At 40.2% G+C, this 62500-nt stretch overlaps 2 long non-coding RNA genes across 3 annotated transcripts; one reads left to right on the top strand and one right to left on the bottom strand.

The window, feature by feature from the left end:
• Positions 1 to 41636: 41636 nt before the first annotated feature.
• LOC139747904 (uncharacterized) lies at positions 41637 to 47359 on the top strand. Its single transcript, XR_011712459.1, has 2 exons — positions 41637 to 42989; positions 47148 to 47359. It is a non-coding gene; the product is annotated as an uncharacterized lncRNA (long non-coding RNA).
• Positions 47360 to 47508: 149 nt separating this feature from the next.
• Positions 47509 to 55691, bottom strand: LOC139747905 (uncharacterized). Of its 2 annotated transcripts, none has more exons than XR_011712460.1 (3): positions 55625 to 55691; positions 52631 to 52776; positions 47509 to 47671 (listed from the first exon to the last, which is right to left on the bottom strand). It is a non-coding gene; the product is annotated as an uncharacterized lncRNA (long non-coding RNA). The 2 variants fall into 2 exon arrangements; XR_011712461.1 differs by having other exon boundaries at positions 55529 to 55648.
• Between the last annotated feature and the right edge of the window lie 6809 nt (positions 55692 to 62500).

Genomic DNA, 62500 nt, shown 5'->3' with positions numbered 1-62500 from the left:
GCACATAGAATTGAATACGACAGCATATTTACAGTTATTAATCTTCTTTCTCATGTTCTCTAATTTTCTTAGTATTATTCAACCTTTAGGTGTGTGCTCAAACGCCAGTTGTCCGTAGTTCTTCATATATTCATTCAAGCTTTTGCATTCAGTAAGGCATCGTCAGGAATCAGCAAAAAGAGAAAAAAAAACTTCGTCACATGATTTGGATAAGTAAAAGTCAAACAAAATATGACAACGCTCGGAAAAACAGTGCATATAGTACATAGAAATAATATAAAAGACTAAACAAATTAACAATCCCATGAAGGGTACTGCAGTCTAAATACAACACATGAAAACAGAAAAGTAGGAAAACTTAAAATTGAGGAAAAGCAGACTAATATTACTTAAGACTATTGTCCAGATGTGGAGCTGAGGTCAGGTTTGGTTCATCTGATTCTCTTGGACCTTTGTAAAGTAGAACCGTGTTCCTGACGCCCAGCAGTGGCGGGCTTGGTAGCTTGTTGACAAGAAAGGGAACTGTTTACAAGTTTTGTCGAAATTAAACCCATCTGATTTGTGAAGACTTACACAAATATTGTTACAATTCTTTGTCTATTTAGTGATAGAAGCTTCATTAATATTTCTTGTGCTAAAGAAGTTAAAGTTGGTAATTGAGTTGATATTTCTCCAGTCAGGCATTTGATTCTTGTCCTGTTCTTATACTATATGTTACTTAAGTCTAACGTAAAGGTCCTTATCAATCTGCCCAATATAAAACATATCAATTTTACAAGGCCCTCTATAAAGCACAGGCTGCACAACTTTCTGATAAGTTCGAGATTATAATATTCTTTATAGTGTTGTTATGCAGAAGGCTACATTTACATTAAAGGATTTAAGCAACTTGGTAAACAATGTAAAATTATCACTGAACGGTAGAACTAAAAGATTCTTGGTGTCAAGGGGAGGTTTGAGTTTAATTTTACAAGAATATTTCTTTGCCAACTTAAGGGATTTATCAATGAAAGATCTAAGATACTTTAACTTGGATCTAATGGATTATATCTTCTCAAACTCAGCAATGAATTCCGTACTGCATATACTTAATGCCCTAAGGAATATAGAGTGGAATGATGACGAGTTAACTCTCATGTTGAGCTGAGTAATAATGGATATATGAAGAAACATTTGTTGGTTTTCTTTATATGCTAAACTTAAGCATGTTTCTATCCCTGTGGATCATGCAAACTAAAAATGGTAACATACTATTGTTTTCCATTTCTACAGTAAAGTTGATAGAAGGTACTGAATTGTTCAGTAAAGGGAGAAATGTTTGTAAATTATCATTTGTTGACCAAACACTAAGAACATCATTTATATACTTAAACCAAATTGCATTAGAGGGTCAGATATCCCTTAGTAATGTTATTTCAAAGAATTCCTTGTAAATATTACTCAGTACTGGTGAAAAAGGCTTACCCATCGCTATATACCAAAGTTCTGAGCATAAAATTCCCCATTTAATTGAAACACAGTCTTTGTACACAATTTTATCAATTCAGTAAAGACAGAATTTGAAACAGGTAGATAAAACTATTATCATTGAATTCATAGAATTTTGTATAGGGTGCCTTCCAAAAAAATTGATATGTTTTATGTTGGGCCGACTGGTAAGGATCTTTGCAAGACTCGAGCAATACAAATATAGTGTAAGAATAGGACAAGAATCAAATGCTTTCTTTTATAGTGTTAGAAATTATGATCATGTTGAATATAGTGATGCCACCACAGTTATTAACTCTAACTCCTTTAGCACGAAAAATAGCATTGAATCTTCTATCATCAAATTCACAAAAGACTGTAACATTGATATTAGTGAAAGTCTGCACAAATTAGATAGTTTTATTATAGAGAAAATTTGTAAACAGCTCCCTTTCTTTTTTACATAATGAAAATCTTATGACATGAATGTTGCCAGAATCGAACGCACCATACACAAACACCATCATCCAGTAACGCTTGTTTACCAATGGCGTCCTTGTTACGTCTCTTCCTTACATATCAACTGACTGTTCTATATCTCATTCTTGTATCTCCCCTGATAATGTGATCATTACACGAAAGTGCACTCGGGAACTCATCGTGTTTCATTGTCTTGTGGTTTACTAGCATATACCAGATCAAGCGCACCACTGTGACCTCTTACAATGATATATATATATATATATATATATATATATATATATATATATATATATATATATATATATATATATGCATGTGTATGTGAGAGGGTTGGGCCATTCTTTTGTCTGCTTCCTTGCGCTACCTCGCTAACCGGGAGACAGCGACTAAGTATAATAATGATACCAATACTTTCCACGCATTCCCTACGTGTCGTAGAAGGCGAATAAAGGGGACGGGAGCGGGTGGCTAGAAACCCTCCCCTCCTTGTATTCTAACTCTCTCAAAGGGGAAACAGAAGAAGGAGCCATGCGGGGAGTGCTCATCCTCCTTGAAGGCTCAGATTGGGGTGTCTGAATGTGTGTGGATGTAACAAAGATGAGAAAAAAGGAGAGATAGGTAGTATGTTTGAAGAAAGGAACCTGGATATTTTGGCTCTGAATGAAACGAGGTTTAAGGGTAAAGGGGAAGAATGGTTTGGATATGTCTTGGGAGTGAAGTCAGGGGTTGGTGAGAGGACAAGAGCAAAGGAAGGAGTAGCAATTCTCCTGAAGCAGGAGTTGTGGGAATATGTGATGGAGTGTAAGAAAGTAAACTTTAGATTGATATGAGTAAAACTGAAAGTGGATGGAGAGATGGGTGATTATTGGTGCCTATGCACCTGGTCATAAGAAAGATCATAAGAGGCAAATGGGAGCAGCTGAGTGTGTTAGCAGCTTTGATGCTCGAGACCGGGTTATAGTGATGGGTGATTTGAATGCAAAGGTGAGTAATGTGGCAGTTGAGGAAATAACTTGTGTACATGGGATGTTCAGTGTTGTAAATGGAAATCGTGAAAAACTTGTAGATTTGTGTGCTGATAAAGGACTGATGATTGGGAATACTTGGTTTAAAAAGAGATATATACATAAGTATACGTATGTAGGTAGGAGAAATGGCCAGAGAGCGTTAATGGATTACGTGTTAATTGACAGGCGCGTGAGAGAGAGACTTTTGGATGTTAATGTGCTGAGAGGTGCAACTGGAGGGATGCCTGATCATTACCTTGTGGAGGCGAAGGTGAAGATTTGTAGAGGATTTCAGAAAAGAAGAGAGAATATTGAGATGAAGAAAATGGTGAGAGTAAGTGAGTTTGGAAAGGAGACTTGTGTGAGGAAGTCCCAGGAGAGATTGAGTGCAGAATGAAAAAAGGTGAAAGCATATGACGCAAGGGGAGTGGGGGAGGAATGGGATGTATTTAGGGAAGCAGTGGTGGCTTGCGCAAAAGATGCTTGTGGCATGAGAAATGTGGGAGGTGGGCAGATTAGAAAGGGTAGTGAGTGGTGGGATGAAGAAGTAAGATTGTTAGTGAAAGAGAGGAGAGAGGCGTTTGTACGATTTTTGCAGGGAAGTAGTGCGAATGACTGGGAGATGTATAAAAGAAAGAGGCAGGAGGTCAAGAGAAAGGTGCAAGAGGTGAAAAAGAGGGCAAATGAGTGGAGAGAGTACCATTACATTTTAGGGAGAATAAAACGATGTTTTGGAAGGAGATATATTAAGTGCGTAAGACAAAAGAACAAATGGGAACATCAGTGAAGGGGGCAGATGAGGAGGTAATAACAAGTAGTGGTGAAGTGAGAAGGAGATAGAGTGAGGATTTTGAAGGTTTGTTGAATGTGTTTGATGATTGAGTGGCAGATATAGGGTATTTTGGTCGAGTAGGTGTGCGAAGTGAGAGGGTCAGGGAAAATGGTTTGGTAAACAGAAGAGGTAGTGAAAGCTTTGTGGAAGATGAAAACCGGCAAGGCGGCGGGTTTGGATGGTATTGCAGTGGAATTTATTAAAAAAGGGGGTGACTGTGTTGTTGACTGGTTGATAAGGATATTCATTGTAGGTATGGTTCATGGTGAAGTGCCTGAGGTTTGGCGGAATGCATGCATAGTGCCATTGTACAAAAGAAAAAGGATAAAGGTGAGTGTTCAAATTACAGAGGTATAAGTTTGTTGGGTATTCCTAGGAAATTATATGGGAGGGTATTGATAGAGAGGGTAAAGGCATGTACGGAGCATCAAACTGGGGAAGAGCAGTGTGGTTTCAGAAATGTTAGAGTATGTGTGGATCAGGTGTTTGCTTTGAAGAATGTATGTGAGAAAAACTTAGAAAAGCAATTGGATTATGTAGTATTTATGGATCTGGAGAAGGCATTTGATAGAGTTGATAGTGTTTTGTGGAAGATATTAAGAATACAAGGTGTGGGAGGCAAGTTGCTAGAAGCAGTAAAAAGTTTTTATCGAGGATGTAAGGCATGTGCACGAGTAGGAAGAGAGGAAACTGATTGGTTCCCATTGAATGTCGGTTTACGACATGGAAGCGTGATGTCTCCATGGTTGTTTAATTTATTTATGGATGGGTTTGTTAGGGAGGTGAATGCAAGAGTTTTGGAGAGAGGGGTAAGTATGCAGTCTGTTGTGGATGAGAGGGCTTGGGAAGTGAGTCAGTTGTTCGCTGATGATACAGCAATGGTGGCTGATTTGGGTGAGAAACTGCAGAAGTTGGTGACAGTTTGGTAAAGTGAGTAAAAGAAGAAAACTGAGAGTAAATGTAAATAGGAGCAAGGTAATTAGGTTCAGTAGGGTTGAGGGACAAGTTAATTGGGAGATACGTTTGAATGGAGAAAAACTAGAGGAAGGAGAGTGTTTTAGATATCTGGAAGTGGATTTAGCAGCGGATGAAACCAAGGAAGCGGAAGTGAGTCACAGGGTGGGGGAGGGGGCAAAGGTTCTGAGGGCGTTGAAGAATGTGTGGAAGGCGAAAACGTTATCTCGGAGAGCAAAAATGGGTATGTTTGAAAAATAGTGCTTCCAACAATGTTATATGGTTACAAGTCATGGGCCATAGATAGGGTTGTGCGGAGGAAGGTGGAACTGTTGGAAATGAGATGTTTGAGGACAATATGTGGTGGGAGGTGGTTTGAGTGAGTAAGTAATGAAAGTGTAAGAGAGATGTGTGGTGGTAAAAAGAGTGTAGTGAAGAGAACAGAAGAGGGTGAATTGAAATGGTTTAGTAACATGGAGAGAATGAGTGAGGAAAGATTGACAAAGGATATATGAGTCAGAGGTGGAGGGGACGAGAAGAAGTGGAAGACCAAATTGGAGGTGGAAGAATTGAGTGAAAAAGATTTAGAGTGATCGGGGCCTGAACATACAGGAAGGTGACAGGTGTGCAAGGAATAAAGTGAATTGGAACGATGTTTTATACTGATGTCGACGAGCTGTCAGTGCATTGAACCAGGGCATGTGAAGCGTCTGGGGTAAACCATGGAAAGTTTTGTGGGGACTGGATGTGGAAAGGGAGCTGTGATTTCGGTGCATTACACATGACAGCTGTAGACTGAGTGTGAACGCAAGTAGCTTTTGTTGTCTTTTCCTAGCGCTACCTCATGCGCGCGGGGGGTAGGGGGGGAGGGGGGGTGGGGAGGTATTTTTTTTTTTCATGTGTGGCGGGATGGCGACGAGAATGGATGAAGGCCGCAGGTGTGAATATGTACATGTGTATATATGTTTAAGTCTGTCTATGTATATTTATGTATACGTTGAAATGTATAGGTATGTATATGTGTCTGTGTGTTTATGTGTAGGGCGTTTATGTATAAACATTTGTATGTGGGTGGGTTGGGCCATTCTTCTGTCTGTTTCCTTGCGCTACCTTGCTAACGCGGGAGACAGCGACTAAGTATAATAAATCAAATATATATATATATATATATATATATATATATATATTGGAAAGGATCACAATTTTGCGCGTGATCAAGTATATTCCTAAAAGTCCACAGGGAAAATGAAACACGATAAGTCCACTTTCGTATAATAATCACATCATCAGGGAAGACACAAGACAGAAATATAACAGTCATTTGATATACAACAAAGAGACGTAGCTAGGACGTCATTTGGTAAAAATGCGATTGTCCAAGACAGACAATGAGCATATCACAATCTTATCATTTTACAAATTTTATCAGTAATAAACTTATCTAATTTGTATAGATCATCACTAATATTAAGATTATAATTCTTTGTGTATTCAATAATAGAAGATTCAATGATATTTCTCGTGGTAATAGAATTATTAATAACTGAGATGGCATTACTCCACTCAATACAATTATCATAGTTTTTAGCATAATTAAACAAGGCATTTGCTTCTTGTCCCGTTCTTACACTATATTTATGTTGCTTAAGTCTAACAGAAAGATCCTTACCAGTCTGCCCAACAAAACTTATCAATTCCTACATGGCACTTTATAGATGCACCCAGGAGAATTTCTGGTAAATTCCTGATTAAGAAATTCTTTCTAGTATTTATGTTGCTGAAGGCACCATTTACATTAAGGTATTTAAGCAACATGGTAAGTAAAGTTATTATTAAAAGAGAGAACTAAAAGATTCTTATTGTCAATGGGAGGTTCGGGCTCAACTCTATAAAATGATTTCTTTGCTAACTTAAGGGATATATCAATGAAAGATCTAGTGTACTTTAACTTGGTTCCAATAGAATATATCTCAAACTCATCATCAGTGTACTTTGGACTGCAAATGCGTAATGCCCTAAGGAAATAGATTGAGATGATGATGATTTAACTGTCATGTTGAGATGAGTAATAATGGATATATGAGCATACATTGGCAGGTTTTCTGTATATTCTAAACTTAAACTTGTTTCCTTGCTTATGGATCATGCAATCTAAAAATGGTAACATACCATTATTTTCATTTTCTGCAGTAAATTTGAAGAAGGTACTAAATTAAGTAAGGGGAGAAATAGCTACAATAATACTGTAAAGAATTACTTCATCAGGAATTCACCAGAAAATTCTTCTGGGTGCATCTATAAAGTGCCATGTAGAAATTGTGATAAGTTTTATGTTGGCCAGACTGGTAAGGATCCTTCTGTTAGACTTAAGCAACATAAAAATAGTGTAAGAACGGGACAAGAATCAAATACCTTGTTTAATAACGTTAAAAACAATGATCATTGTATTGACTGGAGTAATGCCATCTTCGTTATAAACTCTAACTCTATTATCACGAGAAAATCATTGAATTTTCTATTATTAAAGACATAAAGAATTATAATCTTAATATTAGTGATGGTCTGTACAAATCAGATAAGTTTATTGTTGATTAGATTTGTAAATTGATAAGTTTATGATACAATCGTTGTCTGTCTTGGACAATCGCATGTTTACCAAATGGCGTCCTAGCTACGTCTCTTCGTTGTATATCAACTGACTGTTACATTTCTCTCTTGTGTCTCCCCTGATGATGTAATTATTACACGAAAGTGGACTTGGAAACTTATCGTGTTTCATTTTCCCTGTGGACTCATAGGAATATACTTGATCACGGGCAAAAGTGTGATCCTTTCCAATATATATATATATATATATATATATATATATATATATATATATATATATATATATATATATATATATATGTGTGTGTGTGTGTGTCTATTAGTATGTATATAACTATATTATACTTTGTCGCTGTCTCCCACGTTAGCGAGGTAGCGCAAGGAAACAGGCGAAAGAATGGCCCAACCTACCCACATACACAGACATAATTATATATACACAGGTATATAATTCATACTTGCTGCCTTTATTCATTCCCATCGCCACCCCGCCAAACATGAAATGACGCCCGCCTCCCCACTGATGTGCGGGAGGTATCGCTAAGAAAAGACAACAAAGGCCGCATTCGTTCACACTCACTCGCTACCTGTCCTGTATAATGTACCGAAACCACAGCTCCCTTTCCACATCCAGGCCCCACAAAACTTTCCATGGTTTACCCCAGACGCTTCACATTCCCTTGTTCAATCCAGTGACAGCACGTCGACCCCGGTATACCACATCGTTCCAATTCACTCTATTCCTTGCAAGTCTTTCACCCTCCTGTACGTTCAGGCCCCTATCGCTCAAAATCTTTTTCTCTCTATCTTTCCACCTCCAATTTGGCCTCCCACTTCTCCTCGTTCCCTCCACTTCTGACACATATATTGTATGTGTCAATCTTTCATCACTCATTCTCTCCATGTGACCAAACAATTTCAAAACACCCCCTTCTGCTCTCACAACCACACTCTTTTTATTACCACACATCCCTATTACCCTTTCATTACTTACTCGATCAAACCACCTCACACCACATATTGTCCGCAAACATCCCATTTCCAACACATCCATCCTCCTCCTCACAACTCTATCTATAGCCCACGCCTCGCAACCATAAAATATTGTTGGAACCACTATTCCTTCAAACATACCCATTTTTAGCTTTCCGAGATAATATTCTCGCCTTCCATACATTTTTCAACGCTCCCAGAACTTTCGCCCCCTCCCCCACCATGTGACTCACTTCTGCTTCCATGGTTCCATCCGCAGCCAAATCCACTCCCAGATATCTAAAACACTTCACTTTCTCCAGTTTTTCTTCATTCAAACTTGCCTCCCAATTGACTTGTCCCTCAACCTTACTGTACCTAATAACCTTGCTCTTATTCACATTTACTCTCAACTTCCTTCTTTCACACACTTTACCAAACTCAGTCACCAGCTTCTGCAGTTTTTCACCCGAATCAACCGCCATCGCCGTATCATCAGCGAACAACAACTGACTCTCTTCCCAAGACCTCTCATCCACAACAGACTGCATACTTGCCCCTCTCTCCAAAACTCTTGCATTCACTTCCCTAACAACCCCATCCATAAACAAATTAAACAACCATGGAGACATCATGCAGCCATGCCGTAAACCGACATTCACTGAGAACCAATCACTTTCCTCTCTTCCTACTCGTACACATGCCTTACATCCTCGATAAAGACTTTTCACTGCTTCTAGCAACTTTCCTCCAAAACCACATATTCTTAATACCTTCCACACAGCATCTCTATCAACTCTATCATATGCCTTCTCGAGATCCATAAATGCTACATGCAAATCCATTTGCTTTTCTAAGTATTTCTCACATACATTCTTCAAAGCAAACACCCGATCCACACATCCTCAACCACTTCTGAAACCAATCTGATGCTCTGAACATGCTTTCACCCTCTCTATCAATACCCTTCTATTTGATTTCCCAGGAATACTCAACAAACTTATACCTTTGTATCAGCACTCACCATTATCCCCTTTGCCTTTGTACAATGGCACTATACATGCATTCCGCCCATCCTCAGGCACCTCACCATGAGTCATACATACATTAGATATCCTTGCCAACCAGTCAACAACACAGTCACCCCCTTTTTTAATAAATTCCACTGCAATGCCATCCAAACCCGTTGCCGGGCTATCTTTCATCTTCTGCAAAGCTTTTACTACCTCAACTGTATTTACCAGATGATTCTCCCTAACCTACTCACTTCGCACACCACATCAACCAAAACACCTTATATCTGCCAATCTGTCACTAGCACATTCAACAGACCTTCAAAATACTCACTCTATCTCCTTCTCACATCACCACTAATTGTTATTACCTCCCCATTAGCCCCCTTCAATGATGTTCCCATTTGTTCTCTTGCCTTACGCACTTTATTTACCTCCTTCTAAAACATATTTTTATCCTCCCTAAAATTAAATGATATTCTCTCACCCCAACTCTCATTTGCCCTCTTTTTGACCTCTTGCATCTTTCTCTTGACCTCCTGCCTCTTTCTTTTATAATTATCCTTGTCATATGCACTACTTCCCTGCAAAATCATCCAAATGCCCCTCTCTTCTCTCTCAGTGATAATCTTACATCATCATCCCACCACTTACTACCCTTTCTAATCTGCCCACTTCCCACGCTTCTCATGCCGCAAGCATCTTATGTGCAAGCCATCACTGCTTCCCTAAATACATCTCATTCCTCCCCCACTTCCCTTACGTCCTTTGCTCTCACCTTTTTCCATTCTGCACTCAGTCTCTCCTGGGACCTTCCTCACACAAGTCTCCTTCCCAATCTCACTTACTCTCACCACTCTCTTCACCCCAACATTCTCTCATTTTTTCTGAAAACCTCTATAAATCTTCACCTTCGCCTCCACAAGATAATGATCAGACATCCCTCCAGTTACACCTCTCAGCAAATTAACATCCAAAAGTCTCTATTTCGCGTGCCTATCAATTAACACGTAATCCAATAACGCCCTCTGACCATCTCTCCTACTTACATATGTATACTTATGTATATCTCTCTTTTTAAATATCCAATCACCAGTCTTTTTTCAGCACACAAACCTACAAGCTATTTCCTACTAGTTATTTCCTCAACTGCCACATTAGTCACCTTTGCATTCAAATCACCTATCACTGTAACACGGTCTCGTGCGTCAAAACTACTAACACACTCACTCAGCTGCTCCCAAAACACTTGCCTCTTATGATCTTTCTCCTCATGCCCAGGTGCATTGGCACCAATAATCATATATATATATATATATATATATTTTTTTTTTTCATACTATTCGCCATTTCCCGCGATAGCGAGGTAGCGTTAAGAACAGAGGACTGGGCCTTTGAGGGAATATCCTCACCTGGACCTCTTCTCTGTTCCTTCTTTTGGAAAATTAAAAAAAAAATGAGAGGGGAAGATTTCCAGCCCCCCCGCTCCCTTCCCTTTTATTTGCCTTCTACGACACGCAGGGAATACGTGGGAAGTATTCTTTCTCCCCTATCCCCAAGGATATATATATATATATATATATATATATATATATATATATATATATATATATATATATATATATATATATATATATACAGAGAGAGAGAGAGAGAGAGATAGAGAGAGAGAGAGAGAGAGAGAGAGAGAGAGAGAGAGAGAGTTGGGGTGAAAGAGTATCATTAAATTTTAGGTAGAATAAAAAGATGTTTTGGAAGGAGGGAAATAAATTGCGTAAGACAAGGGAACAAATGGAAACCGGTGAAGGGGGCTAATGGGGAAGAGATAACAAGTAGTGGTAATGTAAGGAGGAGATGGAGCGAGTATTTAGAAGGCTTGTTGAATGTGTTTCATGATAGAGTGGCACATTATGGTGTGTTTTGGTCGAGGTGGTGTGCAAAGTGAGAGGGTAAGGGAAAATGATTGGGTAAACAGAGAAGAGGTAGTAAAAGCTTTGCGGAAGATGAAAGACGGTAAGGCAGCGGGTTTGGATGATATTGCAGTGGAATATATTAAAAAAAGGGGGTGACCGTATTGTTGATTGGTTTATAAGGTTTTTTAATGTGTATATGACTCTTGGTGAGGTGTCTGATGACTGGCGGAATGCTTGCATAGTGCCATCGTACAAAGGCAAAGGGGATAAGAGTGAGTGCTCAAATTACATAGGTATAAGTTTGGTGAGTATTCCTGGGAAATTATATGGTTGGATATTGATGGATCAGGAGAAGGCATATGATAGAGTTAATAGAGATGCTCTGTGGAAGGTATTAAGAATATATTGTGTGGGAAGTAAATTGTTAGAAGCAGTGAAAAGTCTTTATCGAGGATGCAAGGCATGTGTACGTGTAGGAAGAGAGGAAAGTGATTGGTTCTCAGTGAATGTTCGTTTGCGGCACGGGTGCGTGAAGTCTCCATGGTTGTTTGATGTGTTTATGGATGGGGTTGTTAGGGAGGTGAATTCAAAAGTTTTGGAAAGCGGGGCAAGTATGCAGTCTATTGTGGATGAAAGAGCTAGGGAAGTGAGTCAGTTGTTGTTCGCTGATGACACAGCGCTGGTGGCTGATTCGGGTGAGAAACTACAGAATCTGGTGACTGAGTTTGGTAAAGTGTGTGAAAGAAGAAAGCTGAGAGTAAATGTGAATAAGAGCAAGATTGATAAGTACAGTATGGTTGAGGGACAGGTCAATTGGGAGGTAAGTTTGAATGGAGAAAAAATGGAGGAAGTGAAGTGTTTTAGATATCTGGGAGTGGATTTGGCAGCGGATGGAACCACGGAAGCGGAAGTGAACCATAGGTTGGAGGAGGGGGAGAAACTTGTGGGAGCGTTGAAAAATGTGTGGAAGTCGAGAAGGTTATCTTGAAAAGCTAAAAATGGGTTTGTTGGAAGGAATAGTGGTTCCAACAATGTTATATGGTTGCGAGGCGTGGACTATAGATAGAATTGTGCAGAGGAGGGAGGATGTGCTGGAAATGAGAAGCTTGAGGATAATATGTGGTGTGAGGTGGTTTGATGGAGTAAGTAATGTAAGGGTAAGAGAGATGTGTGGTAATAAAAAGAGTGTGGTTGAGAGAGCAGAAGAGGGTGTTTTGAAATGGTTTGGTCACATGGAGAAAATGAGTGAGGAAAGATTTACCAAGAGGATATATATGTCAAAGGTGCAGGGAACGAGAAGATGTGGGAGACCAAATTGGAGGTGGAAAGATGGAGTGATAAAGATTTTGAGTGATCGGGGCCTGAACATGCAGGAGGGTGAAAGACGTGCAAGGAATAGAGTGAATTGGAACGATGTGGTATGCCGGGGTCGACGTGCTGTCAATGGATTGAGCCAGAGCATGTGAAGCGTCTGGGGTAAACCATGGAAAGTTCTGTGTGGCCTCGATGTGGAAAGGGAGCTGTGGTTTCAGCGCATTATACATGACAGCTAGAGACTGAGTGTGAAGGAATGTGGCCTTTGTTGTCTTTTCCTAGCGCTACCTCACGCACATGCGGGGGGAAAGGGTTTTCATTTCATGTGTGGCGAAGTGGCGACGGGAATGAGTAAGGGCAGACAGTATGAATTATATACATGTGTATATATGTATATGTCTGTGTGTGTATAGATATGTATACGTTGAGATGTATAGGTATGCATATGTGCTGTGTGTGGACGTGTATGTATATACATGTGTTTTTGGGTGCGTTGGGCCATTCTTTCGTCTGTTTCCTTGCGCTACCTCGCTAACGCAGGAGACAGCGACAAAGTATAATAAGTAAATAAATAGACAAATATATATATGTATATATATATATATATATATATATATATATATATATATATATAGATAGATAGATAGATAGATAGATATCTGGGAGTGGATCTGGCAGCGGATGGAACCATGGAAGCGGAAGTGGATCGTAGGGTGGGGGAGGGGGCGAAAATTCTGGGGGCCTTGAAGAATGTGTGGAAGTCGAGAACATTATCTCGGAAAGCAAAAATGGGTATGTTTGAAGGAATAGTGGTTCCAACAATGTTGTATGGTTGCGAGGCGTGGGCTATGGATAGAGTTGTGCGCAGGAGGATGGATGTGCTGGGAATGAGATGTTTGAGGACAATGTGTGGTGTGAGGTGGTTTGATCGAGTGAGTAACGTAAGGGTAAGAGAGATGTGTGGAAATAAAAAGAGCGTGGTTGAGAGAGCAGAAGAGGGTGTTTTGAAGTGGTTTGGGCACATGGAGAGGATGAGTGAGGAAAGATTGACCAAGAGGATATATGTGTCGGAGGTGGAGGGAACAAGGAGAAGAGGGAGACCAAATTGGAGGTGGAAAGATGGAGTGAAAAAGATTTTGTGTGATCGGGGCCTGAACATGCAGGAGGGTGAAAGGAGGGCAAGGAACAGAGTGAATTGGAGCGATGTGGTATACCGGGGCTGACGTGCTGTCAGTGGATTGAATCAAGGCATGTGAAGCGTCTGGGGTAAACCATGGAAAGCTGTGTAGGTATGTATATTTGCGTGTGTGGACGTATGTATATACATGTGTATGGGGGGTGGGTTGGGCCATTTCTTTCGTCTGTTTCCTTGCGCTACCTCGCAAACGCGGGAGACAGCGACAAAGTATAAAAAAAAAAAAAAAATATATATATATATATATATATATATATATATATATATATATATATATATATATATATTGAATATATATATATATATATATATATATATATATATATATATATATATATATATATATATATATATATTGAATCAGGGCATGTGAAGCGTCTGGGGTAAACCATGGAAGGTTCTGTGGGGCCTGGATGTGGAGGGGGAGCTGTGGTTTCGGGCATTATTGCGTCGCATCTGGAGACTGAGTGTGGACGAATGGGGCCTTTGTTGTCTTTTCCTAGCGCTACCTCGCACACATGAGGGGGGAGAGGGATGTTATTCCATGTGTGGTGAGGTGGCGATGGGAATAAATAAAGGCAGACAGTATGAATTATGTACATGTGTATATATGTATATGTCCGTGTGTGTATATATATATGTACATTGAGATGTATAGGTATGCATATTTGCGTGTGTGGACGTGTATGTATATAAATCTGTATGTGGGTGGGTTGGGCCATTTCTTTCGTCTGTTCCCTTGCGCTACCTCGCAAACGCGGGAGACAGCGACAAAGCAAAATAAATAAATATAATATATATAGAACGTCTAGAGTTAACCATGGGAAGATCTGTTTCGGTGCATTAAATAACAGCTCATTTATGGATTTGATCAGATGTGACCTTTCTTCGTCTATTTGCTGGTGCTACCTTGCTGATGTAGGGGGTGGCGATGCTGTCTTTTGTGGATGGTGTGGTGCGTGGAATGGATGAAGGCAAGCAAGTATGACTACATATATATATACATACATATATATATATATTCCTGGGGATAGGGGAGAAAGAATACATCCCACGTATTCCCTGCGTGTCGTAGAAGGCGACTAAAAGGGGAGGGAGCGGGTGGCTGGAAATCCTCCCCTCTCGTTTTTTTTTTGTTTTTTTTTAATTTTCCAAAGGAAGGAACAGAGAGGGGGGCCAGGTGAGGATATTCCCTCTAAGGCCCAGTCCTTTGTTGATAACGCTACCTCGCTAATGCGGGAAATGGCGAATAGTACGAAAGAAAAAGAAAATATATATATATATATATATATATATATATATATATATATATATATATATATATATATATATATATATATATATATATATGTATATATATATATATATATATATATGTATATATATATATATATATATATATATATATATATATATATATGTATATATATATATATATATACATATATATATATATATATATATATATATATATATATATATATATATATATATATATATGTATATATATATATATATATATATATATATATATATATATATATATATATATATATATATATATACCTTCTCCAGATCCATAGATGCTACATACAAATCCATTTGCTTTATTAAGTATTTCTCACATACATTCTTCAAAGCAAACACCTGATCCACACATCCTCTACCACTTCTGAAACCACACTGCTCTTCCCCAATCTGATGCTCTGTTCATGCCTTCACCCTCTCAATCAATACCCTCCCATATAATTTACCAGGAATACTCAGCAAACTTATACCTCTGTAATTTGAGCACTCACTCTTATCCCCTTTGCCTTTGTACAATGGCTCAATGCACGCATTCCGCCAATCCTCAGGCACCTCACCATGAGTCATATATATATATATATATATATAGGTTGGTTGATTAGAAAGGGTAGTGAGTGGTGGGATGAAGAAGTAAGATTATCAGTGCAAGAGAAGAGAGAGGCATTTGGACGATTTTTGCAGGGAAAAAATGCAATTGAGTGGGAGATGTATAAAAGAAAGAGACAGGAGGTCAAGAGAAAGGTGCAAGAGGTGAAAAAGAGTGCAAATGAGAGTTGGGGTGAGAGAGTATCATTAAATTTTAGGGAGAATAAGAAGATGTTTTTAAGGAGGTAAATAAAGTGCGTAAGACAAGGGAGCAAATGGGAACTTCAGTGAAGGGCGCAAATGGGGAGGTGATAACAAGTAGTGGTGATATGAGAAAGAGATGGAGTGAGTATTTTGAAGGTTTGTTGAATGTGTTTGATGATAGAGTGGCAGATATGGGGTGTTTTGGTCGAGGTGATGTGCAAAGTGAGAGGGTTAGGGAAAATGATTTGGTAAACAGAGAAGAGGTAGTAAAAGCTTTGCGGAAGATGAAAGCCGGCAAGGCAGCAGGTTTGGATGGTATTGCAGTGAAATTTATTAAAAAAGGGGGTGACTGTATTATTGACTGGTTGGTAAGGTTATTTAATGTATGTATGACTCATGGTGAGGTGCCTGAGGATTGGCGGAATGCGTACATAGTGCCATTGTACAAATTTTTTAATTTTCCAAAAGAAGGAACAGAGAAGGGGGCCAGGTGAGGATATTCCCTCAAAGGCCCAGTCCTCTGTTCTTAACGCTACCTCGCTAATGCGAGAAATGGCGAATAGTATGAAAGAAAGAAAAAGAAAGATATATATATATATATATATATATATATATATATATATATATATATATATATATATTTTTTTTTTTTTTTTTTTTTTTTTTTTGCTTTGTAGCTGTCTCCCGCGTTTGCGAGGTAGCGCAAGGAAACAGACGAAAGAAATGGCCCAACCCACCCCCATACACATGTATACACACACACACACGTCCACACACGCAAATATACATACCTATACATCTCAGTGTACACATATATATACACACACACACACACATACATATATACCCATGCACACAATTCACACTGTCTGACTTTATTCACGAAGCTCAAGGGTAAAGGGGAAGAGTGGTTTGGGAATGTCTTGGGAGTAAAGTCAAGGGTTAGTGAGAGGACAAGAGCTAGGGAAGGAGTGGCACTACTCCTGAAACAGGAGTGGTGGGAGTATGTGATAGTGTAATAAAGTAAACTCTAGATTGATATGGGTAAAACTGAAAGTAGTTGGAGAGAGAGGGGTGATTATTGGTGCATATGCCCCTGGCATGACAAGAATGATCATGAGAGGCAAGTGTTTTGGGAGCAGCTGAGTGAGTGTGTTAGTAGTTTTGATGCACGAGATGGGTTATAGTGATGGATGATTTGAATGCAAAGGTGAGTAATGTGGCAGTTGAGGGAATAATTGGTGTACATGGGGTGCTCAGTGTTGTAAATGGAAATGGTGAAGAGTTTGTTGATTTATGTTCTGAAAAAGGACTGGTGATTCGGAATACCTGGTTTAAAAAGAGAGATATACATAAGTATACGTATGAAAGTAGGAGAGATGGCCAGAGAGCGTTATTGGATTACATGTTAATTGATAGGCGCACGAAAGAGAGACTTTTGGATGTTAATGTGCTGAGAGGTGCAACTGGAGGGATGTCTGATCATTATCTTGTGGAGGCGAAGGTGAAGATTTGTAGAGGTTTTAAGAAAAGAAGAGAAAATGTTGGGTATGAAGAGAGTGGTGAGAGTAAGTGAGCTTGGGAAGGAGACTTTTGTGAAGAGGTACCATGAGAGACTGAGTACAGAATGGAAAAAGGTGAGAACAAAGGACGTAAAGGGAGTTGGGGAGGAATGGGATGTATTTAGGGAAACAGAGATGGCATCCGCAAAAGATGCTTGTGGCATGAGAAGCATGGGAGGTGGGCAGATTAGAAAGGGTAGTGAGTGGTGGGATGAAGAAGTAAGATTGTTAGTGAAGGAGAAGAGAGAAGCATTTGGACGATTTTTGCAGGGAAATAATGCAAATGACTGGGAGATGTATAAAAGAAAGAGGCAGGAAGTCAAGAGAAAGTTGCAAGAGGCGAAAAAGAGGGCAAATGAGAGTTGGGGTGAGAGAGTATCATTAGATTTTAGGGAGGATAAAAAGATGTTTTAGAAGGAGATAAATAAAGTGCGTAAGACAAGGGAACAAATGGGAAGCAGTGAAGGGGGCTAATGGGGAGGTGATAACAAGTAGTGGTGATGTGAGAAGGAGATGGAGTGAGTATTTTGAAGGTTTGTTGAATGTGTTTGATGATAGAGTGGCAGTTATAGGGTGTTTTGGTCGAGGTGGTGTGCAAAGTGAGAGGGTTAGGGAGAATGATTTGGTAAACAGAGAAGAGGGAGTGCAAGATTTGCCGAAGATGAAAGACGGCAAGGCAGCGGGTTTGGAAGGTATTGCAGTGGAAATTATTAAAAAGGGGGTGACTGTATTGTTGACTGGTTGGTAAGGATATTCAATGTATGTATGACTCGTGGCTAGGTACCTGAGGACTGGCGGAATGCCTGCATAGTGCCATTGTACAAAGGCAAAGGGGGTAAGAGTGAGTGCTCAAAATACAGAGGTATATGTTTGTTGAGTATTCCTGGAAAATTATATGGGAGGGTATTGATTGAGAGGGTGAAGGCATGTACAGAGCATCAGATTGGGGAAGAGCAGTGTGGTTTCAGAAGTGGTAGAGGATGTGTGGATCAGGTGTTGCTTTGAAGAATGTATGTGAGAAATACTTAGAAAAGCAAATGGATTTGTATGTGGCATTTATGGATCTGGAGAAGGCATATGATATAGTTAATAGAGATGCTTTGTGGAAGGTATTAAGAATATATGGTGTGGGAGGTAAGTTGTTAGAAGCAGTGAAAAGTTTTTATCGAGGATGTAAAGCATGTGTACGTGTAGGAAGAGAGGAAAGTGATTGGTTCTCAGTGAATGTAGGTTTGCGGCAGGGGTGCATGATGTCTCCATGGTTGTTTAACTTGTTTGTGGATGGGGTTGTTAGTTAGGTAAATGCAAGAGTTTTAGAAAGAGGGGTAAGTCTGCAGTCTGTTGTGGATGAGAGAGCTTAGGAAGTGAGTCAGTTGTTGTTCGCTGATGATACAGCGCTGGTGGCTGATTCGGGTGAGAAACTGCAGAAGCTGGTGACTAAGTTTGGTAAAGTGTGTGAAAGAAGAAAGCTGAGAGTAAATGTGAATAAGATCAAGGTTATTAGGTACAGTAGGGTTGAGGGACAAGTCAGTTTGGAGGTAACTTTGAGTGGAGAAAAACTGGAGGAAGTGAAGTGTTTCAGATATCTGGAAGTTGATTTGGCAGCGGATGGAACCATGGAAGCGGAAGTGAATCATAAGGTGGGGGAGGGGGCGAAAGTTCTGGGAGCGTTGAAAAATGTGTGTAAGTCGAGATGGTTATTTTGGAAAGCTAAAAATGGGTATGTTTGAAGGAATAGTGGTTCCAACAATGTTATATGTTATATGGTTATGTTGTTATGTGGTTGCTGAGGAGGGTGGATGTGCTGGAAATGAGATGTTTGAGGACAATGTGTGGTGTGAGGTGGTTTGATCAAGTAAGTAATGAAAGGGTAAGAGAGATGTGTGGTAATAAAAAGAGTGTGGTTGAGAGAGGAGAAGAGGGTGTTTTGAAATGGTTAGGTTACATGGAGAGAATGAGTGAGGAAAGATTGACAAAGAGGATATATGTGTCAGAGGTAGAGGGAACGAGAAGTGGGAGACCAAATTGGAGGTGGAAAGACTAAGTGAAAAAAAATTCTTAGTGATCTGGGCCTGAACATGCAGGAGGGTGAACGGCGTGCAAGGAATAGAGTGAATTGGAACGATGTGGTATACTGTGGTCGACGTGCTGTCAATGGATTGACTCAGGGCATGTGAAGCGTCCGGGATAAACCATGGAAAGTTCTGTGGGGCCTAGATGTGGAAAGAGAGCTGTGGTTTCGATGCATTATACATGACAGCTAGAGAATGAGTGTGAACGAATGTGGCCTTTGTTGTGTTCCCTAGCGCTACCTCGCGCACATGTGGGGTAAGGGGGTTTTCATTTCGTGTGTGGTGAGGTGGCGACGGGAATGAATAAGGGCAGACAGTATGAATTATGTACATGTGTATATATGTATATTTCTGTGTGTATATATGTGTATACGTTGAGATGTATAGGTATGTATATGTGCGTGTGTGGACGTGTATGTATATACATGTGTATATGGGTGGGTTGGGCCATTCTTTCGTCTGTTTCTTTGCGCTACCTCGCTAACGCGGGAGACAGCGACAAAGTGTAATAATAGAAATATATATATATATATATATATATATATATATATATATATATATATATATATATATATATATATATATATATACACCTATATGCGAATAAAGTGCATATGAACGTGCACCTTCATAGAACATACAAACCTTCAACAGCCAGGATCGAACCCGGGACCCCTGTGCAAGAGACAGGAATATATATATATATATATATATATATATATATATATATATATATATATATATATATATATTTTTTTTTTTTTTTTTTTTTTTTTTTGCTTTGTCGCTGTCTCCCGAGTTTGCGAGGTAGCGCAAGGAAACAGACGAAAGAAATGGCCCAACCCACCCCCATACACATGTATATACATACGTCCACACACGCAAATATACATACCTACACAGCTTTCCATGGTTTACCCCAGACGCTTCACATGCCTTGATTCAATCCACTGACAGCACGTCAACCCCGGTATACCACATCGCTCCAATTCACTCTATTCCTTGCCCTCCTTTCACCCTTCTACATGTTCAGGCCCCGATCACACAAAATCTTTTTCACTCCATCTTTCCACCTCCAATTTGGTCTCCCTCTTCTCCTCGTTCCCTCCACCTCCGACACATATATCCTCTTGGTCAATCTTTCCTCACTCATTCTCTCCATGTGCCCAAACCATTTCAAAACACCCTCTTCTGCTCTCTCAACCACGCTCGTTTTATTTCCACATATCTCTCTTACCCTTACGTTACTTACTCGATCAAACTACCTCACACCACACATTGTCCTCAAACATCTCATTTCCAGCACATCCATCCTCCTGCGCACAACTCTATCCATAGTCCACGCCTCGCAACCATACAACATTGTTGGAACCACGATTCCTTCAAACATACCCATTTTTGCTTTCCGAGATAATGTTCTCGACTTCCACACATTCTTCAAGGCTCCCAGAATTTTCGCCCCCTCCCCCACCCTATGCTCCACCTCCGCTTCCATGGTTCCATCCGCTGCTAGATCCACTCCCAGATATCTAAAACACTTCACTTCCTCCAGTTTTTCTCCATTCAAACTCACCTCCCAATTAACTTGACCCTCAACCCTACTGTACCTAATAACCTTGCTCTTATTCACATTTACTCTTAACTTTCTTCTTTCACACACTTTACCAAACTCAGTCACCAGCTTCTGCAGTTTCTCACATGAATCAGTCACCAGCGCTGTATCATCAGCGAACAGCAACTGACTCACTTCCCAAGCTCTCTCATCCCCAACAGACTTCATACTTACCCCTCTTTCCAAAACTCTTGCATTTACCTCCCTAACAACCCCATCCATAAACAAATTAAACAACCATGGAAACATCACACACCCCTGCCGCAAACCTATATTCACTGAGAACCAATCACCTTCCTCTCTTCCTACACGTACACATGCCTTACATCCTCGATAAAAACTTTTCACTGCTTCTAACAACTTGCCTCCCACACCATATATTCTTAATACCTTCCACAGAGCATCTCTATCAACTCTATCATATGCCTTCTCCAGATCCATAAATGCTTCATACAAATCCATTTGCTTTTCTAAGTATTTCTCACATACATTCTTCAAAGCAAACACCTGATCCACACATCCTCTACCACTTCTGAAACCACACTGCTCTTCCCCAATCTGATGCTCTGTACATGCCTTCACCCTCTCAATCAATACCCTCCTATATAATTTACCAGGAATACTCAACAAACTTATACCTCTGTAATTTGAGCACTCACTCTTATCCCCTTTGCCTTTGTACAATGGCACTATGCACGCATTCCGCCAATCCTCAGGCACCTCACCATGTATGTATATATATATATATATATATATATATTTTCCCAAATTTTTTTTGTTTCTCGCGTTAGCAAGGTAGCGCCAGGAACATATCCTCTAGATGTTATGTGCAATGCACCGAAACCACAGCCCCCTATCCGCAACCAGGCTTATAGTGATAGATAAATAGATAGATGGATAGATATAGGCGTTACCGTATTCATCTGGCAAGTGGTTACACCACGAGAAATAAAAGTCTTGTGACGATATTACATCATCGTCAGCGGACGAAATGGAGTACAGTCTCGTCTTGGAACGTCTCACTTTACAGGAGTTCATCATTTCAGTTACTGATTGCTGTGCAGCTTTGAAGCTATAGGACGTCAATTTCCCGTAATAGAGGTCCTAGGGTTACACAAAATACTGTATGATCATTAGAAAGGCAGGGTCTTATATCATCAGCCACCATTTTCTCGTGCGCCTCAGTCTTTAGCTAATATGCTTTATGACTATATAAATATTCCATAATGCTGCCCATTGTGCTAAATGATGTGGGTGATTTTTTTTTTTCAAAATTCCATATAGTCCTTCAGAGCTCTTGATTCTTGACTAGCTTCATGCTTTTCTCCTCATTGTTGCGCAAAGTAAGATTCCAGTCACTGCACGCGAACGCTTTACGTCTTTACACGAACGCTTTATGAAGACTATCCCCTCCTGAACTGAGTATGATGGAGTGCAACAGATGCACGCGAACGCTTCACACCTGTGCAAGAACTGTTGCCAAGGAAGACCATTCATTTTAAGCTGTCACTTTGGTGTAACGGTAGGATTGTAGAATACCCAGATTTTATGATGTATGAATGAAGCTGAACGTTATTTCATAATGAAAGGAACAACAGTAGCTTTTACACTGGGGTGAATCAGTTTTTGCCCACATCCATTTAGTGTCATAAGGAATACATACAACTCACTTTTTGATGATGTAACATATGAGGTAGTTTTTTAAGATTATGTAATAAAACAGATGATAGACTCCCCATTTTACATGTGGATAATCTACTCCCGTTCTATGACTTCACAAAGAGAAAGCAGTTTCTTGTATAACAGGAGCGACTTACCTCAGCCCATCTGTATGACAGACATATTCTGAAGAAATAACACATCTCAGTTGTCTTGTTGCCCTTCACCTTATTAATGAAATGCAAAGACTTATACCCTTCTGATTACTAACATCATCAGGATTATTTCAGAAATATAGTTTCACAAAACACTAACGAAAGTGAAGAACCTGAGGTTTCGATGTACAGTTAAAGATCAAGCTGTGGATGGTTGTTAATGAGGAAAGTGCACATATAATTGTATAAATGGGAGTAAATAAACAGTAATCTTTAGCTGAAAGAAAGGTAGTTGCTGAAAGTTATCACACAGTTCCTGACTGGCTGTTGATTGTGGCACGAATTACTGTATTCCCTTCTGTATTTCCCGCCAAAATGTGATGTGTGATCGGTTTCCGAAGAAGTATAGAGCTAAAGCTCTGTGTTTACCTCAGCTGTCTTGCTTTACTTGGTTTATCTCTGGATACTGTCAGCGTGTTAGGTAAACAGTGGCACGATGCGCACATGCTCCAGGTATGATGAGGAAAAATAACTGAACGTTGAATAGGTGACATATTAACGGTAATCTATGTCCCCATCTCTGTAAGGGAGCATTGCCCCCTTGGTTGTAAATATTCCAATGTACGTTTTTGCTCACTCACACAAGGTTGTAATGTATATGTTTGTATAAAATATAGATATATATTATAAAGTTAAAAAGTGTTATTTATAGTTTCTGTGTTTGTAAATATATTAATAATGTGCAAATATCTCCACTGAGTCTTCAGTCACTCAGAAGCTGTCTCAGCCTGAGAACGGTACCATGCCTATATGTTCAAGATTAAGAGCTGCATACATCAGTCCACACACACACACACACACACACACACACACACACACACACACACACACACACACACACACACACACATATACACACACACACACACACACACACACACACAGACTCATTATATATATATATATATATATATATATATATATATATATATATATATATATATATATATCTACCTATATATATATATATGTATATATATATATATATATATATATATATATATATATATATATATATATATATATATATATATCTACCTATATATATTTATATAATGAGTGTGTGTGTGTGTGTGTGTGTGTCTTTTAACTGCTTTTGCATGTATAGTTCCCACATAGAGGTTAACCCGTGCCAGGCGCACTCATTGTATCTTGTGAACTGCTAGACTCACCAGGGGAAATCTGGTGCCAGTTGCCGTACAGCACTGGTGTTGAAATGTCCCTAATAAGGATATTCAAATGACTTACTACGTGTTCGTTAGATGACAGGTGAGACGCCAGGGAATATCCTTAGTCAGGTGACAGATGAGACGCTATGTGAATGTCCTTAATCAGGTGACAGGTGAGACTCTAGGTGAATATCCTGAGTCAGGTGATAGGTGAAATGCCAGGCGAATATCCCTAGTCAGGTGACAGGTGAGACGCTAGGTGAATATCCTTAGCTTTCACCGCTATACATTTTGTTTACAGCAACTTGCTCTGAAGATAGGATGACCACTAGTTGCTGTGTCGTCTGTTTTAGACTCCTTGACTACATCAGATCAGACATTTTCCTCTTTCGGAGGTGATGTGTTGCTCATTAGATTATCATTATACTACTGTTCTATGAGTGGGAGTCAGTCAGGCTAGTGGTTCAAAGTGAGATACCGCACATCAGCGGATCGTCATCATCACCGTCCCACAAGGTGTTCCCGCTGCTGTTGTGAGTTTGGCTAGCCAAGAGCCAGTCAGTCCTCAGGCCCATCTCACACCAGCCTCCCACCTTTATCTTCCACCTAGCAATTCCGTAACTTGATGGATCTGATTGCCAGACAGCTTGTAGACCTTAGAGTGGATAAGCTGCAAAATTTACAATGCATTTTTTGCTCCTCTTCCTGTAGTAGCTAGGTATCAATATTTGTTACTACCTACGTCTTCTCTGAGTGGCTGAAGACTCTTTACCCTCGGTGTTTTATACTGCAAATTTTGTACACAACGAAACATCACAAGACGGAGGAAACGTTTCTCTCTGTGTTAGTGGAAACTACACAGACGCAAAATACAGAAAACCTCAACATCTTTATTTTATATATATATATATATATATATATATATATATATATATATATATATATATATATATATATATATATATTTCTCTAAACTTCTTTGCCATTCTGGTTTACATTATACGGAGGGCTGTTCTCTGCTCACTCTAAATTGCTCCTGTTGGATGCAAATCAAAAGACGAAATAAATTTCACGTTGATTAATGAATAATGTCGACAAATCAGATTGTATCCTTCAGTTTCTTTTTAAGAAAAAGACTAAGTTTGCAATAAAGTGTAAAACTCCCGGCAGTGTATTCTAGTCTTCCAAAACGTCTGCTATAAAAAAGAAGCAACAAATAAATACTTGCTAGAAATATAAAAGCTAATGTTGTGGGTAATCGCCGTTCTACTCAACGTTGTGTATATCCTCCAAGTGTGGGACTGCTGTGCTAGGCCTCTACACAAACTTATCTCTAGCTCACCTGATGACATAACAAGAACTACTCAATATATTTTCGGGAAGAATGAGGCTCTTAGAGTGGTGTATTTCTCTCTCTCTCTCTCTCTCTCTCTCTCTCTCTCTCTCTCTCTCTCTCTCTCTCTCTCTCTCTCTCTCTCATTTCAGATTTTCATCTTTTACTACCCTCTATGAATTCCAATATTTCTTTCAAAAGGTTAGACAAGATCACTGAGAAAAGTTCTCTGGCAAGTCCAGAGAAGCGAGTCACTGCTGATAAAACTCAAACCAGACCTGACATGGACACTTGTACCTAATATGTGTGTGATTGCTACTTGTGCGCTATGGGGAAAGAGGTTTGCACGTGTATGTGTGTGCCTGATCCCTATGTTATCACTAGCGTTCAGGACTCTGGGCTCAAGATGCCGTATTCATAGTTCACACAGTGCATTACTCCCCGTTTAGATATCGTAATACTTATATTGTGGCGGTCTGATATACTTCTCATATTCATACTTCACTTTGTTTATGACTACGTTCATGACTTACTTAGATCATAAATCACTTTGATTATCAGTAATTATTTTCATTACTCGGTGTTCATGGATGTCTTTTTGACTCACTGTGTTCATAATTCAGTATTTTCCTCTATAACCGTTTTCATGTTTTATGTAAGAGTTAGTGTGTCTGAAATCCATTGTGTTCACGGCGTGTTCTCTGTTCTCCATGTGAATAAAGATAAGTATGTGACTCCTGAGGCGTCGCCATGTTGTGCTCGTGTTTTTTGCTGGATTTTCTCTGTGCTCTGTATGTCGCCAGGCTTGCTACATTTCTCATCATGTCCGCTTTACGTCCAGTATCATCCCTCTCCTTCTCCCCTCCTCTGTTCTCTAGTTATCCATGTAATGGTTCCAGTCCAGGGTGGTTAGTGTATACTATCCTGGATAGTGGTTCTGGTCCAGGTGGTTAGTGTAAACTATCCTGGATAGTGGTTCCAGTCCAGGGTGGTTAGTGTAAACTATCCTGGATAGTGGTTCCAGTCCAGGGTGGTTAGTGTAAACTATCCTGGATAGTGGTTCTGGTCCAGGTGGTTAGTGTATACTATCCTGGATAGTGGTTCTGGTCCAGGTGGTTAGTGTATACTATCCTGGATAGTGGTTCCAGTCCAGGGTGGTTAGTGTAAACTATCCTGGATAGTGGTTTTGGTTCAGTGTGGTTAGTGTAAACTATCCTGGATAGTGGTTCCAGTCCAGGGTGGTTAGTGTAAACTATCCTGGATAGTGGTTCCAGTCCAGGGTGGTTAGTGTAAACTATCCTGGATAGTGGTTTTGGTTCAGTGTGGTTAGTGTAAACTATCCTGGATAGTGGTTTTGGTTCAGTGTGGTTAGTGTAAACTATCCTGGATAGTGGTTCCAGTCCAGGGTGGTTAGTGTAAACTATCCTGGATAGTGGTTCTGGTCCAGGGTGGTTAGTGTATACTATCCTGGATAGTGGTTCTGGTCCAGGGTGGTTAGTGTAAACTATCCTGGATAGTGGTTCTGGTCCAGGGTGGTTAGTGTATACTATCCTGGATAGTGGTTCCAGTCCAGGGTGGTTAGTGTAAACTATCCTGGATAGTGGTTCTGGTCCAGGTGGTTAGTGTAAACTATCCTGGATAGTGGTTCTGGTCCAGGGTGGTTAGTGTAAACTATCCTGGATAGTGGTTCTGGTCCAGGGTGGTTAGTGTAAACTATCCTGGATAGTGGTTCTGGTCCAGGGTGGTTAGTGTATACTATCCTGGATAGTGGTTCCAGTCCAGGGTGGTTAGTGTATACTATCCTGGATAGTGGTTCCAGTCCAGGGTGGTTAGTGTATACTATCCTGGATAGTGGTTCTGGTCCAGGGTGGTTAGTGTATACTATCCTGGATAGTGGTTCTGGTCCAGGGTGGTTAGTGTATACTATCCTGGATAGTGGTTCTGGTCCAGGGTGGTTAGTGTAAACTATCCTGGATAGTGGTTCCGGTCCAGGGTGGTTAGTGTATACTATCCTGGATAGTGGTTTTGGTTCAGTGTGGTTAGTGTAAACTATCCTGGATAGTGGTTCTGGTCCAGGTGGTTAGTGTAAACTATCCTGGATAGTGGTTCTGGTCCAGGGTGGTTAGTGTATACTATCCTGGATAGTGGTTCTGGTCCAGGGTGGTTAGTGTAAACTATCATGGATAGTGGTTCTGGTCCAGGGTGGTTAGTGTATACTCTCTTGGATAATGGCTCCGCTCCAGGGAGGTTAGTTACTATCCTGGATAGTGGTTCCAGTCCAGGGTGGTTAGTGTATACTATCCTGGACAGTGGTTCTGGTCTAGGGAGGTTAGTGTATACTATCCTGGATAGTGGTCTAGTCCAGGGTGGTTAGTGTAAACTATCCTGGATAGTGGTTCCAGTCCAGGGTGGTTAGTGTATACTATCCTGGATAGTGGTTCTGGTCCAGGGTGGTTAGTGTACACTATCCTGGATAGTGGTTCCAGTCCAGGGTGGTTAGTGTATACTATCCTGGATAGTGGTTCTAGTCCAGGGTGGTTAGTGTATACTATCCTGGATAGTGGTTCTGGTCCAGGTGGTTAGTGTATACTATCCTGGATAGTGGTCTAGTCCAGGGTGGTTAGTGTAAACTATCCTGGATAGTGGTTCCAGTCCAGGGTGGTTAGTGTATACTATCCTGGATAGTGGTTTTGGTTCAGTGTGGTTAGTGTAAACTATCCTGGATAGTGGTTTGGTCCAGGGTGGTTAGTGTAAACTATCATGGATAGTGGTTCTGGTCCAGGGTGGTTAGTGTATACTATCCTGGATAGTGGTTCTGGTCCAGGGTGGTTAGTGTAAACTATCCTGGATAGTGGTTCTGGTCCAGGGTGGTTAGTGTAAACTATCATGGATAGTGGTTCTGGTCCAGGGTGGTTAGTGTATACTATCCTGGATAGTGGTTCCAGTCCAGGGTGGTTAGTGTAAACTATCCTGGATAGTGGTTCTGGTCCAGGTGGTTAGTGTATACTATCCTGGATAGTGGTTTTGGTTCAGTGTGGTTAGTGTAAACTATCCTGGATAGTGGTTCTGGTCCAGGGTGGTTAGTGTAAACTATCCTGGATAGTGGTTCCAGTCCAGGGTGGTTAGTGTAAACTATCCTGGATAGTGGTTCTGGTCCAGGGTGGTTAGTGTAAACTATCCTGGATGGTGGTTCTGGTCCAGGGTGGTTAGTGTAAACTATCCTGGATAGTGGTCTGGTCCAGGGTGGTTAGTGTAAACTATCATGGATAGTGGTTCTGGTCCAGGGTGGTTAGTGTAAACTATCCTGGATAGTGGTTCCAGTCAGGGTGGTTAGTGTATACTATCCTGGATAGTGGTTCTAGGTCCAGGGTGGTTAGTGTAAAACTATCCTGGATAGTGGTTCCAGTCCAGGGTGGTTAGTGTATACTATCCTGGATAGTGGTTCTGTTCAGTGTGGTTAGTGTAAACTATCTGGATAGTGGTTCCAGGTCCAGGGTGGTTAGTGTATACTATCCTGGATAGTGGTTCTGGTCCAGGGTGGTTAGTGTACACTATCCTGGATAGTGGTTCCAGTCCAGGGTGGTTAGTGTATACTATCCTGGACAGTGGTTCTGGTCCAGGTGGTTAGTGTATACTATCCTGGATAGTGGTTCTGGTCCAGGGTGGTTAGTGTAAACTATCCTGGATAGTGGTTCTGGTCCAGGGTGGTTAGTGTAAACTATCCTGGATAGTGGTTCTGGTCCTAGGGTGGTTAGTGTAAACTATCCTGGATAGTGGTCTGGTCCAGGGTGGTTAGTGTAAACTATCCTGGATAGTGGTTCCAGTCCAGGGTGGTTAGTGTATACTATCCTGGATAGTGGTTTTGGTTCAGTGTGGTTAGTGTAAACTATCCTGGATAGTGGTTCCAGTCCAGGGTGGTTAGTGTATACTATCCTGGATAGTGGTTCTGGACAAGGATGGTTAGTGTAAACTATCCTGGATAGTGGTTCTGGTCCAGGGTGATTAGTGTATACTATCCTGGATAGTGGTTCTGGTCCAGGGTGGTTAGTGTAAACTATCATGGATAGTGGTTCTGGTCCAGGGTGGTTGGTGTAAACTATCATGGATAGTGGTTTGGTCCAGGGTGGTTAGTGTATACTATCCTGGATGGTGGTTCTGGTCTAAGGAGATTAGTGTATACTCTCTTGGAAAGTGGTTCTGGTTCAGGGTGGTGAGTGTATACTATCCTGGCTAGTGGTCCAGGTCCAAGTAGGGTAGTGTGTACTATCCTGGATAGTGGTCCAAGTCTGTTGTTCGTTGACGGAGGTACAGATTGACTGTCCTCCATCTAGCTGAGTCCCACCTCTGTGGTACGACTATCCTTCCTCGCTAGCAGGCTGGCCCGACTGACGGATTTACTTGCGCCAGCTGACATCACGAAGTGCTCACCCTTGCCCGATATCTTAACTGACTGTTGTAAGCTAAGTGGGGTTTTTTTTTTTTAATGTATAAAGATAAGGTGATTTTCAGATTGTCTCATTCATTTTTGACCTTAGAGTCTGATGTAAGTTAATAAGGTTATGAAGATTAAGTGAAATTATGTTCTTGTAACCAAACAAAAAAGAATATCATCCATATAACCTTAAGGTTATATGGATGAAGATAGATATACTGACAGCATATCAAGGATATCCTGAGCCGCTTAGCAGGGACATGTCTCGAGCAGCATATTACAGACATATCATGAACAACATATCAAGGACCAATAGACTTATCAAATTAGGGACAGATATCCTAAACAACATATTAGGTATCTATTCTGAGCAGAATATCAGGAACATATCGTGCACAGCATATGAGAGACAGATATCCTAAACAGTTTAACAGGCACGGATATCCTAAGCATCATATTAGGAACCATAAACAGAATATTAGGGCTAGACATCCTATGTACTATATCAATTTAACATTATTCCAAAGATAAGTAAGCTAGGGTACAAGAAAAGGAGTGCCAATGCCGTGCTAGATTTGCACTTATAAAACGTTTCATGAGCAACAAACACTTTGTCATTGATACATAACCTTACTGGTTTATTATCATCGAACAGATGAGGTCTGCGTTCAGTAAGGCTCTTCACACACATTCCATAACTACTACTACAGTAATATGAATTAAAGAAATAACTGATAATACTATAAGCATTCTACAACTAAGCGAATTGCAAGTTGTTCAGTTTCCCAACAGTATTAGGTATTAACTACATTCAAAGCAAATATGTATTCACCAACAAACAGCAGACACAAAGTTAACCATTTCGGCATTTCAAATGTAGGAAAACTAATTATACTGTGATAATCCCGACTGAGATCTGAAACGCCATTAAGTGTGAACTGAAGTCCCTTCCTTATATTTACCCAGCTCATGTGTTTGTTTTTGTTCGTATGATAATCAAAAAGCGACGAAATGCGTTTACTAGCGTTGTAGTGTCCCCCTTACACACACACACACACACACACACACACACACACACACATATATATATATATATATATATATATATATATATATATATATATATATATATATATATATATATATATATTTTTTTTTTTTTTTTTTTTTTTATACTTTGTCGCTGTCTCCCGCGTTAGCGAGGTAGCGCAAGGAAACAGACGAAAGAAATGGCCCAACCCCCCCCATACACATGTACATACACACGTCCACACACGCAATATACATACCTACACAGCTTTCCATGGTTTACCCCAGACGCTTCACATGCCTTGATTCAATCCACTGACAGCACGTCAACCCCTGTATACCACATCGCTCCAATTCACTCTATTCCTTGCCATCCTTTCACCCTCCTGCATGTTCAGGCCCCGATCACACAAAATCCTTTTCACTCCATCTTTCCACCTCCAATTTGGTCTCCCTCTTCTCCTCGTTCCCTCCACCTCCGACACATATATCCTCTTGGTCAATCTTTCCTCACTCATTCTCTCCATGTGCCCAAACCACTTCAAAACACCCTCTTCTGCTCTCTCGACCACGCTCTTTTTATTTCCACACATCCCTCTTACCCTTACGTTACTTACTCGATCAAACCACCTCACACCATACATTGTCCTCAAACATCTCATTTCCAGCACATCCATCCTCCTGCGCACAACTCTATCCATAGCCCACGCCTCGCAACCATACAACATTGTTGGAACCACTATTCCTTCAAACATACCCATTTTTGCTTTCCGGGATAATGTTCTCGACTTCCACACATTTTTCAAGGCTCCCAAAATTTTCGCCCCCTCCCCCACCCTATGATCCACTTCCGCTTCCATGGTTCCATCCGCTGACAGATCCACTCCCAGATATCTAAAACACTTCACTTCCTCCAGCCTCTCACCATTCAAACTCACCTCCCAATTGACTTGACCCTCAACCGTACTGTACCTAATAACCTTGCTCTTATTGACATTTACTCTTAACTTTCTTCTTCCACACACTTTACCAAACTCCGTCACCAGCTTCTGCAGTTTCTCACATGAATCCGCCACCAGCGCTGTATCATCAGCGAACAACAACTGACTCACTTCCCAAGCTCTCTCATCCCCAACAGACTTCATACTTGCCCCTCTTTCCAAAACTCTTGCATTTACCTCCCTAACAACCCCATCCATATATATATATTATCCCTGGGGATAGGGGAGAAAGAATAATTCCCACGTATTCCCTGCGTGTCGTAGAAGGCGACTAAAAGGGGAGGGAGCCGGGAGGCTGGAAATCCTCCCCTCTCGTTTTTTTTTTTTGTTTTTGTTTTATTGTTTTTTCCAAAAGAAGGGACAGAGAAGGGAGCCAGGTGAGGATATTCCCTCAAAGGCCCAGTCCTCTGTTCTTAACGCTACCTCGCTAATGCGGGAAATGGCGAATAGTTTGAAAGAAAGAAATATATATATATATATATATATATATATATATATATATATATATATATATATATATATATATATAAGCAAATGGGGAGGTGATAACAAGTAGTGGTGATGTGAGAAGAAGATGGAGTGATTATTTTGAAGGTTTGTTGAATGTGTTTGATGATAGAGTGGCAGATATAGGGTGTTTTGGTCGAGGTGGTGTGCAAAGTGAGAGGGTTAGGGAAAATGATTTGGTAAACAGAGAAGAGGTAATAAAAGCTTTGCGGAAGATGAAAGCCGGCAAGGCAGCAGGTTGGATGGTATTGCAGTGAAATTTATTGAAAAAGGGGGTGACTGTATTATTGACTGGTTGGTAAGGTTATTTAATGTATGTATGACTCATGGTGAGGTGCCTGAGGATTGGCGGAATGCGTGCATAGTGCCATTGTACAAAGGCAAAGGGGATAAGAGTGAGTGCTCAAATTACAGAGGTATAAGTTTGTTGAGTATTCCTGGTAAATTATATGGGAGGGTATTGATTGAGAGGATGAAGGCATGTACAGAGCATCAGATTGGGGAAGAGCAGTGTGGTTTCAGAAGTGGTAGAGGATGTGTGGATCAGGTGTTTGCTTTGAAGAATGTATGTGAGAAATACTTAGAAAAGCAAATGGATATGTAGTAGCATTTATGAATCTGAAGAAGGCATATGATAGAGTTGATAGAGATGTTCTGTGGAAGGTATTAAGAATATATGGTGTGGGAGGCAAGTTGTTAGAAGCAGTGAAAAGTTTTTTTCGAGGATGTAAGGCATGTGTACGTGTAGGAAGAGAGGAAAGTGATTGGTTCTCAGTGAATGTAGGTTTGCGGCAGGGGTGTGTGATGTCTCCATGGTTGTTTAATTTGTTTATGGATGGGGTTGTTAGGGAGGTAAATGCAAGAGTTTTGGAAAGAGGGGCAAGTATGAAGTCGGTTGTGGATGAGAGAGCTTGGGAAGTGAGTCAGTTGTTGTTCGCTGATGATACATCGCTGGTGGCTGATTCATGTGAGAAACTGCAGCAGCTGGTGACTGAGTTTGGTAAAGTGTGTGAAAGAAGAAAGTTAAGAGTAAATGTGAATAAGAGCAAGGTTATTAGGTACAGTAGGGTTGAGGGTCAAGTCAATTGGGAGGTAAGTTTGAATGGAGAAAAACTGGAGGAAGTGAAGTGTTTTAGATATCTAGGAGTGGATCTGGCAGCGGGTGGAACCATGGAAGCGGAAGTAGATCATAGGGTGGGGGAGGGGGCGAAAATCTTGGGAGCATTGAAGAATGTGTGGAAGTCGAGAACATTATCACGGAAAGCAAAAATGGGTATGTTTGAAGGAATAGTGGTTCCAACAATGTTGTATGGTTGCGAGGCGTGGGCTATGGATAAAGTTGCGCGCAGGAGGATGGATGTGCTGGAAATGAGATGTTTGAGGACAATGTGTGGTGTGAGGTGGTTTGATCGAGTAAGTAACGTAAGGGTAAGAGAGATGTGTGGAAATAAAAAGAGCGTGGTTGAGAGAGCAGAAGAGGGTGTTTTGAAATGGTTTGGGCACATGGAGAGAATGAGTGAGGAAAGATTGACCAAGAGGATATATGTGTCGGAGGTGGAGGGAACGAGGAGAAGTGGGAGACCAAATTGGAGGTGGAAAGATGGAGTGAAAAAGATTTTGTGTGATCGGGGCCTGAACATGCAGGAGGGTGAAAGGAGGGCAAGGAATAGAGTGAATTGGATCGATGTGGTATACCGGGGTTGACGTGCTGTCAGTGGATTGAATCAGGGCATGTGAAGCGTCTGGGGTGAACCATGGAAAGCTGTGTAGGTGTGTATATTTGCGTGTGTGGACGTATGTATATACATGTGTATGGGGGTGGGTTGGGCCATTTCTTTCGTCTGTTTCCTTGCGCTACCTCGCAAACGCGGGAGACAGCGATAAAGCAAAAAAAAAAAAAAATATATATATGTATGTATTTTATTTATATATATATATATATATATATATATATATATATATATATATATATATATATATATTACCTGGTCAGGCCGTTCGTTCCATATGTTGCAGCGGTGTCACCCTCAAAGCACCATCTTCCCTCTCACCCATAGCTATTTAACACCATAAACACAAACCTCCGTCACACCTAAAAGCAACACAACATTCAACGTGCACACACACTCTATTCTTAGGGGAAAAAACGGAGTTTGGCATTATGTAAAATTTACGAATATCTATCCTCAAGTGCATTTCTCTAATTTGTAGGACCTTGAGGATGACATACTACAAAATCCTCGAATATTTGGATACAAGACAGCGATGAGGCCCAAGGGTCGAGGTACGCTCGAGAAGGGATTTCTAGTATTACCCCATTTTGCTTCTCCGTCGTGTTACTTCATGTTTCCTTATGTTTATTGCTGAGAGCAGGAAAAGCCAGCGTGTTGGTAAGAGTAGCGAAAAAAAGGAGATCCTTCCGAAAGACCATGTAAGAGACCGACGAAATTGGCTTGAGGAGAAGTGTCGAAGGAGTGAAGAAACAGAGAATGAGAGAATTAGAAGCTACGGTGATTAGTTCAGGGTTGATTACTTTATTCGCCAGCTCACATGTTGCTTGGGCAAGTCATTACTTGATAAAATTAAGAGTGTAGAGTTTTATATATATATATATATATATATATATATATATATATATATATATATATATATATATATATATATATATTTTTCTTTTTTTTCATACTATTCGCCATTTCCCGCGATAGTGAGGTAGCGTTAAGAACAGAGGACTGGGCCTTTGAGGAAATATCCTCACCTGGCCCCCTTCTCTGTTCCTTCTTTTGGAAAATTAAAGAAAAAAAAGAAACGAGAGGGGAGGGTTTCCAGGGGAGACACAAGATGATGTGATGATGTGATTATTACACGAAAGTACATTTGGGAACTTTTCGTGTTTCATTTTCCCCGTGGACTCATAGGAATATCTTGATCACGCGCAAAATTGTGATCCTTTCCAATATATATATATATATATATATATATATATATATATATATATATATATATATTCTTTCTTTCAAACTATTCGCCATTTCCCGCGTTAGCGAGGTAGCGTTAAGAACAGAGAACTGGGCCTTTAAGGGAATATCCTCACCTGGCCCCCTTCTCTATTCCTTCTTTTGGAAAATTAAAAAAAAAATAATGAGAGGGGAGGATTTCCAGCCCCCCGCTCCCTCCCCTTTTAGTCGCCTTCTACGACACGCAGGGAATACGTGGGAAGTATTCTTTCTCCCCTATCCCCAGGGATAATATATATATATATATATATATATATATATATATATATATATATATATATATATATATATATATATATATATATATATATATAAGGCGATTAAAAGGGGTGGGAACAGGGGCTGGAAATCCCTACTCTTGTTTTTTACTTTTCCAAAAGAAGGAACAGAGAAGGAGGCCAAGTTAGGATTATTCCCTCTAAGGCTCAGTCATCCTTCTCTCTCTCTCTCTCTCTCTCTCTCTCTCTCTCTCTCTCTCTCTCTCTCTCTCTCTCTCTTTCTCTCTCTCTCTCTCTCTCTCTCTCTCTCTCTCTCTCTCTCTCTCTCTCTCTCTCTCTCTCTCTCTCTCTCTCTCCCTGATTATCAATTTGATTAGAAACCTAAAACGAAATCGTTATATTAACGATCAGCTTTTTGTTTCGCTGATTTTTAAAACTTTTTTTAATAATTTGTTTCATTGGTTATCCACAAACATGTTACAACTTTAGTTCATGAAGAAGAAACTCATACATCCAACTGCTCTTTCGTGAGACTCAATGCCAGTTGCTCTGACATTAGATTTCGAATATATTACCTTAACCCTCATGTGCGGAACAGATACAGTCGAGGGTCCTGAGTGTGTGTTACTTTAAACTCAGTTCTTGTGAAGAGTGGCCTCTGCCCGGAGTGTTTATTTTTCATCAGTGGAACTCGTATCTCAATTGTGGAGGCACGCACAAGTAGCAGCCATGAATAGCCAGGCGTCAGGGTGAGGAGGAAAGCTCAATGTGCTAGAGTGCACGATGGCCCAGTCTCAAATGTAAGCAGAGTGTCAGCTATGAATGTGAGCTGTAAGAGTGCCAGCCTTAAGATTATAATTGATATGAACCTGAGTTGCAAAATCATTTGAAGGGGAAGTGCAAGCCGTTTCAACGTGAACTGTGTTGCTCTGAACTTGCCGTATGCTAGATGGGAGAGTCTGGGCTAGGATACCACGACTGGGAGAGTGGGAAGTACGAGAGGGAGATCTGAAAGATTGTTTGCTGTGAGACAGCTGTTAGAACAAATGGGACAGCGCGATATGTGGATGTTTCCCAAAAGAGTAGGAGCCACAACAGACTGAGATCAAAGTGTGAGCAAGGTGGTGTGCTGAGATATGAGCTGGGACAATAGCAGCTGAAAGATGAGAGTTGAAATACGAGAGCTAGGACAACAAGCTGGAAGAAGTGAGGTAAGACGTGAGCTGTGACTCCAAACATATTCATCACTAAGATGAGTTACCTGTCATAAGATTTTTCTTTGAACAGGTTAAATGTTCTTGTCACCTCTTGCAAAGACAAAGAAATAACTGGCGACGAGGAAAAGAAAATAGATTTGTAATGTAGTCATCCTTACGATGAATTTTAGAACATAAAGCTCTCAGCAGGACTAGCAGTGCACGAAGAAACATACAGATTACGGGACACACTTCCGATACCGTTTAGGAGTAGGGCACATTTTCTCTTCTGAAACCGGTGGAGGTATGAATGGCTAAAGTTGAATTTCTAAGGATTTTCTTTGCTGAAACTGGTGGAGTACGTATGTATGGTTCAAGATGAAGTGCTAAGGATTTTGAGAAATACGTGTTCATTGCCACTGTACAAGGGCAAGGGAGACGACAGTGAATATTGGAATTACAGAAATGTATGTCTTAAATACACCTGTATAGGAGAGTGGTGACGTTTTCGATGGGTCTTAAAAACTTACCCATATAGAGCGAAGATTTCTTGCATGATGTCTTGCTTCCACTAGAGTATCCAACTCAGTCATCGAATTCAGTTCTCTGCTCTTTCATTGGTGATCGCTGGAGTTTGCTTTGCAACCCTTTTCAACTTGCAAATGAAAGTTAAACACTCCAAAAATACTGTAGCATTGGCATGACTCTCTCTCTCTCTCTCTCTGATGAGAAATAGAAGTCAAAGTGAGAGGCAGCAAGAAGCTTAAAGCAGCTTTTGTATATATATATATATATATATATATATATATATATATATATATATATATATATATATATATATATGTATATATATATATATATATATATATATATATATATATATATATATATATATAGAGAGAGAGAGAGAGAGAGAGAGAGAGAGAGAGAGAGAGAGATCTTTCCAAATTCTTAATTTCTTGTTAAATTGTCACTAGAGAAGCTTATATGCAATCCTGTGGGAATGGTCGATGTCGCTTTTCCATCATGAGAGCAACTTAAGAATCCGTCAGGTTGAAAAGTTAGTATGCTTTCTGCGAGAGAAGTGGACGTAAAGTAGCAATGTGCTTAGGGAAGGCAGCTAGCTGGCAGAAAACTACGTCAGGTTCTTGAAGATCTGGTTTTTGATTGATTTTTGAAGAGGTGCAGTGTACGCCTTGCTGTGACCCACAGATTGTTCATGGGTCTTTTATCTCAAAAAGGGGGAGTTTTTATGATGTGACGAGGCTTGGTGCCTCTAAGCTATTTAATGTTGTTGAGTCTGAACCAGGTGAATGGATCTGGAATATGTTGGGTTAGGGGCATGGTGTCCTCGGTGTGAGGATGCTGAGCCAGGGAAGTGGTGTCCTCAGTGAGAGGGTGCTGGGTCTGGAACGTAGTTTCCTTAGTGTGAGGGTGCCGGGTCAGGGACATGATGTCCGCGAGGTTAAGGGGTACTGAGACACGGACGAGATGTCCTCAGTGTGAGGGTGCTAGGCAAGAGAAATAGTTTCCTCAGTGTGAGGGTGCTGAGCTAGGGACGTGGTGTCCTCAGTTAGAGGGTGCTGAGCCACGGACGCGATATCTTGAGCAAGAGGGTGCTGAAACCGGGGCGTGATGTCCCCAGTGCGAGGGAACTGAGCTACGTACACGATACCCCCGGTGTAGGCCATTGGAACAGATACGTGGTGTCCTCAGTTCGAGCGTGCTTAGACACAGACGCGATGTCTTCAGTGTGAGGGTGTTGGGCTAGTGACGTAGTGTCCTCACTGTGCGGGTGCTAAGCCACATACGTGATGTCCCTAGCGTTAAGGGGTGCTGGGTTAGGGACATGGTATCCGCAGTGTGAAGGTTCTGGGCTAGGACAGGGTGTCCTCATTGTGAAGATGCTGATATTGCTAGTCCTCAGTGTGAGGGTGCTGGACCAGAAACATGGTGAGCTCAGCATGAAGATGCTGGGCCAGGGACATGGTTTTCTCAGTTTAAGAGTGCTCGATAAGGGAAATGGTGTATGAAGATGCTGGGCCAGGAACATGGTTTCCTCGATGTAAGCGTGCTTGATAAGGTACGTGGCGTCCTCAGTGTTGAGTTGTGAGGCGAAGGACTCGGATTCTACGTGTACTGATGCTGCAAGAAGGACCTGTTATGATGATGCTATTTAACCTCGTGAGCTGTCTACGTGTGCTCTAGCCCCATAACTTGGACCCACTGCAAATGTATGCTGCCGTTTCCGAGGAATGAGTTTGATACCTCCTGCTTCCCTCGTGCGGCCGTGCTGTGAATTTTCCGTCTTTTTCTTTCCCTTTTCACTTGAGAAAGTTAAATTAGTTGTTTCTGCATTCTTTTTCTCGTACTACTGACCGTACCTTTTATCGTGGACTGCCAAGGATTGACAAGCTTTTGCCTATGTTATGTCGGCTACAACATAAAAACATAATATACATACTCTAGAGTGCGTAAAATGTCATGAATATCGAGTGACATAAGTGTTACTTTGGCCATAGTCCTGTTCATGACCTGTTCAGTTGATAATGGCAAATAATTTCAATCAGAACATATCCAAATAGTATTACATCCACATGTATGTAGGTGAACGATCACAGATTGATTCACTGTATATATGCATCGCCTTATGCATAGTTGGACGAATTGTTCATCAGAAAAGTTAGAAGTACGACTTATATCAAAATGTATGCCTCAGACGCCACGAAATAAACAGGGAACAAGAAATATTTGTGAAAAATTATCAGGTAGACAAAAAAGTACTACTTGGTGCAAAGACAATGTGATAACCGAAAAAGGAAAAGAAAATGCCTGCTTATATGTGACGGCGACAGGTACCTTGGTTGCGCCAGTAAGTCATATCAGAGTAATTTAGATGAGACACAACACCTGCAGGAAATAGAGAGCATGGATCACTAATAGTGTAAAGATACCTGACAAATGAGAGGTTGAGAGAAAACCAGCAGCTACTCAAGGTAATGCCGGAAGAAAAAAGAAACCTTCGAAGGAAACATGTGAAAAATGGGGGAGATTGGTGGGAGGCAGCTGGCAGGATAAGCTTCTTACCTGGGTCAGGGTCGTGCTGAATCTTGCGGGCCCACTGACACTACTAGTCTGTGGGTGGTGGTCTCGTAATCCCGCTGACACTACTAGTCTGTGGGTGGTGGTCGTGTGAGGCCAGTGATATTACTAATCTCACTAGGTGGTGATCTTATGAGTCCGCTGATATTACTAGTCTCAGTGGGTAGTGGTCTTGTGAGCCCGCTGATATTTCTTGTCTCATTGGGTGGTGGTCTTGAGAGCCCGCTGATATTACTAGTCTCAGTGGGTGGCGCCGTTATGAGCCCACTGACATTACTAATCTCACTGGGTGGTGGTCTTGTGGGTCCGCTTTTATCAATAGTCTCAGTGCGTGGTTGTCTTGTCGGCCAGCCGATATCATCAATCTCTCTCCGGGTAAAGTTAACCAGGGTGTGATAGCCTCTAGGTAAGGATAACCAGGGTCGGTCATCCTCCAGATGAGGATAACCATGGTCTGACATCCTCTAGGTAGGGATAACCAGGGTCTGACATCCTCCAGGTGAGGATAACCAGGGTCTGACATCCTCTAGGTAGGGATAACCAGGGTCTGACATCCTCCAGGTGAGGATAACCTGGGTCTGACATCCTCTAGGTGAGGATAACCAGGGCATGTCACCCTCCAGATGAGGATAACCATGGGCTGATTGACCGATGGACCAGACTGGACCGATGGACCGGATTGGACTGATTGGCTGAACTGGACCAATGTACTGGAGTGCATCGGTGGACCAAACTGGACCGGTGGACCGGACTGAACCGATGAAGCAGACCTTATCTTGTGACATTACAGATTGTGGATAAAGGCTATTAATGAGCACAAGGTGAATTGCCAAAAAGCGCCATGAGGAAAAGGCTACAAGTACAAAAAGACTAAGATTAGGCTTAGGGGCTGGTTTGCAGAAAACGGTTAAGCGAAGAGAAATGTTGGGAGCCACAAGAACGAGAGTGGCTGTCATTGTGCAAATTCAGAAGAAGCAATTTGTAATGTACCGTAACAAACGGTTTACAGGCGACTTACGTAAGAATGGGAGTGAGTGTCTATTATAGTGGCAAAGATTCATACTGTCATGCACACAGACTTGTTACGGTTGGGTTATGCAAGAATGGTGAAAGAAACGACGACGCCGAATCACTGTGTCAAGTCCTTTTACAGCACAGTTTTATCCTACATACTTCGCCATGTACGATTGGTGAAAGAAAGTCGCCGGTGAAGGGGTGACAATTAGCGAGATAAGTGAGCGCGATGACTGCCCTAGAAGTTATAGCTTGTGCCGAGTGACTCGAGAGTGTGCATGACGCACGTTGAAAAGCAAAGGGAGATGAGCGTAATGCATTTGTAAGGCAAGCGTAATACATTTTATATTAAGATTACATGCAGGGATACACGAGACTGAATATACAAGATAAGGTAAGGTACTCCAATCACTTTTCTTAACTGCCAATCTCTACTTCTGCCTTTGCTATCAGCAGTCTGATCTACTGTCTTCCCCTTGGTACGTCCATACACATCTTCCTTCCAATTATCAACTTTCACTATCCAATCTTTGTGTCTACCCCCTGTTGTTACCTTGCACAGTAGTTAGCGTTTCCTGCACCACCCATTAAAATTGGGAATCTATGAAGAAATTTACTGACGCGCATGAATGGATTAACGAGATTACCACTGTCCCTACCTACTGTTTAGCGAACCCACGGGCAGGTGAACGGGCCTGCACTGAACAGCGAGGAAAGATGACCCTGTTAAGCTTGACTCTAGTCTGATACTGTAGCGAGACATCAAAGGTGTTGCAAAAGTGGAAGATCGTCTCGCGCGGCCGACAGTAAATTACCACTACTCTTAATCGGTGAGACGGGATCGGAGCTTCTCCAGGCGGGAGTGTCGCCTGTTTCTATCCCTAAGCAGCGGAAGGGCGATGACAGACCCGACTGAAAAAAAGGCTGCCGTCCTCTTGTCGGTACCCCTGCACTTGCCCGGCGTCCGTGGTGGAAGCTCTTGTACGGTTTGGTGCACAGTTGTGGTGCTGTTGGCGGTTGTATCCGGTTAGCTCTGGTGGTCAATGAAGGTAAGGGAAGTTGGCAAATTTGATCCGTAACTTAGGGACTGGGATTGGCTCGAGTCGGGCCAGTCGGTTCTGTGGGCACCCTTCCGAAAAGGTAGGTAGGAGGTTTGGCGGGCTGCAGTAGCTTTTGCCAGGTTCACCCAACTCGGCTGGCGCCAAGCGATCAACTCAGAAGTGGCACGGACCAGGGCAATCCAACTGTCTAATTAAGTGTAGCATTCCGATGGCCGCAGTTGATAATGACACAATGTGATGTCTGCCCAGTGCTCTCTGAATGTCAAAGTGAAGAGATTCATCCAAGCACGGATAAACGGCGGGAGTATGACGCGCATGACGAAATGACTACTGTCCCTATATGCTGTACCTACAGGCAAGGGAACGAGCCTGAACTAAACAGCAGGGAGAAAAGACCCCTGCTGAGCTTGACATCAAAGGTGTAGCATAAGTGGGAGGTTGTCTCGCGCCGCCGATAGCAAAATGCCGCTACGGAATCAGAGCTTCCCCAGGCAGGATTGTCGCCTGTTTCTAACGTTAAGCAGCGGAAGGGGGATGGCAGACCCGACTGAAAATAGCTGGCGTCCTCTCGTCGTTATCTCTGCACTTGCCCGGCATCCGTGGTGAAAGCTTTTGTACGGTTTGATGCACAGTTCTACCGCTGTTGGCTGTTGTGTCGTCAGGTTGGCTCCAGCGGTTGAGATGCCGCGAGTCAGCTGTTGTAGGTAAACAAATATGGAAAGAGGAAGTATGAGCTCGTCGTTCCACTCTCCACCAAACAGCAGCGTGTCTTGGTGGCGGAGAGGGCCCATTTCATCCAGTGCTAGAGCTAAGATTGAATACTAACCAACAAAAGAAAATATGGGAGGAGATAGCAGCTATATTTAACGCCAGGAGCTCAGAAGAGCCGCTTGCTACCCATCAACTGAAACATTCCTGGGACCACATAAAACGAAGGTAAGCAATTCATGCTTTATCGATTGTTTCTGTTTCTTTCTGAAATTGGTAATAATTAAGAAAATACACGCTTGGTAATCAAGAATTTAATAGAGAATGTATTTAAAAGTTGTATAAAGTGGGGAGGGCTATATAAGAACATAAGAATGAGGACACTGCAAGAGGCCTATTGGCCCACGCAAGGCAAGGTCCTGCGTTTGACCACCGCCTGAACCCACTAATTAACACATCTCACCTTCATTTAAAGCTACTTAACGACCTAGCTTCCATTTCTGTACTTGGCAGCTTGTTCCATAAATCTATTCCCGAACCAATATTTACCCACATCTGACCTGAATCTATTTTTTCTAATTAGAATCCATTATTTCTTGTCCTAATCCGATGGCACCATTCATCCATTTATAAAATTTCAATCATGTCCTCTCTAGCCCTCCCCTCTTATGTGAGTGTAAGTTTTGTCTTTTTAACCTTTCTTCATAAGTGAAATTCTTTATCAACAAGCAAAATATGAAAGAAATCTTACAGGAATAACTAAAGTGAAGCCCCATAGCAATGCTGGGTAAAAATCCATATAAGTTAGGTATAGCCTAGTCATTTAATTATCCAATCTAGGTGAGGTGAAGGAAGTTTTACCTTCTTCCTAAACTATTTTTTTTTTTTTTTTTTTTTATACTTTTTTATACTTTGTCCTAAACTATATGAATACAATATATATATATATATATATATATATATATATATATATATATATATATATATTGGAGCTTTGTATGACGAGGTATAAAAAAAGAAAAAAAAAAATATATATATATATATATTTATATATTTATTTATTTTGCTTTGTCGCTGTCTCCCGCGTTTGCGAGTTAGCGCAAGGAAACAGGTGAAAGAAATGGCCCAACCCACCCCCATACACATGTATATACATACACGTCCACACACGCAAATATACATACCCATACATCTCAATGTACACATATATATACACACACAGATACATACATATATACACATGCACACAATTCACACTGTCTGCCTTTATTCATTCCCATCGCCACCTCGCCACACATGGAATAACATCCCCCTCCCCCTCATGTGTGCGAGATAGCACTTGGAAAAGACAACAAAGGCCCCATTCGTTTACACTCTGTCTCTAGCAGTCATGCAATAATGCCCGAACCACAGCTCCCTTTCCACATCCAGGCCCCACAGAACTTTCCATGGTTTACCCCAGACGCTTCACATGCCCAGATTCAATCCATTGACAGCACGTCGACCCCGGTATACCACATCGATCCAGTTCACTCTATTCCTTTCCTGCCTTTCACCCTCCTGCATGTTCAGGCCCTGATCACTCAGAATCTTTTTCACTCCATCTTTCAACCTCCAATTTGGTCTCCCACTTCTCCTCGCTCCCTCCACCTCCGACACATATATCCTCTTGGTCAATCTTTCCTCACTCATTCTCTCCATGTGACCAAACCATTTCAAAACACCCTCTTCTGCTCTCTCAACCATGCTCTTTTTATTTCCACACATCTCTCTTACCCTTAGATTACTTACTCGATCAAACCACCTTACACCACATATTGTCCTCAAACATCTCATTTCCAGCACATCCATCCTCCTGCGCACAACTCTATCCATAGCCCACGCCTCGCAACCATACAACATTGTTGGAACCACTATTCCTTCACACATAGCCATTTTTGCTTTCGGTGATAATGTTCTCGACTTCCACACATTCTTCAAGACTCCCAGGATTTTCGCCCCCTCCTCCACCCTATGATTCACTTCCGCTTCCATGGTTCCATCCGCTGCCAGATCCACTCCCAGATATCTAAAACACTTTTCTTCCTCCAGTTTTTCTCCATTCAAACTTACCTCCCAATTGACTTGACCCTCAACCCTACTGTACCTAATAACCTTGCTCTTATTCACATTAACTCTTAACTTTCTTCTTTCACACACTTTACCAAACTCAGTCACCAGCTTCTGCAGTTTCTCACATGAATCAGCCACCAGCGCTGTATCATCAGCGAACAACAACTGACTCACTTCCCAAGCTCTCTCATCCCCAACAGACTGCATACTTGCCCCTCTTTCCAAAACTCTTGCATTCACCACCCTAACAACCCCATCCATAAACAAATTAAACAACCATGGAGACATCACACACCCCTGCCACAAACCTACATTCACTGAGAACCAATCACTTTCCTCTCTTCCTACACGTACACATGCCTTACATCCTCGATAAAAACTTTTCACTGCTTCTAACAACTTGCCTCCCACTCCATATATTCTTAATACCATCCACAGAGCATCTCTATCAACTCTATCATATTCCTTCTCCAGATCCATAAATGCTACATACAAATCCATTTGCTTTTCTAAGTATTTTTCACATACATTCTTCAAAGCAAACACCTGATCCACACATCCTCTACCACTTCTGAAACCACACTGCTCTTCCCCAAATCTGATGCTCTGTACATGCCTTCACCCTCTCAATCAATATCCTCCCATATAATTTACCAGGAATACTCAACAAACTTATACCTCTGTAATTTGACCACTCACCTTTGTCCCCTTTGCCTTTGTACAATGGCACTATGCAGGCGTTCTGCCAATCCTGATAGTGTAGCATGAGGAAAATTGAAGTTTGAATAGTGAAAAAATCTTAAATTCAAGGATTTGAATTATAAAGGATAAACTGGATAAACCTAGATGTACACACGAATGAGAACTCATGGAAATTCTAGTTCCCAGAATGCGTAAGTTTTTTCGTGCCAACATGCATCAAAGTTCACGAGTCACAGCTGCAAACATGCCATTACAGTTTATTCTAATCTTCAAACACAGTAGCCGTGAAGTTGTAAACAGTATCTATAGACCTGCCTTAGAAAGTGATCACATGGTGCCTGAGACAAATTATATAGTGGAAAAGGAGTGTTTAAAGATAGAGATGATTTAGATATGAACAAAGTAAAGGAAGGACAACTATGAAGACAAACACTTACTCAAAGGAGCTGGATCAAGAAGCCAGACTCCAAATTTTGCAAATGAGCAGTTATAACAATTTCTGCAGAAACTACTACAAGGGAGCAACAAATTGTGTTCCAGCATGAGGGAGAAGAGGGAATCAAAGAAAAGAATCAATGTTTAAATAGAAGGTTTAAACAAGCAAAGAAACACATTCACCATAGAGGAGATACAGAGGTCTAGCAACTTATGCGTAATACAAAAGGGGCAGAAACTGTTCCAACCGAGTCAAGATGTGGGGTACAAACAATGTTATTGTAAAATCAAAGTATCACCCAAAAGTATCATAAAGGGTAAGTTTTGGAAAATGCATAAATATTCAGATTATAGAGGTAAGATGTAGAAATTATTCATACACAAGAGGGCATATATGGAGAGAAGAACAAAGGCTCTCAAGTGTGTTTATCCTGTAAGATTTGTTTGCTCTACTGCTAGCAGTAAGGAAGGGGATGGGTGGAAGTATTCCAAGAAAATACTGAAGTCAGGGCCTCTGAGAGGAATTTTATCATGGGGTACAAAGTTTCTTTTGGGTCCCCTTCTCTTCTCTGTTAGTCATCTTGTTTTTATCCACTACAGTTTTATGCCATGAGCTGTAAGGCCAAAAAGGGTATGGAAGATGAGAGAGGGTGGAATGGAGCGCTTGTTGATTTTCTCCCTTTTCTGAGATCACAGGAAATTCCCGGGCCCCCCTTTTGGATCCCCTGCACCCCTCTCTCAGAGGCCCAATAAGCAAATAACATTTTTACCTCTGAACTACTTTTAACTGTTTTTACCTATGAACTTTCTTTTAAGTGAAGACTATTTACTTATGAAATAATTATGGAAAGAGTGTATGTAATATAAAAAGTAAGCTTTAATTTTCCATCCTAAGGGAGTGGCCAGTTCTACAGTTGAGATCTTTTTTGACTGATTGTTAAACACTGTGGTAGGTTCAGGGTTATCACCACTGTACTTGATTTAAATGATATTTGGCATTATCTAGTTTAGTTAACCCTGTTTACTAAGACTAAAGACTTTAGCCACTGCAATATATGACCAAAATTCATGAGATATTACATTGACATCTACTAAGAGCCATGAAGCAAAATTAAGTACTGAAAATACTCTTACTAGGTTCCAGACTTGATGATGCCATCCTGAAGGAACAAATATAGTTTCACCCTGCTCCTGAATGACCTCCACACGGCCTATTGCTGAAGGTGCTTTTGGATGCTTAGAGGCATCACTGAGGATAACAAAGTAAATGTATAACTATTCAATTTCTTTCTGTCTTCTGTGTTTTCACAAATTTCATTAAATATCTGTAAATAGAAGGTTAAAAAGAACTTATTTTTCCTTTGGTTTTGTATGCACGTTTTTAATACCATTCTGAAGTCAAAAATAATACATATGTACCATACAATACAACATTTAGCTCATGTAAACAGATATTTTAAATATATTACTCAAGGCCTCTTTGAAAACAAAAAAGAGTAAGATTACACCTCAGTTCAGCAGAATCTACATCATATATGGGTGTGCCAAATGGGTCTCGTAAAAACTGATCTTCTCCTGGAGGGCAAAATACCCATCTTTTCCGGCCACAAACATTGGCTGACCAACTATATGATCGGAAGACATCGGCATGAAATGGTGTCCTGAAACAAATTATATTTCTTGATACAGGTATAACAACAAAAACCTGGACATCAGAAATCTAGAAACAAACAAGTAAGATCTTTAATTCAATATGCCTATCCAAGTTACAGAAAAAACAAGTAAAAATGGTAAGTGGTTTGGCAACTATAAACACCCATGGTCCACATCATGTTCAAGCACAGAAACAACAACTACATTATGCTACCTGATCTCGTAACATTATATACATCTTTTTCTTTCAAACTATTTGCCATTTCCCACGTTAGCAAGGTAGCGTTAAGAACAGAGGACTGGGCCTCTGAGGGAATATCCTCACCTGGCCCCCTTCTCTGTTCCTTCTTTTGGAAAATTGAAAAAAAAAAAAAAAGAGGGGAGGATTTCCAGCCCCCTGCTCCCTCCCCTTTTAGTCGCCTTCTACGACACGCAGGGAATACGTGGGGAGTATCCTTTCTCCCTAGTAAAAGACAACAAAGGCCACATTCATTCACACTCAGTCTCTAGCTGTCATGTATAATGCACCGAAACCACAGCTCCCTTTCCACATCCAGGCCCCACAAAACTTTCCATGGTTTACTCCAGATGCTTCACATACCCTGGTTCAATCCATTGACAATATATATGCATATATGAGTGGATGGACCATTCTTCGTCTGTTTTCTGGCGCTAGTTCACTTGACGTGAGAAACAGCGATCAAGCATGAATATATATTTGTAAATGCAACCTAGTTTACACCTAGAATGTGCATATTTGTGTGATTATCTATTTGTAATCACTGTATGATAAAGGGATGGAGATTTACACTCATGGGGCCACATCAATTAAACTGCTTGTACCATTCAATCTTATTCTGTCCACATTTAGTTTCCTTACTTAGCTTTTACTATTCATCCATAAATTTTTTTATCAGAGGTATTTCTTCATTTTCTTATAATTTGCTTTTAATACTCCATGTGTGTGTATGCACAATAATCAGTTATTTACAGGGAGAGAGCTTTTTTTTTCTGCGTGTATGTTTATATGTGCATGAGTGTGTTTTTGCATGGCTTTGTGTATTTGTGGGGAAGGGTTATAGCAAAGATGATAAAAGATAGACTGCAAAATGGAGGTAATACAGCTAGTTTTACATCTAGTTCTCAAAAGATTTCTCAGCTAATTCCCCACCTGCATACAAAGCCACTAAGGATTCAAAGAGGACATCTTCAATTGAAGGTTTGGATACAACAATTTATGAAGAATTAAATTTCTACAATGTGACTGAAAGTGTGTGAAAAACGAAGGCTTCTGATTCCTATCCAGTCAAAGAAGCTGGACACTGACATGGAAAGCTCAGTTATCTCTACCTGTCTTTAGCATGCCAATAAATTATAGATGAAATGGTTATCATGTCATTATTCCCATAATGGAGTCATTTCCCAGTTTAAACATTAAATAATCACCAAACAATACCATCCAGATAAAGAGAAGCTTACCAACATATTGTACAGGGCTGTATAGGTAGATGGTGCATACAACTTCCAAAGATCCTCTCTCTCTCACTGTGTAAGTTAGTCCTTCTACACAAAACTTATTGTCTATGCTTGGTAGTTCTTAAGGAATATATGCCTATCTGAAAGTGTACTTATTTATAACTACCCCAGGATCAATTTCTATGACAAGTCCTGGTGTTACTCAGGATCTCTTTCTAGAGGTTCCGCAGCTGAATACTGAGATACTTCCAGTGGCAGGGAAACGTGAACTCCTTTGGAGTGAAAGTTCTTTGACGAGACTACTCCTAATGAAAGAGCTTCACCAAAGGTGACTTTTCACTTGCGATTATATACATTCCATCTCTTTATATATAAGCAGTACACATCCATGGCTATACCAGGTATCCATTCATAGTGGCAGTTGCTCTACAGTATCCGGGACTTAAACCTGGGCAATACTAACCACTGCACTAAGGGAGGGGCTCCCTGTTCTTCATTTAATTCAAGTAAAAATCTAAGAGAAGTCACTGTCTGCGAGGGCAAAGATGGGTATGTCGTAAGGCATAGTAGTCCTTATAATGTTGGATGGATATGAGACATGGGTCATAGATAAAAGGAAGCCTCGAAGATGGTGGATGTATTCCACAGATTTTAATCAGGCTTATTCATATAGTGACCCTTACAAGATATTGTACTCTCAGTTTCTATGAAAAAGTCATACAGAATGTAACTGATCTGTGTTCAATCTAAGGTGTAACAAGTATTTGCCTTTGATAATAAATTCTAACTTATTGTAATACAATATATCAGTTTTAATCAAGACTAATAGTTCCAACTTGAAAAGATATTTATCGTTCATATCTGGAAGCATTAAGGAATATGTGAAAAAAGTGGTCATTATCTGGATGACCTAAGATGGGCATGTGTGAAGGTAAAACAACTGTGACTGTTGTACAGGGCACAAAACATGAGTTGTAGATGAGGGTGATGAAATATCTGAGGGATGATGTAGGTTGATGAAGTACAACATTATAGGCTACAAGAGAGGTGTGCTGATAAGAGGAGTACATTTGAGACTTGAAGAAAGTGTGCTGAAATGGTTTGAAAATATGTTTACCAAATGGCGTCCTAGCTTCGTCTCTTCGATGTATATCAACTGACTGTTATATTTCTCTCTTGTGTCTCCCCTGATGATGTGATTATTACATGAAAGTGCACTTGGGAACTTTTCGTGTTTCATTTTCCCCGTGGACTCGTAGGAATATCTTGATCACGCGCAAAATTGTGATCCTTTCCAATATGTAGAGGATGAGAGAGGATAGGTTGACAAAAAGGTTATATGTGTCAGAAGTGGAGGGGAAAAGGAGAAAGAGGGGACTTAACTGGAGATGGAAGGATGGAGAAAATAAGGTTTTTAAGTACTTGAGGCCTGAACATGCAGGAGAGTGTAAGGCATGCAAGGGAAAGTGTGAACTGGAGCATGTGATGTACAGGGGATGATGTGCTGTTAAAGGGCTGAACAAGGGCATATGAATAGGCTGGGGGAAACCAAGGAAAGATCTGTGGGGCCTCATTGTGGATAGGAAGCTGTGGTTTTAGTGCATCACACATGAAAGCCAGAGAATGGATGCGACCAAATGAGAACAAGGCCATTTCCTTGTCTGTTCCTGATAGATTTATACGATGGATCATAAATACCCAAAATTCTACATCAGGTTGCAGTAGTCAGTCTTTAAATCTTTGACAGAAAAAAAATACATAATTCCACACCTTTGCATATAATACTCATATCTAGTGGCATGATAATATACTCTACTGACTTCAGTGCCCATCAGCACATCATCAACAACCTTCAGGAGTGGACTATGGCCAAAGACATCACCATTAACCACACCGAGACTGATGATGCACATCGTCCTGGATGCTTGGTTGTTTTCTTTTTTAAGGCACCACAGTGTAGATGCAGATATGGTTGCATGATGGTAAGAGCCTTGAGCACGAAGGTATGACCCTTGATCACGATAGTATGACCCTTAATCTGATATCACACTAGACTCTGACATCCACCATGTGGTCAGAGGCTTCAAACTTCTTGGTGTCACGATACATGACAATTTAAACTGGAAGAGTCGTCATCACCATCATCAAGTCTTTCTCAACTCTGTACCATATCCACCAACTGAAACCACTAGGTGTCCCACCAACTGAGCTCAGGAATGTCTATATCTTCTCCATTCTACCTAAACTCACCTATGCCTCCCTTGCCTGGTCCTGCTCAATAACTGCTACAGAGAGGGACCAACTAGAAAGAATACAGAAATGGACAAGCAGAGTCATCCAGGGCCCTTATTACACTACCTACAAAGAGGCACTCATTTTACCGAATCTGTCTACCATTGACCTACAACAGCAGCTCATATGGCAGTTTGGCAATAAACTGCTAACACCCCCATCACGAAGATCTCTCCATGATGCCCCTCCAGCTAGGACCGCCATTTGCCATTACAATCAACTTGTAATCAGAGTTCATACAGACAGATATAAGAACAGTACTATACCTTCCATTGTTAACTTCATAAATAATCTATGAACAAATACACAGCTATGCAAGTGAACAGCTCAGTTTCCTGTTAGTTTGGCTAGGTGGTATGTCCTGTATTACTGTAACTACTCATCACTTAATGCTCCATCAAGCCATAAGTTATAATACATAACATTACCTCTGTAAACATAGTTTTGTATCTGCCACTGTGGCTATCTACATTTACCTCACCCATATGCTTATCCAAAGTGTGGAAGTAGCCAGCTCAACCTAATCTTAAGCTCTTGTACGATTAGTTAACTAGTATTTATCACAGCTTCCCAGTTCTGTAACATTTGTAATACCTCAACTGTGTATTTTCAGCCAAATGCTACTTATGAGTTTGAGGTGTGAAACAAATCATATTTCATTATCAAATCTGAATCCCTTTACAAATGACAAAAAAATACATTTGTCTACTTAATGCAATATCATCCTTAAAAGATGGATGACCTTACAGGGAAATGGAATGTCCATGGAATTTAGAAAAAATTCAGCATGGGTCAATTTGCTTCAGTTAACTTACATTTGGTTATGCAAAGACTGAAAGCATATGCACATCATACACTCTAAACTATGTATAAGGTACCATTAACAATCTTGAAATGCACATCATACACTCCAAAGTATGTATAAGGTACCATTAACAATCTTAAAAATAAGACATTAGTGTAATATTTCCATAATCAGATTCAAATGGTTTATATCAGAGGTTAAAACTGTACAAAGCCAACTGAAACATCACAGAAGTTTTAAAATTTTACTCAGTATTAATGAAGATTCTCAAAGTGGAATTTGTCAAAATTGTAGCTGATAGAAAAATCGTTTGAGTTACTATCCACAAAATTCTAGCATTTGCATAAAATTCCAAAGAGTTAGTTTTGATCACTCTACTTAGAATGTTACTCACCAGCTTCCCTTTGGCCCAATATATACAAACTGATAATCATCCTGGATATCCTCCCTGACTTCCCAGAATTCATTCAACCAATCAGATGCAAAATACTGGGGTGTATAAGCACGATAATTTGGGAACGCTCGCACAAAGTGCCAGTCCTGAAAAGGTTGCAATGACATTAGACAATGCAACCAATTTTACTCCAAAATGTGTATGCATTTTGCATATTCCTCATAACTCATATGGAGAGAATGAGTTGGGAAAGTATGACAAAGAGGATATATGTGTTAGAAGTGGAGGGAACAAGGAGAATGAGGAAACCATACTGGAGATGGAAGGATGGGGTGAAAAAGATTTTGGGGCCTGAACATGCTCGAGAGAGAAAGGAGTGCAGAGGATAATGTGAATTGGAACAATGTGATATACAGGGGTAGATGTGCTCTTAAATGGACTGAACTGGGTCATGTACAGTATCTGAGGTAAACCATGGAAAGGTCTGTGGGGCCTGGTTGTGGATAGGGAGCTGTGGTTTTGGTGCACTAGACATGACAGCTAGAGAATGAATGTGACTGGATGTGGCCTTTCTTCTTCTGTTCCTGGCGCTAACTTGCTAATGCAGGAAACAGCAATTAAGTATGAAAAAACTATATATTGTATACCATTTTTCCTTCTTTCATACTTGTTCTCTGTTTCCTACAGTTTTGAGGTAACATCTGGAATACATAAAGAAAAGGCCTCATTTGCTCACTTTTATTCTCCAGCTGTCATGTGTAACATTACATATTAATCCATGTATACATCATTGCTTCATAATGTGATGATGGTATAAGATTTGTAATCTGGCATACAAAGAATTATGCAGCAATCTTTTGTGAACAAATGAATTTAAAAAAGAAATGAAAAACTGTCACAAATTGATGAATAATCACTTTGTAACGATGAAGATGTAATAACATTAGGTAGGAGCCTCTGCAATCACTGTGCTAGACTTGCCATCTGCCAGTGACCTGTTAAGGGTGAGGCACTAAAAGCTAAAAAGCGGCACAGAGTTCTTTAGTTATGGAGACTCAGTTGCTGTGGCCACCCCTATGAGGGAGTTCCAATTGGAAAAGGTGTAAAATATCTAAATAAATAATTAGATTTACAATTTGATATTCAAAGCATTAGAGAGCAACCATTTATAACACATTAAAGGCAATAAAGAAATAAAAAGTCTCAAATTGATTATCATAATTAACATTTATACACTAGTGATGTTGATGGATCATGTGTAACACAGCCATAATGTAGCTCGTGCATGATACTCAAATCTGTTTCAGGAATGGAGGGAACAAGGACAAGGGGGAGACCAAGCTGAAGATGGAAGGATGGAGTGAAGAAATTTTGAGTGATTGGGGCCCAAACATGCAGGAGGGTGAAAGGCGTGCAAAGGATAGAGTAAATTGGAATGATGTTGAATACTGGGTTCAACATACTGTTAATGGATTGGACCAGGGCATGTGCAGTGGCTGAGGTAAAACATAGAAAGGTCTCGAGCTGTGGTTTTAGTGCATTACAATGACAGCTAGGGAATGGATGTGAGCAAATGCAGCCTTTCTCTCTCTGTTCCTGGTGCTACCTCACTAACTCGGGTAATGACAATCAAGTATGAATTGAAAACTTTACCATTTTTTTCAGTAATCAAAATAAAACTCAACAGTGCAGACAGAAAATCAAACTGCTCTGGCAACAGTGAATGAGGTAAGTTATAAATAGATTATAAAACAGCTTAAAGTTCAATAATATCACAAAATAAGAAATTCTCTACAGTATCAAAAATCATACCATATCCAAGTAGACATGTAAGCATCCTTTGGAAATGTATTATGAGTAAATCCTTGCTTCTCATATATAAATTCCCATTTCAGTTAACAGATATTTGTTGTAAAATGCACAGGAGGTTATTGAACTGAGATTTTCTTCATACAGTGGAATATGTCCTTCAAACTGCCTATTGCAGAATACTACTATCTCCCATTTAAGTATGACAGAGAAAGAAAAATACCAAGAGAGATTGAGTGCAGATGGAAAGGGTGAGAGCAGATGACATAAGGGGAGTGGGGGAGGAATGGGATGTATTTAGGGAAGCATTGGTGGCTTGCACAAGAAATGGCTGTGGCATATGAAAGGTCTCAGGAGGTTAGAAAGGGCAGTAGTGGTGGATGATGAAGACATAAGATTGAGAGGCATTTGGACGATTTTTGCAGGGAAATACTGCAAATGACTGGAAGATGTATAAAAGAAAGAGGCAAGAGGTCAAGAGGAAGGTGCAAGAGGTGTAAAAGAGGGCAAATGAGAATTGGGGTGAGAGAGTATCATTAAATTTTAGGGAGAGTAAAATGATGTTTTGGAAGGAAGTAATCAAAGCGGGTAAGAACTGCTATAACCAGTATTGCAAAGTATAAAGTACTGAAGAACAAGCAGAAAGAAATCCGATATAAGGAATACATGCAGAAAGAAGAGATATAAATGAGGGAGAAAATGTTACATTATACATAGAACTAGCTTGATTTTGATATGAGAAAGACAAAACATTTTGTTCAGATGAGCACCCATAACTGTTAAGGAAATAACGAGAAAGTAAAAATATGAGAACAACCAGACGAAAATTTGTTGGAAATATCTACTTTGTGAAGTACCTTCATTCTTCTCTGATATTTGAGTATCTTAGATATAAGAATCTTAATCAGTGGAAAATTCATTACTTTTGTGTCCATTGAACACACATGGAAGCTGATTTGGACATACTATTTTCTTAAACATATACTAGTTTGTTAGTATTTTTCCTGTATAAGGCATACATCAGAGAATTGTGCCGTGAAATAGGAGCGAGGACGTAATAAGCGAGGAATTAATATAAACTTGCAGCACCTCTCCATAAACAGTATAATTTGTTTCTGTAGTTCGCTCACATGGCTTCATAAACAATGTAAACTCTGTATCATGTCAAGATAACCTGAAACTAACAGGATTTCCCAGTTAGAAAGTATGTTCCTCAGCATTATAATAACGTTCGAAATTTCCTGTTGAGGAACTTTCGCAAATGCCTCTAGACCAAAGAAATGTTGCGCCTGTTACTTCAGATTGGTCAGTGTCATATTCCAATTGTTTAAATAGTTATTTTGTGTCAAGAAATATAAAGATTGCCTATGATATGTATATTCGGGTAAAATGATTGTTTTTATCTTGGAATGAATGCAGCTCTGCCCGGGGGGAGGGGGGAGGTCGGACAACAAAACCCTTGTTATTCATTCACTTATTTTCTTGGACACATTTTACTGTTACTTATCATAGCAGGATAGCGCTGCTGTCGTGGTCCTTAACATCATATTTTAAATCATGTAAAAATACCAAATGGACACTTATTTCGTGAATCATTACTTTTAACATGCATATTTTGATAATTATTGTCATGATATTTTAAAGTAAAAATTATAGTTTTAGTTTTTCAAACCAAAATTTAAGTATCTTTATCTATATCTGCAACAAATCTACGGTTAAAGTTGAAACAACCGAACCGCTCTGTATGGCCTGTTAAAACGACCCAAATTGCTTCACCCCACTGAACTCATCTTTGAACCGTGAGTGAACTTATGAAATATCAATTTGTCTTATAATTATCTGATGAGAGTTTATTATATTTGTATATATTCTTTGTGTCTTAATATTCGAAGAGATTTTATTAAGTTTGTTCGCGAAATGATGAGAAAGGCATGAAAAAAATCAATATTCAATTGAAAGTTTGTGTTCGACGCAGCTTCGAATCTACAGCATTCGAGGCTTCAAGAACAAGCCCTTACCAATTGCAACCTCTTTGACCATCAGCTCCGGGCAAGGTAAGTTCTTCCCATCTCTTGGCCTTCATTTTGTATAGTTGGTGTAGGGAGTCAGTGAAATTAAACTCCAATTACCAACGGTTCCATGCAGAACATCGAGGATGTAAGGCATGTGTACGTGTAGGAAGAGAGGAAAGTGATTGGTTCTCAGTGAATGTAGGTTTGCGGCAGGGGTGTGTGATGTCTCCATGGTTGTTTAATTTGTTTATGGATGGGGTTGTTAGGGAGGTAAATGCAAGAGTTTTGGAAAGAGGGGCAAGTATGAAGTCTGTTGGGGATGAGAGAGCTTGGGAAGTGAGTCAGTTGTTGTTCGCTGATGATACAGCGCTGGTGGCTGATTCATGTGAGAAACTGCAGAAGCTGGTGACTGAGTTTGGTAAAGTGTGTGAAAGAAGAAAGTTAAGAGTAAATGTGAATAAGAGCAAGGTAATTAGGTACAGTAGGGTTGAGGGTCAAGTCAATTGGGAGATAAGTTTGAATGGAGAAAAACTGGAGGAAGTAAAGTGTTTTAGATATCTGGGAGTGGATCTGGCAGCGGATGGAACCATGGAAGCGGAAGTAGATCATAGGGTGGGGGAGGGGGCGAAAGTCCTGGGAGCCTTGAAGAATGTGTGGAAGTCGAGAACATTATCTCGGAAAGCAAAAATGTGTATGTTTGAAGGAATAGTGGTTCCAACAATGTTGTATGGTTGCGAGGCGTGGGCTATGGATAGAGTTGTGCGCAGGAAGATGGATGTGCTGGAAATGAGATGTTTGAGGACAATGTGTGGTGTGAGGTGGTTTGATCGAGTAAGTAACGTAAGGGTAAGAGAGATGTGTGGAAATAAAAAGATCGTGGTTGAGAGAGCAGAAGAGGGTGTTTTGAAATGGTTTGGGCATATGGAGAGCATGAGTGAGGAAAGATTGACCAAGAGGATATATGTGTCGGAGGTGGAGGGAACGAGGAGAAGTGGGAGACCAAATTGGAGGTGGAAAGATGGAGTGAAAAAGATTTTGTGTGATCGGGGCCTGAACATGCAGGAGGGTGAAAGGAGGGCAAGGAATAGTGTATTGGATCGATGTGATATACCGGGGTTGACGTGCTGTCAGTGGATTGAATCAGGGCATGTGAAGCGTCTGGGGTGAACCATGGAAAGCTGTGTAGGTATGTATATTTGCGTGTGTGGACGTATGTATATACATGTGTATGGGGGTGGGTTGGGCCATTTCTTTCGTCTGTTTCCTTGCGCTACCTCGCAAACGCGGGAGACAGCGACAAAGCAAAAGAAATATATATATATATATATATATATATATATATATATATATATATATATATATATATATATATGCAGTCCAGAGTATATTGATGATCAGTTTTAGAGGATATATTCTATTGGATCTGAGTTAAAGTACCCTAGAATTTTCATTGATAACTCCCTTAAGTTAGCAAAGAAATGATTTTATAGAGTTGAGCCCAAACCTTCCATTGATACCAAAAATCTTTTAGTTCTCCCTTTTAATGATAATTTTACCTCCCATTTTGCTTAAATCCTTTAATGAAAATGTTGCCTTCAGTAACATTAATACTATAATGAATATCTTAATCAGGAATTCACCAGAAAATTCTCGTTGGCGCATCTTTAAAGTGCCATGTAGAAATTGGTAAGTTTTATGTTGGTCAGACTGGTAAGGATCTTTCTGTTAGACTTGAGCAATAGAAGAACGAGACAAGAATCAAATGCCTTGTTTAATCGCGTTAAAAACTATGATCATTGTATTGAGTAATGCCATCTCGGTTATTAACTCTTATCACGAGAAAAATCATTGAATCTTCTCTTATTAAATACAAAGAACTATAATAATATTAGTGATGGTCTATACAAATTGGATAACTTTATTGTTGATAAAATTTGTAAAATAATTTTATACTCTGGATGTCTGTCTTGGACAATGGCATTGTTTACGAAATGGCCTCTTAGTTAAGGTACACCCTAGAAGAACCTACTAAAGTTTGACAAAGTGGTTTCCAGTAGGGTCCTTAAATTGTTACTATGCTTCTCTTATCGTGTGGGTGAGTTAGGCTTTAAAAGGTGTTCCTCAAACCAATTGACACTTTTCCTGGAACAAGACATATTCGATCATTGAGAACTATATAGATAATGCTCTGCAGGTATTGGTCAGGTAAACACCTTTAATACGTAGCCAGTTTCAATGTAGAGCTTAACTGGGGAATTGCAGCAAAAAAACTAATATTTACATTATTGCATCAACTGTTATACAAATAAGAAGTAATGTAGCTGTTTTAGTTGTCCAGTTGTTTCATAGAAGAGCTAAACTAGTTATTAATCAAGTGAACACAGTTTTGAAGATGGACCTGTATTAGGTAAGGAGAGTTGTAATGCCATAATGAACATGTTAGACATCCAAACCAAGAAACATTACCATTAATTTTCATAAGATAGGCTTTGGCTGTCACTAGTATATTAGAGGGTATATGTTGCTACATATGACCAAGTAATGTTGGTTTTCAAGTATTTATCTTACATTTTGAAGACATAATGAGTCAGTTGTTGGCAGTAATTTAGAATCCTTGTCCATTAGGTTATTAAAAAAAATGGTTTAATGACAGTTATGGTGTTGTGCATTACCTGTACCATTCTGATAAGAGTAATAGCCAGTTTTACTATTTAATTTGATTTTTCATGTTTCTAAGATTTTTAGATTCCAGTGTATGAAGGAAAAAACTTTAGCCTGGACATGGATTTTATGAAATTTTACTATATACAGATTTCTAGGAATTACCAGACATATAGAGATGATGTAATCTTCCGTTATTTTGACCGCTGATTCATTTTCCTGAAGTGTCTCTTTTGATCCATTGAAACCTGTGTTGATGGATTGTGGCATGTAGAGTATCAAGGAAATTTGGTAATTTACCACTTAAGCTCTTCATGACTTTCTAGCTTTGAATATTAAGCTACTTTCTCTTGTCTCAAGGTAATGTTTTAAGAATTTGATACCTCTGGAGCATGATCTGAGGCACAATTTTATTCTGTGATATTAAGTAAGGCAGTTAAGCATTATATTGAAATGTGGGTGTAATCAATTGTAAAAGTAATACCCTTTTAGAATATCACAGATTGGAATCTTTACCTATTCTTACATAGTAGTTGAAATAATTGTGTAGCTTGCTGTTTTCTTAAACCATTAGTTATTCCCTGACTGTCATTGTCAAGTGAACTCACATCTGGCAAAGCTAAATAGTCTGACAAAAGGATTTCATTCTCAGTGATGAAGTTGTTACTCCAAAGGAGTCCCATTATTTCAGTGCTACTGGAAATAGTGCAGCCATGAAGCTGCTGGAGCCACTTAAGAGAAAGGGGTCCTGGTTTATGGTAATGGAGCGTCAAGGAATATGTGGGAAAAGATTTCACTGTGTGGGAGGGCGAGAATGGGTATGTCTTAAGATACAGTAATTTGAATGATTTATGGATGTGAGGTATGTCATCACCCATATTCCTGTTAGAGAGATGATAGTTAATTTATTGTATACTTGACTAATGTAGGGTGCTTGTGGTTTGGCATACAGAGCTGCTGAAGATGTTGTTTCCAGCATATGCACAAGAGAGAACATGTTAGAAACAATCTGCTTATCCTCTGTATATTTTAGGAAGTGTACCCAATTTTTTTCTTTTGCACCTATGAATATAACAGATGTCAGTATTTTTGGTTTTGTGGTAACTTGATAGATATATTGAGAATTATGAAAATCGTTTGAATTTAATGGGGACTGCTTATGTTAGCAATATTGTGAATGTCTGCATTTAACAAATGGCATCGTTTTTTTGATACGAGACCATTCGCTTTCATTTTGCAGGAGGAGAGGGACAAATGCAGTCCCAAGGGTCATCCACTTGATCTTCCACACCATCATCAAGGTCATTAGAAGATATCCTCTCCTAGTGTTCCTGATACATGTGCTCATGAGGATGTTTCAGTGTGTGGTGATTTTTTGACACTAAGACCCTATTTGACATAGTGACTGACTTGACTGACAGCTTTGTCTTATTGTTTTACATCTGGTATTGTTTATGTATTACTGTTTACTATTAACTTTACTAATATTGCATGCATATTTTAGTGTGTATTGTAGTGAATGTAGTAATGCACTGTATATAGTGGCATATCTGATTATTAATTCAAGAGGAAGTTGTAAGGGATAAAGATACAGTAGTAGACTTCAATTATTGCAACCCTTGGCTTAAGCAGCTGCAGCTCTTTGCATCTTCCCCACCACACACACACACACACACACACACACACTTGCAGTTTTTTTTCCAACAGTATCTGTTTCTGGATTTTTATATTTTCCAGGCCAATTGTATGATGTGTCAACATTGAGGGTCGCAAGTCAGTTGTATATAATCAACAGAAATGGCTGCTCTTAAGTACTAATGTACCATACTGTCATTTATTTACCAAATAATTACGTATACCTTGGAGAGGGATTGTTCTTTTGTAATCATTCTGGTCAGCACAATAAAATTTTAAGATAGGCATAGGTGTATTATGATAACCATGAAAACATGGAAATTTGCAGCTTTCTTCTTAACTGAAATGACAATAGAAGTTATGTACTAGAGCATTTGTTGTAATTCTGAAATCTGGTAAGATTCACGAGGTATCTCTTGTATATATGACCATTCCTTTTGAATGGTCAGTATCTGTGTTATTAGATAACTTTAGGCACTAAAAGAAAATAAGTTGGTTTTTATATTTGCCATTTCCCATGTTGAAGTGGCACCAGGAACAGATGAAGAAAGGTTGCCTTCATTCTCATGCTCTCTTTATCTGTTGCATGAAATATGCCAAAACCAGAGATCCCTATCAAATCCTGGCCCCACAAATCTTCCCACAATTTACCCCAGCTGCTTCACATTCCTGGTTCATTCCATTAACTGCACGTCAACCCATATTACAAATTACTGTTCGGCGCACACTTTTCACCCTTGTGCATATTCAGGCCCTGATCTTTCAAAATCGTTTTTAACCCATCCTTCCATCTCCCTTCTTGTCCCCTCCACTTCAGAGACATATCCTCTGTTAGCCTCTCATTATTATTCACAGGCCTATTGTGTGATGTGAGAAGGCATCGTTCAAGAAAGCAGAAATCCCAGCTGTTGTATATAATTAACTGGAATGGCTGCTCTGAAGTAAGTTCTCTTATACCATACCATCATATATTTTCCTGATAATTACTTGAACCTTGGAGAGGTGGTGTGAGGTGGTTTGATCAAGTAAGTAATGAAAGGGTAAGAGATGTGTGGTAATACAAAGTGTGGTTGAGAGAGCAGAAGAGGGTACATTGAAATGGTTTGGTCACATGGAGAGAATGAGTGAGGAAAGATTGACAAAGAGGATATGTGTCAGAGATGAAGGGAACAAGGAGAAGTGGGAGACCAAATTGGAGGTGGAAGGATGGAGAGAAAAAGATTTTGAGCGATCGGGGCCTGAACATACAGGAGGGTGAAAGGCATGCAAGGAAGAGAGTGAATTGGAACAGTGTGGTATACTGGGGTCGATGTGCTGTCACCGGATTGAACCAGGGCATGTGAAGCGTCTGGGGTAAACCATGGAAAGTTTTGTGGGGCCTGAATGTGGAAAGGGAACTGTGGTTTCGGTGCATTACACATGACAGCTAGAGACTGAGTGTGAACAAATGTGGCCTTTGTTGTTTTTTTCCTAGCGCTATCACGCGCACCCGGGGGGAGGGTGATGCCATTTCAAGTGTGGCGGGGTGGCGGCGGGAATGGATGAAGGCAACATGTATGAGTATGTACATTTGTACATATGTATGTTTGTGTATGTATACGTTGAAATGTGTAGGTATGTATATGTGCGTGTGTGGGCGTTTATGTATATACATGTGTATGTGGATGGGTTGGACCATTCTTTCGTCTGTTTCCTTGCGCTACCTCGCTAATGCGGGAGATAGCAACAAAGTATGATAAAAAAAAAAACTTGG

Source organism: Panulirus ornatus, chromosome 71 (assembly GCF_036320965.1).
Source record: "Panulirus ornatus isolate Po-2019 chromosome 71, ASM3632096v1, whole genome shotgun sequence".
Classification (NCBI taxonomy): Eukaryota; Metazoa; Arthropoda; class Malacostraca; order Decapoda; family Palinuridae; genus Panulirus; species Panulirus ornatus.
Note: the sequence above shows the minus strand (reverse complement) of the source record. Positions and strands in the feature narration are given on the sequence as shown.